The sequence below is a fragment of the Poecilia reticulata genome, chromosome 23 (assembly GCF_904066995.2).
Source record: "Poecilia reticulata chromosome 23, P_reticulata-male-v2, whole genome shotgun sequence".
Lineage (NCBI taxonomy): Eukaryota > Metazoa > Chordata > Actinopteri > Cyprinodontiformes > Poeciliidae > Poecilia > Poecilia reticulata.
Window position 1 is genome coordinate 1,419,422 of NC_088852.1, and position 72,029 is coordinate 1,491,450.

The 72,029-nt window shown below is 38.2% G+C and overlaps 1 protein-coding gene and 1 long non-coding RNA gene across 8 annotated transcripts; one reads left to right on the forward strand and one right to left on the reverse strand.

Moving 5' to 3' along the window:
- The first annotated feature begins 5,332 nt into the window (after positions 1–5,332).
- usp6nl (USP6 N-terminal like) lies at positions 5,333–60,132 on the forward strand. 7 transcript variants are annotated; one of them, XM_008401586.3, is made up of 16 exons: positions 5,333–5,448; positions 8,123–8,357; positions 13,956–14,050; positions 37,324–37,397; positions 42,214–42,293; positions 45,377–45,416; positions 45,588–45,668; positions 48,875–48,982; positions 50,166–50,275; positions 50,574–50,622; positions 51,602–51,722; positions 51,957–52,051; positions 52,131–52,196; positions 54,996–55,095; positions 55,169–55,321; positions 57,776–60,132. In XM_008401586.3, the coding sequence occupies exons 3-16, from the start codon at positions 14,047–14,049 to the stop codon at positions 59,254–59,256; spliced, it is 2,562 nt and encodes an 853-aa protein (XP_008399808.2). In that variant the 5' UTR covers positions 5,333–5,448; positions 8,123–8,357; positions 13,956–14,046; the 3' UTR covers positions 59,257–60,132. The 7 variants fall into 7 exon arrangements, with proteins under 7 accessions (XP_008399808.2, XP_081459849.1, XP_008399807.2 ...); XM_081603723.1 differs by having other exon boundaries at positions 5,341–5,448; positions 8,126–8,357; XM_008401585.3 differs by lacking the exon at positions 5,333–5,448 and having other exon boundaries at positions 8,104–8,357.
- Positions 19,269–24,376, reverse strand: LOC145550137 (uncharacterized). The gene is made up of 3 exons (XR_014085995.1): positions 24,287–24,376; positions 21,733–21,993; positions 19,269–20,050 (listed from the first exon to the last, which is right to left on the reverse strand). It is a non-coding gene; the product is annotated as an uncharacterized LOC145550137 (long non-coding RNA).
- Positions 60,133–72,029: the final 11,897 nt, after the last annotated feature.

Sequence of the window (72,029 nt, forward strand, 5' to 3'; positions counted from 1 at the left end):
GTTCCAGTGGCCGTCTGATGTTGTACCGTTTCATCCTCCGTGTCTTTCTCTCTCTCTCTTCCTTCCTTCCTTCCTCTCGCTCATTCTGTCGTTCCTCCCGCCTGTTTTCTGTGTTTTCTGTTTGGACCACATAGTAAAGTTGACTCCATTCTCAGTGACAACTCACTATGCTGTTCTCACTAAACATAGTAAATATACATCGACCCGTTTGCATGTATATTACTGTGTAGCCCAAGCTGCTGCGCGACAGTCAGAAAAAACATTATTGTATCGGGTAAACTAGACGGAGCAAAACTTAGGATGGGCGTAGAAAACGACTCATTTTCTCAGCATGAAGGTATAATTTGTCATTTTGGGAAATACACTTTAAATCATGATCAACTTTAATATATTTTCCATCATTACAATCCGTTAAAAATTGTGAAACGCGCACAGTAAGTGGAAGAATTGTTGATTTTGAACTGAACAGCTAACTGCTGTTAGCACCAGACATGCTAGCATTAGCTGAAACATTTTAGTGGGAGTCCGTCTTAAACTGAGATGATTAAAACCAGTACAGCCAGTAATGTCTGTGGTTTCAAAAACATTGTCTGCATTTGACAAAAAACTTTATTCATTTTTTTATTTATTGTTCAGTATAGTTGTCCAAGTAGCTAGCACACTAGCTATGTAGCTAAAGTAGCTACACCAATAAAAAAATGAAAAGATTAATTAAGTATGTCTTGGTTTTTATTTTTGTTTTATTATTTTGGTATTTTACTGCCAATTCTATTCTAGTTTATTTTATCATTTGTCTGCCTGTGATGTAATTACTCTGAAGCTCTTTGGTCAGATGAGGTTGTTGAAAATGTGCTACATAAAGAAACTTTGACTTGACTAGCATGCTAATGTTAGCCATCATGACGTTAGACCCACAAATTAGACCCACTGTTTAGAAAAAGCAGTTTCAAGGTTTGATTTGAATCAAATCTTTCTTATTAGTAAATATATTCCAGTCAAGCAGCTAACATGATGATTGCTAAAATGTTAGCTAGCAGCGGCTAGTTCCAACTCGCAGCTGGGGTTTACTTATAATTACAGAAATTCACTGTTTTAAGGCCACAAATTCTGCATTTGACGGAAAAAACAATATTCTGTTTACCTTTAAAAACATTTTCTTTGAGAGATGCTAACAATAGCTAGCATGCTAACATTAGCTAAGGCTTCTGCATAAACCACAACAACCAGCAGTTTATCTGCTGTAGTCAGAATATCTTAAAGCTTAATATTACAAAAACATTAAAACATGAATTTATATGGTTAAATCCACCATTTTATACGCAGATTTATTTGTAGATTAAAAAAGATTTAAGGTGAACGTTTAAGCTAAAAAGACGTACTTCCTTGTAGGTCATTGTTTTTTTTCTTCATTGTTTGCTGAGTTTGTTTTTTAGTTTAGTTTTATTTAAGTCCAGTGATCCAGTTTGTCTGAATACATGGATTTTTACTTGAAATAACTCGTATTAGAAAGCAAATAAAATATTGTTCCAGAAAATTTAAGCAAGACTTGGATAAATAAATATAATCTTGTGAACAAACGTCGTTTCCGTCTTCGTCCCTCTCTGCTGTGCTGCAGCTCTGCAACCAGATAAACAATAGAAAAAAATCTTTTTATCAATCGTTTAAAACCTATGGGAAGTGAAATTAATAAATCAATTGTTGTACATCTTTAAATAAACATTTATTGTTAGATTTCTGCCTGTTTTAGATAAACTAGTGTATTTCCCAAAGTTTTGAAATATACCTTAAAGTAGTGAGTTAATCTTCCTGCGTCCATCACATTGATCTGCTTTTCATTGGTTATCGATTAAAGGAGGGTGTAAATACTTCCTGTCCTCTTTCCTGTGCTGTCCGCTGTCCTGGGCGAGACCTGTCCACTGTCTGTCCACTCTGTGTCCAACCCACTCCGTGCTGTCTCACCGTCACAACTGCATCCCCAGTAGAGAAGGAAGAGGAAAGAGAAGTCAAAGGTCAAGGGTTATCACCTTTCGCTCGCAGAAACTGAACAGACAAAACGTCGTCCAACCAGAGAAGATCTGCTGTAGAAACAAAACCAGAAGTTTAAAGCGGTTTTAGGTTCTGTCTTCATGACAGACACACGTTCAGGCAGAGCAGCTTCTCATCACTGCACCGTCCGCCTGCTGCGTTATTAAATATTGATTCTGTATCTGGTTCTTAGCTGTGGATCCAACCTGTGGGCAGATGCAGGCCTTCAATACGAGACAAAAATGTCCAATTTTTCTTCTTTATTCAAGTCGAACTTTAAAATGAGTCTAGATGGGAATGTTGTACATGGCTGGGCGTCAGGATTTCTGCTGCTTTCGGGATCCAAGAGGCTTCAGGTGGGTTCAGCACATCACAAACATCAGCCATGTTATAAATGCTAATAGCATCAGTTTCACTTATTTGAATAAAAAAGTGTTTTAAAATGCAGGCTGCAGCCATAAATTACAGCATATTGTAGAGCGTTTGTGTCAAACTCGTTTTCATTAAGATCCTGGATGCTCTTAAAGGGCCGGTAGCACTCTTTAACAAACTGTTAAAATATTAAAAAGTAGCCATCTCTGGATTCAATTAAACTATATTGAACATTTTTTCACATCCATCCAGGATTTTACGATGTTTTTCAATAAAAATCACAGAGTGGAGCTAGTTTAGAAATATTTGAAAGAAATTTTGTGAAATTTTAAAGTGTAAAAATTACACTTTAAAAAAGTGTAATTTTTATTCTTTACAATAACTTGAAAAGAAATACTGCCGCCTACAGGTGGGAGTTGGTATCGCTTAATCTAATGATTTTCACATTTGTAACAAATCTTCAAATTTATTGAATTGATTATGCGTGATGCAAAGGACCATATAAAAAGCTAAGGCGGGCCAGATTTGGTCCACAAACCTCGAGTTTGACACATTTTAAAGGGATTTTTTTATGACACAAACTTAAAACAAAAACAGAAAACTCAGACATTTCTTTTTATTACTCTTCATGTTGGTCTGTCACCTAAAAAACTAAAAGTTTGTTGTAATTTAATAAAACATGAATTAAATGTTTGTGAATAAATTCACAGTTTTTGCAAATCAAATCATTTTTGAAGCTCCGAACAAAAAGAAACTGATTTCAAATGAAAACACGAGTTCAGCCGGGTCGTTTTTCTGCAACGGAACAATGCAAATTCATCACAGGAGGAAATAATCCACCAACTGGAAGAGGAAAATAAAAGTGTTGGGTTCTGAGCTAATGGAGGCGAAGAGGAAAATGGCAGCAGGTCCAATTATTTCCACACAGAAACGGTTCTGAAGCAACAACCGAGTCCGAATCTGTTCATTCAGAAAGAAAAATGTGCAAATTAATGTAAATATAAAGTAAAATACTGAAACGTAGAGGGAAAAAACATGAGGTGGAAGTTTATAGGTACAAAACGAAACGATAAAATAATGGAGTTTAATAATGGATAATAAAAACCAAATGGTTTATGTATCAATATAAAACAAATATGTCTGATTTCTGCACAGAAACAATCAGATATGTCTGAAAATATTATCCAGATATTGATAAAATAGCATCAGTTTCTATCAGGTAATCAGTAAAACTTGATTTTATCTAATAAATTCGTAAATAAATCATTTTGGTGCTTAAAAAATATCAAGTTTTTGCTATAAATTGATTTGTATTTACTAAATAGTTTTGAAATTATTACTAAATCCAAAAATATTTCAACCAATTGTTTAATATATTAATAGTTATTTAACTTTAACTGAATCAAATAGTCTAAAAATTTTCTCAATTATATTAATTCTCACTTTGTTGCGTTTTTGTTTTCTGATAAAAAAAATAATTATCTGCAAGAAGCAATTCCAGAAATTATGTACATTTTTATAGATTAATTAGATTTTAACCTCAACATCTGTAAGGTTTTCTAACTTTTTTAGACTTTATTTATAACGATTAAATGTTCAAACTGAACCAAAAAGTGATTCAGAAACTTTTTATTCAAGGTTTCGTATTGAAAAAAGTTTTAAATGTTGAATTTTATAGGAACCTTTTATGAATTTAAGCAACTACAGGCAATAAAAAACAATTTATTTTAATAAATCAGTTTGTTTTAGTTTTTTTTTTGTTGCAATATTTGTGGTTTAATTGAATAAAGATTAAAATCTGCTAAACGTCATCCAGACATGCGTTTTTGTATTTAGAAAATAAACGAGTTCTTCCTGTGAAAACTAAACAAAAACATGAATGTTTAATAAATAAAATCATTACTCCTAGTCTGCATTAGAGGAAGTTGATTGTGTTCAGAGTTTGTCGTTTTCTAGCGGCTGTGACGTCATCATTCACATCCAAAGAACATTTTTATCTGAAAATACAACAACAACAAAAATCCAAATAAAGCCCCTCTGTGGTGCGCAGGTAATTAAATTACAGAGGAAGGCCGGTTTTTTACTCCATATTTCCGTTTCTGTTTGCTTTGAGGAGCTGAAGTGACTCACCGGCTTTGTTCGGTGAAATATTGTTGATTTTTCTGCTTACGTAATAACTCAGCTCGCTGGCAGCAGGCGGGGAAAAAACGGACAGAAGAAGAGTTCAGAGCGTGTGGTGCAATGCTGCCATCTAGCGGCGGCGCTGCGGTACTGAAGGAAGGAAGCTCGGATCAGATGTGCTGACTTCCTGCTTGCTGCTCAGGACTTCCGGTCGCTGTTTGGGTTTAGGCGGAAGTGGGGGAAAGAAACGGGTTCATGCCTTCATGTGGAGAGAGAAGCAGATTAGATTATTAATCAGATTACTGATCAGATTATTGTGATCCAGTAAATATTGAAGGTTCATTGGAAGAACTGATCGATAGCAAACAGAGAACATTCATCTTTTGATCCATTTTCCAGGCTCTATATTTAAATCCTGACCTCAGTAGAAATACCTGTCATTAAATAATGTTAAACTTTATTAACTAGTTAAACTTTGAGTTAAAACTCATGACCTGAATCAACCTTTCAGCCTTTAAAATATCCCCCCTGGGTACAATAAACCATTATATTCTAAATAACAGTTTATTCTCCTGAGATTCAGCTTCTGGCTCCCCGGCAGCTGATGGACGTGATCAATAAGTGAGAACGAACCGATCAATCCAGTCAGATTAAATCAGATCGATGGTCCGCCTGAGAGCAGACTGTTTATTCTGATAATCCCTTTAATTTGATTTAATTCAGTTTGTTAAATCACAGCTAAATATACCCAGAATGCGGTTCAGTTTAACACGTCAGTATTTATTAATCATCTGAGCTGCGGCGACGAGACAAAAGTCAGACTGTTGGAAATGCGGTTCCAGCTTTTCACCAGCAGATGGCGGCGCAACTCCGCCAACAGACGGAAGAAGAAGAACTGAACCGGTTACCAGGCGTTCTGAGTCCATCATGGTGAGTTTGGCGGATTTTAACGCGTTAAAGCTGCTAATTGATTCTGTTTTATCACTTGGTTGAAATAATTAGAGCTGAACTCCAGAGTTCAATGAACGTAATGAAAAATATAATTAATTCCAGCTTAAAGTTTGATGTTTCGCCATTAACCTGACGAACTGGAACTCGTGTTGATTTATTTGTAAAACGTCAGTTTTTAAGTATAAAATATTAAATATTCACATTTCAGTTTTTCTAACACATTGAAGGCCTCCGTTACTTAATAACAAAAGAAAAAAACAATTATTTTTAATGCATTATTATGTCAGAGTGGAATGAAATGTAAGCGCTTTCAGCTTTCCAGAAATATTTTTTCCACTTTATACCTGAACAACGTCCTTATGACGTCATGGCTTTTTATGCCCAGTTCTTGATGGGACGTATTTTGAAAACTAACTTAAATGGGGAAATGTTTTATTAAAATTAAACTTTAGTACTGTGGTCCATTGTAGAGAGAAAAATGGTAATTATAATATTAGAAACATTTACACGCATGATTTATGTTCAAAATTATGAATATAAAATCAGATTTTTGATGGGATATCAATATGTCAGCAAGCTGGAGAACATAGAACAGCTTTACCCTCTGAAAGATGTTAATCTGTTTATTTTCAGTTTGAGAAACAAACCAAAAGTGTTTCTGGTTTTCAGTTTGCTGCCTTTCCACTCAGAGAAGCTAATTTAGGGATTAACGTAACAAAAAGTTTCAGATTGCATCGTTCTCTGATTATATGAAGTAAAATCTGAACTATGACAAAACCATCACGTCTCATATTGAGTTATACTAAATTGAATATGAGAAACAATGTCTGCATGCAGGAAATCTGCTTTGAATTATCTACTGAAAACCAACTGACATGTGTATGCTAGGCTAGGCTAGGCTAGGCTAAGCTAGGCTAACAGCTGTTTTTACAAGTTTTCAGGGTTTCAAGTCAGAAACCTCAGATGATTTAGTTGAATCTTATGAGATACCATGAAGTGGAAGATTTCTTTGAGTTTATATGATAAAAATCTGAAAAGTGTGGCGTGCTTGTATCTCCAGTATGAACCCATACCTGATTGATTGACGCTCCTTTACCTATTAGTCTGTAAAACTCTGACCAACGTGGTGAAAATAATTTCTGAACTTTGACTAGGCCTTTACGACCCTTTATCTGAGCAGTCATTTTTATCCTTATTCAGCTCATTAAAACTCTTTTAGAGGCACAAATGTGTCATTATCTTATTTTTTAAACATATGTATTTTGTTTGTTTTGTTTCTTTAAATTAAGAAAACTTGAAGCTTTTGGGAAGACAGGAAGGATACAAAAAGTAAATAGTAAAAGTTAAAAAAAAGCAAATAATTTCCAACTTGATGACATAAAAAGATATTTCTAAAATATGTATGTAAATTACTTTAGTTACTTAAACTATATCTTTATTTAAAAATAAAAGTTGGTTGTTTTTCATGTTTTTAAAGGTTCAATCACCTGCGCCTTTCTTTACTAATTAAGCGAGTTTTAAGCTAACTGTGTTTATTTCTGAGATAAAACATTTTGAGATTTTACAGTTTTTCTACCTAGTGATCAACTTGAAACTAAAAATTCCTGCCGATCTTGTTGCCTTCGGCACATTTAAAAGCAGTTTTTCTCTAAACAAACCAGCCTGCAGAGCTTGTAGGTGACACTGGAGGTCGGATGTAGCAGATGTTGATACGTAAACAGCAGCGCGGCGACCGGGACGCGGCGGTTCCTGAAACACAGAACCGACCCGGCTGCTCAGAGATGCTGAGAAAGTTTAAGCCGCTGATGGGAGAAAAGGTCACCTGGAGGCTAAAATCACAGCTTCACTTTGAAATCTCTGGTTCAGCTGCAGGAGTTTCTACCTGCAGATGCAGACAGAAGGTTTATTTCTAAATAACTATAATCTGCAGGGAGATAAAAATTAAAATTTAAAGTACAAACGTTACCAGACACCAAATCAATGCAGAAGTTCCTTCTTGGCTCCAAATTTGTCTGAATTGACGCAGATTTGTCTGATTCTGCATAATTTACAGTTTTTCTTTCTGCTATGTACTTTAAGGAATGGTGCAAAAATCATCTACAATAACTCTTTGAGATTAATAAAGCATTTTAATTAAATTGTTTAATAGAAGACAATACTTTGTAGTTTTAAAAATAGTGTTATTGATTGTTTAGTGTCTAAAAATGTAAAAATAAACGAATAGAAAAAGACTTAATTTGTCCATTTTTTAATAAATTACTTCAATAATGTATAAAATGTTTAAAAAAAATCTAAAAATAAAAAACTGATTTAAATTCTTTATTTTTTGAATAAAGATACATTTTTAATGTTTTATTTATAACAATAATTTGCATAATAAAAATAAATGAATACAAAAAAGGTATGTAGTTAACAAAATAATCATATTTAAATAAAAAATTGTTTTAATTAATTTACAATAGCATTTAATTAAAATATAGTTTTTATTTTTCAAAAGACACATTTTAATTACGTTTTATATGGAAATAAAATAAAATCAACAACTTGTGATGTAGAATCAAAATGAATGCAGACTGAAGACTTCAGTGATGTGTTTGGCGTGATGAGAACGTTCTCAGGTGATACACAGACAGGTGAGCTGGATGATTTTCAGCAGGTGGGACTGCAGCAGGATCCAGCCGCTGGGATCCGACCAGCCCGGCGGGCGGCGCTTTCTGCTACCTGGCTGGGATCCTGGATCCTTCCCCCCCCCCACACACCGACTTTCAGAAGCGCTCCGGACTTCCTGGTACGGGACCATGGATACTCGCCGCTAACACTCCAGGAATGAGAGGGGATTTTACCCGCAGGCGATGTGAAGCGAGCGGAGCCTTCGAGTTGGAAGCAAGGTGAGCGGGTTCGGAGGCTGAGGCGGAGTCGGAGCGGAAACTTGTCCGGATCCCCGACACCAAACACGGCTGTCAGTCATCGGGGAGACGGTGGTGCTTCTGCGGGGCGGGATGAGGGCGGCGCCGGGGCTTTTCTGCTCTCCACCGGGGATCTGAATGAGTTTATTCAGCTTGGTCAAATATAGTGTAGAAAATGTTGTTCATGTTTTATTATTTAAACTTTGTACTTATTTGTATTCACCGAGGCCTACCTAGCCAATCCCCCACTGCTACCGTGGAGCTAGCGGAGTTATGCTAACACACTTCCGGTTGCATCATACAAAATAAAAGTACTCTCAAATAACGTCTTACCCACTTGGTTAATTAGCTGCTAACTGGGCTTAAACAAAGAATACATTTTAATTAAATATTACAGAAAATCACACAAATTATATCTGAAATCAACACTAGATCTTAATCAGATTCAGTCTTAACCAGAACATAAATCCCTTCAAGAAACCTTTAATAACTCCTGGAATACTGATGGAGACATTTAATTTCCTGTTAGATTTATGACAGAGGTACAACAACTGTCCAAAACATTTAGAGCAAAGTTCAAGAATATGAAAGAATATTAAGAGGTCCTTAATTTTCCTGCAGATACAGTTAGGGTCTTATTTTAAAATGTAATGCTAAAGGAAAAGTAGCTACGCCACAAATTTAGCTAGCAGCAAACAAGCTATGCCTGAAGTGCACAAATCCAGGAATCTGAATGAACTTGGTGCCTTTGGGCAGAAAAACATGGTTTTAAAGTACAATGTGATTTATTGAAATAAAAAAGAAACATGCATATAATGTTTAAATAAGTGCTATAACAGGCATATAACTAAATGTTCTACAAAAACATGCATGTAAAATTATCTGTTATGACAATAGATATTACGGAAGTTGATTTGGTTTATTTTCTTTTTAAGAATTTAGTGATTTATTCAAATGTAGAGACAAAAAAACAAACAAACCTAAATGTTACATTTGCCAGTAATTAATGACAATTATTATTTTTCTTAAATTACAGTAGGGATCAACAGCAGGCAGTTGTGACTTTGAATATCAAACAACAGTAACTGTACTTCCGGTCCTGACTGGGCTAATTTTTGTAGCTTTATTCGCTCCCCTGCAGTGGACTCCATACAAACTGCTCAACCAATCAGCGCCTCCACTCGGATCCCTTCTGGCTTCTGATTGGCTGTGCTGGCCTGCCAGTCCGAGTAATGAGGTCCGAGCTGCTTCTGCTTTTCAGCGTTTTTTTAATGAAACAAGGACTGCAGTTGTTTTAGTTTTCAAGCCGGAATTCATGCGGATATAACCCGCGGTTATCGGATGCGGCTTTTAACGGGACTTGGTTGTATAAAGTTGGTCATTATGGGATGTTTTCTGCTTCACGAAACGGGATAGTTACCTTTCGCAGCAAGGTATGTGAAGTTTACGGAAATGCTAGCCGGTAGCCATTGGTGTTCTTTCAAAATAAAACGTAGGTTGTGTGGGAAGTAGGGTTTAATTTGAGCAAGGTATATTTGTTTTGCTAGCTATGCATAGAAAATACTTAACACAATTAATTTGGTGATTTTAAGATATAATTCACAGCGGTTGTTTGTCTTGTTTTGTGGATTTAATTTTTATTTTGAAAACCGGGGTAACAAAAATAACCTCATCGCTGCCAACTTGACTCTGTCCTATACTGCTTCAGGATAATGCGGCTTAAGGCAGATTTACAATTTGAAAACACAAGGTGTGTGTTGTAGGTTGGCTCAAACAGCTTTAATGTGGTAGCTTCCAGTTTGCCACGCAGTTAAAAGGTAAACAATCTCCCGGAAACACCTGGAAGAAGATTCCATTGCCCTCTGTGATTGTTTTCTTTTCCAGGATGTCAGAAATCAGCACAACACATGTATGGATGTGTCAGGGTCAGGCTTTCTGCTTCATCAGCTTTCATTTTCTAGCTTTGAGTCATCGCAGGGATCAACTCCTTCCCTGTTCTGATTTTAAACTTTGATAAAATGCCGGAGAATCAAGTCAACATTCCAGGGAAAGTCAAGTCAGGTTGTGGAAAAACAGCAGGAGGAATAGATTTACCATTATTAAAGAGCGTTTCTGAAACATTCCTGCCTGAACGCTTCCTAAACTGCCTTCAGGGTTTATTTGAAACACTTTAAAAGTGAGCTAAATTATCATATTTTCCAATAATTGTCTCAGGTTCTGAGGACAGTTTGATGGGGGCTTCTGTTGTAAACAGACAACGATGAAGATAAGACGAACAGAAAGACTCCAGCCCTCCAACTCTTCATTCTCTGACTGTTTTCAGCTCTGACGAGAACAACGCTGCGTGTTTTCAACAATCTGACCTTTCCAAAAAAGAAATCCTGCTGCTTTCTGTCCGACGTGGCATTTTAGGAGTCCCATACACACAGCGCCATGCAAAAATATTCAACTCTACTTTTTCACGTTTGTGTTCAGCTGCAGATGAAAACCAAAATGCAGCAGCCACCAGGTCATTTCAAACTATCAGCGTCAAAGTCTAAGCGGCCGTGCATAAAATGTTATTGTAACGATAGGAATTAGGATATATCTGCTGGCTGCGGATTGGATCTGAAATGGTTTTCACCACAGAGAATCTGTTATCAATCCCTGCATTCCTGCTGCTTATCTCTGAAAACGCAACATACTCCTCTTAGCTCGGTAATGACCTCATTTTCTGGAGATAAGAATTAGTTTAAAGTGGTTTTTTAAACGCAAAACAGTCGACTTGTATCAGCAGGAAGGAAAACAAAGAAATGTGGATGAATTATTGTTTTATTCAGTAAGAAAACGGCAAAAAAGGCTTTTTGAAACCAACCTAGACCCGTGTGAAACTGGTAAAATCATGAAATAATTTTGATTTGCAACATTTTTAAATTAAGCCAAAGCCAGGCCAGATAACGGAGAACCAGCCAAATCTGGAAATGGATTTAGTGGTACCAGTCTGACAACATGAAGTAGGTTAAAGGTGTCAGAGAGAAACAAATCAGCCTCAGATGGAAAGAAATACTGAAGAAAAGCAGCAATAAATCAATTAAGACAACATTATTTATCATTTTTCTGCTTCTATTAAAAACTGAGTGATAAAAGTCGTCAGTTTTGGTTCAACTAAACCTTTTTTTAAGGATTATTTTGTTTTCACAGACTTAATAATTAATGTATTTGTTGTTTTGTGTATTTGGAAATTTAAAATGTTAAATTAATGTTATATTGCTTAAAAATGGTCTTAAAACAATGATGTTATCATTTATCACAATAAGCTCTGGGACAATTTATCATCCAGAAAATGTAGTTATTGTGACGGGGTTAGGCCTAGTCAAAGTCTGACTAGACATTTTGGTTTGGATACATTTTTGTCAATGTTTCAGTCAAGCATCAGGTTTTAAACGCAGCAGTTTCACCTGAGCTCTTACACTTGAATAAGTAATCAACCCCTGACGCCCCTCGTCCTCTGGGCGCCCTGTAGCCGGAGCCGATCTGAGGCTCCGTGACGGACAGGAAATGGAAAAAGCTGGCAGTCGTCGGGGTCAGCCGCCACAGATTAGTTAATCTCCTCCTTGAGTTGCTTTTCAATCTGTGCTGCAGACAATTGAGTCAACCCGACCGTGTGTGTGTGTGTGTGTGTGTGTGTGTGTGTGTGTGTGTGTGTGTGTGTGTGTGTGTGTGTGTGTGTGTGTGTTTTCCTGCTGAAAGGGCAGCGGATTTGCCCGCTCGTCACATGGCTTCCCAGACTCTCAGGGTCCGTTTCATAGCAACAGAACCGTCCACCCAGAACTTGTCAAAGTTTTCGTCTCAGTTTTACTTTTTGTCTTAAAATTGTTTCTTTTTCTTGCTTTTGTGTTTTGCAGACAGAAAATTCATCCATGATTCTTTGTTTTCCTTCCTGTTGAGTCGACGTGGAGGAAGGTTGATTTGGTGTTGATGTGACCGGATGGTTTTGGGTCTTTATTCTGGTGAAAACGACCCAGTTCAACCTGATCACTGATCATTCACTGAGCTTTAAAAGCCATTTGGAGTCTAATCTAGAGAAAAAAGCTGTTTTCAAAGAATACGTTTGCGATGGCGATACATTTTTGGACGCTCAGTTCGTGACGTTGGGCTTGATTGGCTGCTGATCCTCCGACTCGCTGCGGCTCCAGATGCTGACCGTCCTGCTGGACTCTGGAGGAGATGCAGCCAGTTTGTGTTTGTGCTGCTCTGTGTCTGGTTGGTGTTTCTAACCCTCACAGTCAGAGCAGCAGCTCCACGTCTCTCACTGAACCAAACCGGTTCTGTTTCTGCTGGACCGGGCGACCTTCACCTCTCACAGGAAACCGTGTAAAAGCCATTTCCTTCCTTTAATGAAAGCAGCAGGCAGTGGAACCTGGAGAAGATTTCATTGCTTGAGGAAGTTTGAAGAGCCAGAAGTTCAGTTCATAAAACCTGAAGCTGTTCTGACTCGAAGCGAGGAAATGTGGATGTGAATGTGCTTCACTAAAATATTTCTCATTTCTGTGTCGGCTGAAATTAGAAAACTGGTTCTGTTGGGGATTTCTGGCAGGTTTGCACTGATTGGTTGGAGAGGTGACTGTTATAAAGTTACACAGTTTACATCATGTTGTTCAAAACTATTTAGTTTGAAATATTTAAGTTGGAGTTAATATGCTTAGAGCTAACTAAATATTTAGCTTGCTACTTAGTTTGCTAAAAATGTAAACATTTAGGTCCAAACTAAAGTAAACATTTAGTTTGAACCTAATTTTTCATAGTTAGTTCAGATCAGAGGCTTTAAACGAGTTGCTGTTCGTCATTTGGAAAAAAGAAGTGAGATCTGACATTTGGAGAAAAGAGCAAACTGGCAGGAAGTGTGGAAAGTAAAGTTTGTTCTGGTGACGGGCCTCTGCGGTATCCACACTCTGATGGGTTGAAATAGTCCATCAGTGCAGCTCAAGTTCTCCAAAAAATCTGTTTGTTTCACAGTCTTCTGAACCTTTTCCTTCCACTTAACTTTCCATTATTATGCATGAATTCCGCCTTCTGTTAGTCTTTCCCATTAAGGTTTAGGCCATAAGAAATAAAAAATAAAGCAACTTAACTAGAACTGAATATTTATTATCATTTATATCACAAATAAAATCATATTTTTTAGCCTAAATAGAGATTTATTCATTATTTTTTTCAGTCCTTCACATCTGCTTTGTTTCTCCGTCACCTGCATCCTTTCCCTGCAGCGATCAAATGACCCCCATCACCACACGCCATCATCAGATTACTGTAATCTGGTCCGGCCGTAACGCCGCGCCGCTAACGGCTCACACACACACGCAGCTGGTAATTTACCCGCCGACATTTCTGTCCCCGAGAAGGCGGACATTACCAGAAACTCGTCTTCAGTCAGCCGAGGGAAGCCATGTTTGTTTTCAAAACGCTGTCCAGACACAAAATCTGAATAAAATTAAGATTGAATCTTCGTTCCACAGCAGATTGAAGATGTTTTATGTCTGTAGGAATCAAAGTTTTGGTGATTTTGCTGTCAGAATGACTCTGGTTCTGGTTCCTCTGCAGGTCATGAGTTCCCCTCAGAAGGACCCAGCGGAGATCAGCCTCACCTGCCCCACCCAGGCCTCGTCCTGCCCCCCAGCCCCGCGCTCCCACCATGAGTAAGTGGGACCAGTTTGGTGCTCTGACTGGTGCCGGTCCAAAAATCTGGAAATCTGAGAACATTTTTCAGTTCAGGTTTTATTCTGTTCTGAGTTTTTACTTCAGCAGTGGAGTCTTACGCAGTGAAATAGAAGCAGCCTTAGAGTCTTAATCACCGTTTCTATACTGTTCTAAGAACTCACTTTGGTTGAGACTCACTTTGCAGTTTTTCTGGCTGAATATCTGAACAGTTCTCAGGTTTAAATCTGGCTCTGAAGCTGTTTCAGGGATCCAGTTGTTGGTGGTTCTGGTTCTGGTAATGATCAGTTTTCTGAGTGAAAATGGTTTGGAAAACAAAACTTGGATCATGAAAAAAGACTTGTTTGTTCTCTGGGAGAGAAATATCATCCATTCATTCATTCATTCATTCATTCATTCTGAGTTTCTGTCAGATTCATATTAAAACTCATTTCTGTTTTAATAGTTTCTCTAATACGAACCAACAACTCTTGAAATTTGAGTTAAAAGTTTCCTTTTAATGTCGGACCAGAACCCGTCACATCCGGTTCTGATCCGGATCATCAGGTCTCAACCCGGCGCTGCGTTGAAAACCCTTCACACGTCGTTCCAACACTTATTTATTACTGTGTAAACACTGAAAAACTAAAAACAGCAAAAGAATCATTTTTCTGTTTCTGGTTGGTTTTACGTGTTTCGGTCCAGTTGTTCAGTGTTTCCCTTCAGGGCTGCAGCTCTGGGAGGCTCTGCTGCCTCTGACATCATCCTGCTGCAGCTGGTGCTGCTGCCGCTGCAGCTCATTCAGCCTCCGACGGTGGGATCATATGCTACAACCGTCTGTAAAGTGCTGCAGCACTCATCGCCTCTTCCCTCATAAATCACGCTGCAAAGCATGATGGGAATGCGACGGTAGCAGGCTGAACTAAATCTGGAAGTCCCAGTAAAAGGACAGTATTGTGTGTTTTCCAGACACATGGCAGCCATTTTATAGCAGGATCAAGTAATTATGTTACCTTCAGTTGTTATTAAAATGCTCCGTATTTCAGAGAAATTTGGCGCCTGTCTCTTTAAGAACTCCTGCTCTGTCTGAAGCTCCGCCTTCAGGAAGTCATCCCAACATGGCTGCTATATTCACCCTTAATATCCACACCATGTGTTGCTAAGTCTCATAAAATCCTCTATCACTGAAATGTAAAGTAGCGGCGAGCGGCCATCTTGTTTTCTATAAACGTCGACTGAAACTAGAAGCGTTGGTGAAAAAACTGTTTAGATTCTGTTTTTGTTGCTTTCATGTGAGCTGATCGCGCTCAGCAAGCAGCCGCAGATCTGAGGAGAGGTCTTTCATGTCCTCCATTATTCATCCCAACCTTTGATGGACTCGCCTGGAGACGGTTGACGATGTTGATACCCGGAGCTAATTACTTTAATTACCCCCCAGCAGCACAGAGAGGGGGAGCGCTGGCTCACTCTGCCGCTAACGAGGCTCTTAACGAGGTCGGATCCGATTGGTCGGGGCTTCGACGTTTTTACGAGGATCAGCAGAAGATTAGAGGTTCATCTTGGAGCCGGTTCTGATTCTTCTGCACTGCAGGAATAGAAACCAGCAGTTTTAATTCAGGATTTATGATCATGTTTGGTTCTGGTTCTGGAAACTCCACCGAACCAACTATCTGACCCAAAACCGTTCCTCAGTTCCTGAGTTGTTGCATAAATATTTAGTGTTTACGCCTGGATTGGTTTCAGTTAGGCTGCAGTTTTCCTCCATTTTTCCTGCTAAGCTGTGAACAGGTCTGGGCTTTGACTAGGCCACTGCTTGTTTTCGTCAAACCTTTCTGCCCAGCTGTAGCTAAATGCTTCGGGTCGTTGTCCTGATGCAAAATAAACGTTCTCTGTCTGACATGATGCTGCCACCACCGTGCTTTACACCGTCTGATGAACATAAAGCTCCATTTTGGTCCCATCAAACCAGAACTTTGTCATCTTCCTAAAGAACGGCCTGAGAGATGACGAAGAGACGCTTCGTATCGTTTTGTTGTTCTGTAGAGAGTAAAGTCGGTTCATATCAGTTTTACTCTTTAAATGCTTTTAAAACACATCAGAGACGAGAAGAATCTGTTTAGGACAGATTCTGTCCAGAAAACAACCAAACCAAAACAGGACTCCTGTCTGTTGATGAAAAATGTCAGAATGAAGTTAGAAGTTGATCTCCTGCATGTTGTAAATCATCTAGCGTGACATTTTGAGGAGTTTCCTTCAGTAGGAGGACGGTTTGTAGGTCAGACCCACCGATCTGTCCTTCACCTGACTCACACCTTCCTCCCTGCCTGTCGGAGGGAGACGGATGTCAGCCGGTGCGTCTGGCTGCAGAGGGCTGTAATTATCTGCTGCTCAGCCTCATCTGGCCTCCATCTGCGTTCGCTACGCTGCAGCGCGCCGACCAAACAGGTCGTTACGCCGTTCCACAAAAAAACCCCGCAGGCAGCGCTGATTAAAAGCTAGAAGACACGGGAGTATCAGATACGGAAAAAGTCCCAAAAAATATCGCAGAACCACTAATCCTACAGGAAACCTGGGTAATGATTACTGTACTGCGCTACAGGTATTGCAAAAGAGCAATAATAATAATAATCGATATTTATAAAAACACCATTTATAAAATCTAAATGATTGAAGTTCATTCATATAGTGAAACGACTGACGGCTCTCGTTCCTTATGCAGCCAAAAATAAACAATCTCCAGAAAACATTCAACAGTTAGTGAATCAGAGTTTAAAATATGCAGATCCAAAACTATTGGGATAAAATTTGAGTCAAACTGTGGAATAATTTTAATATCGAACAAAGTCGACAGCAAAACAGTTGTCTTTTCCAGCGGCCATTGTACCAGCTGACCAAACTCTGGTTGCTAGGTAACGGCTCATTTTCCAGACGCCAGAAATCATTAACTTATTGCCCAAAAACGGCTGTTTTTTCTTGAGAGTTTGCGTTGCTTTTAGGAGCAGCGGAGACCCGACTGGAAGAATAAAAACGTTCAGGATGTGAATTTAGTGTAATGGGTCCCTTTAGGGCCCCAGATGGTTTGCTGTGGGGGTGCGCTGCTCTCAGCTGAGCCTTTTGTGTTTGTTGTGTTGGGTAGATGTCGGCTGAAGGGCCCAACATGTCCCTGCAGCTCCTGTCATTCAGCATCCTACTCACTGCAGCTCCAAACAACTCCTCCACAGTTCCTCTCTAATAGCGCCGCTGCTAATGCGTTTTATGCAGCAGTTGGTTGTTATGGCTGCCTCTTCATTTCCAAATTGCTCCCTGGTGCTTCCAGTTATTTTTTGCTTTGTTTTTGTTTGCACGGCTGCACTCGGAGGCCTCCTCTGACACGTCTCAGCCCAGAGTGACTCAAGTCTGCTCGCTAGTTAAGGCTGGTGGCTGTTGGGAAACGTCTGAGGAAAGACGCGGCTGCACCGGTCGGGCGGGTTCCTCCTGGACTCCACCAGGATTTATCCCCTCCAGCATTCCCTGCTGCCAATTTGAACCTGAATGAGGATTAGCGGGTTAAAGGTCAGAGCAGATTTCCAACCAGATGACACATTGAAGCGCACAGTAGCAGCATTAGAGGGTTTTATAACCGTTTTCCCAGCAGCAGCAGTAAACCGGCTTTTTTGTGGTCAGCCTTTCCTGAAACCTCCTTGTTTTGCCGGCTGTTTTATCAGCGTGGCACAGATTCCTCTGAAGCAGAAGCTGTGGAGATGTAATTCACTTACCGCAGAGCATAAACCTTCAGATTGATTATCTCTCCTCGGAGAGTTTCCTCCCATTCTTCTTTAAAGCCACACGACTCGGCAGCAATCTGAGAGGAATCTGTCCTCTGAGCTTCTGCACAGCGGAAACCGCTGGCTGGTGATAGCAGAGCAGAACGAAGGTTGGGGGGTAAATACTTTTCCACACAGCGCCAGTTTGGTGTGGATAGATTATTTAACCCTTAATAAATGAAATCACATTTTAAAAAACATCTTATATTTCCTCAGGTTATTGTTCAATATTAAAATGCGTTTAATCTGAAACTTTCAAGGGAAAAATGGAAAAAAAAATATTATAATTGCTCAAATGTGGCCGCTAGTTTCGTTAACGAGCTACAGTGACAAAGTATTTAGCAGAAACTAATGCTAACGCGCCAACTTAAATCATGTTGGTCCCATTTTGTCTCAGCAACAAATGCTACAGCGTAGTATATCGCCCCCTGCAGGGGCGGACTTGTCATTACACGCCTGCATATATGTTTTTTTGGTACAGATGTTTCACTCGTAGTTTCAGTTTCATATTTGTTGAGTTTTGTTAAGTAATCGACAGTAGGGCTTCAGAGAAGAGAGAACAGGAAGACTGGAAAGAGAACAGCAGCGTCACCACCTTCAAAATAAGAGCATGAATAGGACGACAAACTTTATTCAACTGTTTATACAACTAATTGAATTAGTGCTTTAAAATTTAACCTGAAAAAATAATTTAGGGGAAGCTAAGAGTGCTAAACGTTTCCAAAACTAGCCTAGCTATTAGCTATTAGCTATTAGCTATTAGCGGAAGTGTACCCACCATTGTAATTGGTATTTCAGTTTTCTGGAGGGAGTTAGAGTATTCCTTTTCTTTTGTGACGTTTGAAGACTGGAAGCTGCAGGTTCTGACCCGGTGTCTGTAGTGATGCCATTTTTCCAGCTTCACTCTTTGCGTTGGATGTCACACGGTGTGCTAATGGTGTGACGGGAAGGAAGCGCTGCTGGAGTTATCAGGGCAGCAGAAGGAATCTGGTCCGGTGACCCCAACCCTGCCCCACCATGAGCAAACCGAGGCTCCAAACCTGAACGACTAAAATCTCATAAAGTCAGAAATGCTCCAGAGTTCAGTGGAAGGAGCCTAAAAACCAGAAGAGTCGGATCTCCTTGGTGCAGAAACTTCGGTTCTGGCAGCTCAAAGTTCAGTTTCCTTTACAGAAGCAGGTTTTGCAGCGGGTGCAGCTCCAGTGGATGTTTCATTTAGTGTCCTGGCCGTTTTCCTCCATCTCCACTGTTACAGAAATGAGCTCAGTTTAGAGCCGCAGCTAATGATTATTGTAGTAATCAGTTATTCTCACGATTAATCAGGTAATCAGATAAAAAAGCCATATTCTGATTTTTTTTATTTATTTAACCACCTAAGTTTATTTCATATATTAGAAAAATAAGATGCAAATAAGCAATTCAATCCTTTTTTGTCAATAAGAAAAGAAACATTCGATATATTGATTACTTTTTAATGGATCCAAAAGCTCATTATAGCATAAATATTTACAAACGTTTATTGTTTTTATTGTATTCCACTTGTTGCTCCATCATCCTAACTTTGGGAATTCGGAAGCTTTTTAACTGGAAAACGTTTAGATTCGGGATCATTTCTGTCAGAGTCTGTTGAGTGTTTGGATTTTCTCTACCTCTGATGCAGTTTTTAAAGAAAGGAAGAGTGAAACGAGCCTCCAAACGCTGAATGTTTGGATCCTCTCTGTGGCCTGAATTTGCTCTTTAATCTCTGCGTTTGCTACATTTCCAGCAGACCTTGAGTGTTAGTCTCGGTTTCTGTGGACTGATGGGAACAAAGGTAAGGTTATCAGGCCATAAAAGGATCAAATTGAGCTTTTATTACAGCTGAAACTCCCTGCAGATTCAGGGAAACTAAACTGAAGGTAGTTTAGCTGCAGATGTTTGAATAAAAAGCTGAAATTTAGCTACAGATGATAAAAACGCCTCAGATTGGAAGCTGCAGCTCGTTCCCTTCACACAAACAGAGACGCGTTTCCTCGCCGCAAGCCGTTCGTGGTCGCTCTGCATTTGGTTGCCATGGTGAGCCGAGCGGCTCGGCCGTGTTTTTATCTGCTGTCCTCAGAAAGTTTGATCCATCCGTCCTCAGAGTGGAGACGTTGGACAAGCTGCGTCTTGTAGACCTGGAGCTGGTGGCGTAATTATTGGAGTCGGAGCGAGTTGGTCCTGAAAAACACGGCAGAGCAGGAGGAAGTCACTGCGAAGTGCCTGCAGAGATACAAGCACAATAATTACAAACTACTGACAGGACCGAGCACACAGCCCTGAGGAACGCCACAGCAGGACCTCTAGGAAGTCACTACTACATATATTACATTTAAAAAGATTTGCGTTGACATTTATTTAGCAACTTGATGAAGTGAATTGTTATAATTCTCAGAAAAAGGATCTTTTTTCCTCTTTTATGTTTCTTTTTAAAGCTTCTACATTTATATACGCGGTGCTTTTCTCTTCCTTTTTGTTTTCACCGTTCTGGATTTATTTATTCATGCATTGAATGAACGTGGCGACTTTTCAATGCTCAATTCTAGAAAAACGTGAAATAAAAAAAAAGCTGCTTGCTCTGAGCAGGAAGTGACACGGGGCAGGCAAACAGGAAGTGTGCCAGGCAGAACGGCGCAGCGGGACAGGAAGCGGGAAAGTCGGGAGTCAGGAGGGAAACGCCGACTCAGCGCTTCGGATAGCATTTAGCTTCAACGTTTAATGGAGGTTATGAATGACGGCTGCCGAGCAGATCTGTTCGAAAATAAAGGCGAAGGAAGTGAAACGTGATTGTTATCATAAAAGGTTCCATTTCTCCTCAGGAGGCTTTTATTTTGAAATCCTCAGCAGATTGTTGCATATGGATTCTGTCTGGTTGAGGCTTGAAAAGGGAGGACAAAAATAACTGCAGCTGAAACACCCAGACTCTCTGTTCTTCTGCTGAAAACCAAAGTAAAACCAGTGGAATGGTTTAAATTATTAAGACATTTTCTGAATTTTATCTTAGATTAAAAAATTTTAAAGAATATTTATGAGAATTCTGGGGGTAAAAATACACCAAAAATATAACTTCTGTCAGACATAAACGGATATTTACTGATTTTAGCAATCAAAAAGTTAAAATACAGACAATAATTGGATGATTTTCAGCCAGTACAGAACTGACTGCTGCTGGTTTCCAGTCGTACCTGAACGACGTTTCAGTTCTGCAACACGGATCTGGATAATTAAGCAGTAATAACAAATATTACATCAGCACAATTAAAAATATACATATTTAATTCAGAAATGCTCCATAATGGTCACATTGAGTGCTGTATGCATATTCATGGAAAGTTTGGTGGAAGGACGATATGCACCTGTAGGAACGTTGTCATCAACACTTTTGAACACTGGGATTTTTACCATCAAAATCCCAGATTTTGTGGCACTACTTTAGGAATATTTACAATATTTTTTTCCAATTAAATCCAAAAATCTACATATTGAAGAAAAACACGAGCAGATTAAATCTTTAAAGAACACAAATAGCTCCATTTTGGTACTCGCCACATTGACAACAGACAAAATCTTGACAGGGTGGTAGAAGTCGGAAACACTGCCACCTGCAGGTGGGAGTCGGCATCACTCAAATCAAATGTTTCTTTTATTTTTGCGAAACATTTGCGAGGAGAGGAAAAGTCCAGAGGAGAGCAGGAAGAAACATTCCTGAGGTTTAAACATCCATCCATCCTGATGTGTTTAATAAAATAAACGGAACATTTCATGTTTTTAACATCCAGACGTTGAACCTAAACTCAGTGAAACCAGTAAACGAGTGTAGATCTGAAGAGTCCTGGATGGTTTTTAGGGATGTAACTGCTTACCTGTGTGTTTACAACGTCGCTCCGGCTCTAATTTGATTGTTTTCACTCGCCGCCGTCATCCTGACCTCCAGCTGTAGATTAAAACGATGGATTCTCTCTGATGAGAAGTTATCGATCTGCTGGTTGTCGGTCGGCTCCTTCGTCCTGCTTCCAGTCGAACCCGGATCCATTTCGCCTCAGGAGGCCCGCCGCTGCTCGCTCCGCTCTCATCCAGGCTGATCCTCTGGAGATGCGGAATCGATTGATTCTGTCTTGTTGAGGCTTGAAAGATAAAAATAAGTGTAGCTCGATGGTTCCCACACGTCCATCTTTTTCTCCTGCTTCGTGTTGACGGAAGGGCTCCGTTTAATTTCCCCGAGACAGTTTTCACTAAATATCAATCAATAAATCCTGACGTAACGAGGAGGACGTGAATATCTGGGAGTTGGTTGGAAACTTCCTGATGTTCACGTTGAGTTGGAGATTATTTTTTTTAGTAACGGTGGGAATATTTATCCAAGATCAGTTTTTAATCCAGATGAGTATTAAAAATGATTTCTGCGTTGATCGTTTTAACAGCTTTTTGCATTTCTGCACCGTCTCCATGACGACTACACGATGTGCCGCGTAGTTACAAAACTTTGGGACATTTTCTATATATATATTGATTCTGAATCGAATTGGATGAGAGTCCTGACTTCAGCCACTAGGGGGCAGTAGAAGGCAGCCTAGCCTTTTCACAATCACAAAGTTAGCTGGACGATAAATTGTCCCAGAAATTATTGCGATAAACGATAATATTGTCATTCTGAGACCATTTTAAACTGATTTAACGCTACTTTAATTTCTACAGAACATTTCACACGATTTAAAAATCCAAAATAAACAAACGTGAATTATACAATTGTATTTAAAGAATGATGATAACAGACGGGAAAGAGTGGCAGGAAGTGAAAAGTAGCTTCTTCATGCTGGTGGTTAAACGTTATCAAAATGACGGCTTTTCATCTATTAAAGGGAAGATGGTTACATTTATTTTATTTTAATTTATCCTGTGTGATTAAATGGATTTATTGCTTAAAGTCTTCGTTCCCATTGGACCGCCCGTAGAAAAATGGATTTGTTGATAACTTCACCAATGTTTGGGGGAATTTATCGTGAACGTTTCTGAAAATATGCGATTAATTCAAACTTGTCCTCCAGATTCCTGTTTTTTTTTTTTTTCCCGGAAGTAAAACGAAACATTTTCTGGTCAGTTATGCGACGCTAAAAGCTTCTCGCTTCTCGCTTTCGTGTTTGTAAAAAATCTTCGCCTCGCTCAGCAGGGGGGGGGGGGGGGTTCACAGCCTAGCAACGCCGGGTCGTAACCATAGCAACAGCAGCTGCAGAGCGTCCAGCCATGCAGTAATTGGGCTTTCTGTTGCACAGCCGGAGGAGACAAATATACTGACACTTTATCACAGAGCGCCGCGTACGTGTGTGTGTGTGTGTGTGTGTGTGTGTGTGTGTGTGTGTGTGTGTGTGTGTGTGTGTGTGTGTGTTCACACTGAAAATGAGCCTGTTTTTCATGTTTGGATCGTTTGAACGTTGTTTTTTTTGGTGGCTGCTGGAACCAGAAACGCTTTCTGCAGGACCTCCGTCCACACATGAAGCTTTACATCCTAACTTCTTTAAAAATATAAATACGTTTTAGTAATTAGACGTATGAAGTTCACACCACATACATTTATAGTTTTTAATCTGTTCTTTAACCACAATACAGAAACTTTCTTATTTCCAATGTGCTTCTTTAGGACACCAGCCAGATAAATAAATCTGATCAGTTAATTCCCATTCGTCATAATTCCTGTTTTTTTGGAATTTATCGATATTTTTCATTGATCAAACAGTGGAGAAAATAGAAAATCCAACTTTCCAAACATTACTGACAGTTTGGGGGATTTTAAACAAAATTAATTGGAATTTATCATGAAAACAAATTTAAAAATGATACGAAAAAAAATCTTATTCAAATAAAATCTTCTAATTCGTCTGTAGCGAGACTCGTTTCTCAGGGTTATTGGCATTTATTGAAACTTTTCATCAAACAAACAAGAGAATTGTAAAAGTAACAAACATTACTGACGGTTTTAAACATTATTTGGAATAAATGATAAACGATACAATAAATAGCAATGAGAGAAAATTATTCCTACATATTAAATATGATCTAATTGATCTCAGACTAATTTTTCCAATAATATGCAAGAATAATGGGATAAATATTATCATAATCTTGACATTAGGGACAGATTTGGGGAGTTTTAAACATCATTTTTATCTCTATAAATGATAAACATCATTTCATGTTGCATATGATTTCAGCTGAATGAACCAAATATGACCCTTTTGACTCATTTCTGCAGTAATGATGAAATAAAAGCTCAGATTTCTGCAGAAACTCTGAGGATCAGATGGAAAACTGGCAGCTTTTCTGAGGCTCATTCCAGCAAATTTAACGGCTTTAATTTCATGGCTGTTGGATGAAAATGATCAGAGCAGCAGAAGGAGGCAGGATGGAGCGAGAAGGCGTTACCTGGGTGGTACAAATCATCTGTGCTCGCTCAGCCGTCTGCATTCTGCTCATGTTTCTGCTCCACGGCAGAAACGCAGTGAGAGGAGAGGAGGGAAGAGCTGGAGGCTCGTTAATTAGGATCTGCAGGATGTGAAGAGCGGACCGAGGAGCCAGCTGCTGCGCTCAGGACCTTTTGATCTGCAGCGTCCAGCCGGGGACGGAAACAAGCCGGCGGAGGACGGCTCCGCTCCGGATCGCACGCGGCATGACGAGGGCGCCGCGCCGCAGCGGCCGGCAGCGGAGAGGGCATCGCCGCGCTGCTGCTTCCTGTCGCCCTGAGGCGCCGCTCAACGCAGGTGGAGCAGCGTGGAGGAAATACTGAAGACGCCCAGCAAGCAGGAAGCAGGAGCAGAGTCTTGATTTCACTGGAAACCAGCGTCCTGGAGGAGTCATGCTGCGGGCCAGCTGAGGAGCAATGAGGCTGAGGGGCGCCAGAGCCGCCGCCGCCTCATGGCTCCTCCCACTGGATAAGCATGCAGGTCCTGCAGATCGTCAAGGAGCTGGTGTCTCCATCCAGGCACCGGGCGGCCGCGCGATTTGGAGGTGTGTGCGCTGGTTTTAATCACCAAACGGTTACAGTTTCCATTCGAGGTGCACAAATAAAAAGATTTGTGAATCAATTTAACAGATTTTAAACGCGGTAAAGCTGAACGTCTGTTTGCGGTTATCCTGCAGCGCATTGCGCCGTTCGCATATTTTATTTACTTTTTCAATCAGACTAAATTCCTTCTTTTTGTGGGACCAAAATTATTTACATTTCCTAAAAAATTTTTTAGAATTCTTCTGTTTTTGTAACTTTCTTTTTATATTTAAGCATTTAATTTGTGATCGATTAAAACGACCACAAATTTCCACCATTTTGCAAATAATTGTTTTGCTCTCTCTCTCTCTCTCTCTCTCTCTCTCTCTCTCTCTCTCTCTCTTTCTCTCTCTTTCTCGTTTTTGGATTTACTGAAAACCAATAAATGTGTTAAAAGGAAATGGAAACACGTTTCTCATCCACCGGTGACTCTGTGCCTTACCAGAGGCACCAAACTCCTTTTTTTTTTTTTTTTTTTTACGTGGTCTGTGCTAGTTTTTCTCTTTTTCTCTGCTTCCTGTTTATTAACATGTAATTGGAGAATTTCGCTCAGTTATCTGTTGATTCGCTTCAAACCAGCAGATGGAAACGCGACTCGTTTCCCTTTGCGACATTTTAAAAGTGACGATTGGATGGAAACATGGCGGCTGCTTGTTTTTGAGCCACTTTAAGGTGGTTTTCGAGTTTCCTCATCATTTCTAAACGCCGTTTTGTTTTTCTCTGGAGGAATCTCCAAATTTAATTAGTTTAAACAAAAGGTTGTTGCTAAAATAGTCCGTGCCTTCCCGGGTCCATCTGCTGCTTCACCCAGAGACTCTTCAGCTTTACTGGAGCTGGACTGAAACCCGTCCGTCTTGTTTTGTGTCTGTGGGAACAGGCAGCTGCTGTTGGTGAAGAGAAAAACTACGTTCTTCTCTGTCAGATCTCACCATCAGTGTTTTATTAAATTCAGTGAAATCCGGTCTGATGTAACGGTGAAGTTAATCGTTTTGTGCTGCAGCGGTTGTCGGACATGTCCCCCGGAGACGGCCGTGTTGCTGCAGGACGCGTCTCCGTCTGGGTTGTCGGGGGTTTTGTGTCGCGCTGCTGCGTTTCTCTGGTGTCCGATAAATAATGGAGCTGCTGCTGACGGGACGCTGTGACCAACACGACTTTTACAGCTTATTATTTACCCTAAATGTCATTTATTGGGGTTGATTGTTGAAAAATACAAATTATGAGGATTAATTTCACACAGAGGGATGTTTTTAAAGCCGTTAGTCCTGCTAACGGGGATAGTTTAGCCAATAGAAACTCAAATTAACTTCTCTAGTAATTAAAATTTAGTTTTTTCTCTTTGTTTTTACAAGTAAAAATGTGAGGCATGAATCTATCAATACTTGGCAGACATTTGTCTTCTTGCCTGTTGCAATAATCAATAAATCAATTAACAGAAACGGCTCAATAAATTCCATTTGTGTAATTTGTTTTGTTTTGTCAAGTTTATCTTTCTACCAAAGACCAGATGAACAATTTTGTTTAGAGATTTTGTTTTATTTTTGTCTGAACTGAAAGTTTATTGATCTTCATTATTATTCCATGATTATCACTTAAAAATGGTCTCAAAACGATAATGTCGTCGTTTATCACAGTAATTTTTGGCACGGCTCATCATCCGCCATCAGTTTTTATCATGACAGGATATGGAGCTCTGACCTCTGCAGCTCCTCCAGAGCCACCGTCACCTGCTGGGAAGTTGTTTTGTATGAAGTGTACGCCTCGTTTCTAAACAATCCCTGCTGGAGGCTTAGTGCTGCTTAGAGGAGCTCAGCCCTCATTAACTCCACCTGGACTTAGAGGATCAGGAGATCGAGCTGCAGCACAAACTCGGCTGTTTGTTAGAAAGCAGATGGATTTTAAAAGTCATTCCAGGACATTTAACGTCCTCACAGTCAGAGAAGGATTCAGAGTCGTTAACTTCACAAGCAACACCTGACAGTCCGGTGGATTTGGTTTGGTTTTGGACCAAAGTTTCAACATTTGCTCCATTTCCAGCTGCTGTGGCTCTGAGTCAAACCAACCTGTTCCCCTCCTGGCCTGTGGGGGCGCTGCACCGAGAACCACTGAAGGAAACGACACAAAAACCTCCAAAACTTCGTTCTTCTCCAAATGGAAATGGAAATGGAGACGTCAGATTTTAGCAGTAGCTGAATTTCGAAAGATCATTCCTCCTGCTGATGAAAGACCGTTTGGTTTGGTTGTATTTACCCACAATGCCCTGCGCTGTAGTCCACTTCCTGTTTTTGAAGCGGCCATGTTCCTCAACTTATTTCAGTTTGTGTCGTCCTCTGTTTTACCCAATAAGAGCAAAAAGGTTTAACATTCAACGTAAACATCTTTATTCTTAATATTTGTTGTATTTGTACAGAAGTCTGTAAGTTAAAATCAAAATAACAATTACGGATATAACCGTATTGTTCAAGTATCTGCAGATAATTTGATAAATTAAGTCTGAAATGTGGTGGTGAATAATCAATTGCTGTGAACGTCTTATAGTTTAATCAGAAGTGTTTCAGCTGCTTTTTTTAGACCCCGTCTTCCATCTGAGCCCAGCAGAACAGGCTGCATGATGCAAATAAACAGGAAGCTGCAGCAGCCAGTACAGTCTCTCTTACTGTGAAAATCATAGTAATAGATGGAAAACCTAAATGCCTGATTTTTTACGTTTTCCATCAAAAACGGTTGGTTCTGTTTTAATTTGGGACAGAAATGTTCTGATCTGCATTTGACTGAAGTATCACAACGTGGACATTAATACCTTATAAAAAATAAACAGTTCAAGAAACAGGAAGTTTGATTTCGACTTCAATAAAGTGTTGGACAAAGAGCTGGAGCTGAAAGCATGTCGTACATTTCTGATAAATAACCTCACTGCAGCAGTTTTTGGGTTTTGATCCCAAATAAACAGGAAATGACTTTAAATGACCCAAAACTCCCAAACTGCTGCGACGTTGACTCAAAGAGATAAACCCATCGCTTCGTTTCCGGGGGTCTGAACTCCTCCTAGTTGGACGTTTCATCATTGTTTTATGTGTGAAATTTGGATTATTCTGGTCTCTGCAGATCATCTTGTTTTCTGCGGCAGTCGGACAGAAACGAGCTTGGAGTATTTATCGACTGCAGCAGCGGTTTTCACGGTGCGTTGTGCTCCATCTCTGGGCGCTAAGCGAGTTAGCAGGCGTGTGTGAATGAAATATGGATGCTGGTCAGGAACAGTGGAAACACTGCAGGGGTTGTGCAGCCGCCTGCTGACATCTCTGCTCAGCTTGTCTGTTGTTGAGCTGCTGTTTATTCTCCAAGGACTGCTTTTATATTTATATTGATCCCTGTTTACTCCTGACTTATTAAATTATGCATCAGATGCTTGCAGATCATGAAACATCACACAAAGCCTCCGTCAATATTTTGCTTCTCGGCTTAATGCAAACACAGCAGCTCATGGGGGCCGTTTGCAAAGTTTCGGTTCAAAATTTAGCCTTTTAGCCGCAAGAGAAAAAATTTATTATTTCATCATGTTATTTATTAATTTATAAACATACCAAAGTTAGCAACCTAACTATTTAGCGCCAAACTAGATATTTAGCTCTGCGCTACATAAGTACTTGATCATTTAGCTGACTTAGAGCTAATTATTTAATTTTGGTGCCAAATATTTAGCTTGCTAACTAAATATATTACTCTGAGCTAGCTAAATCTGTAGCTTAGGAACTAAATATTTTTTATTTGAGCTAGTTAAATATTTAGCTTATAAATGTAGATAGCTCACTAGTTATGAAGCTAAATATTTAGCTTAAGCTAAATAACTAGCTCTGATTTAGTTAAACTTTTAGTTAGTTCTGAGCTAGCTAAATATTTAGCTCTAAGCTAGTTAGATGTGCAGTTAACTAAGAGCTAGCTTAATATTTAGTTAATGAACTAATATTTCACTCTGAGCTCGTTAAATGCTTATTTAGCTCTGGGGTAGTTCAGTATTTAGTTAGCTCTGAGCTAACTAAATCTTTAGCTTGCTAATTATATTCTTAGCTTCCAACTAACTATTTACCACAAAATCTTTGGTTTGGTGCTAGATACTTAGCTGGAACGAAATGTTTCTCTCTAGCTACATTATATAACATGGTGAAAATATGACTTTCAAAAATGAACCCTCGTGTTTTGGCCTGAAAAAAGTTGCCCAAATTATTGTTGTTAAATTTTGAGTGTGTAACTTTCCAAACTGCACCATGTAGCATCTGAGAAACCTGACCTTGTTTAAGTGACCAGTGTGCAACACCAGCTTGTGGCCTTGTCACAGCGTGACGAAGAGCAAGGTTTCAGCCCATCTGATGCTGCTGCCTCTCCCTCCGAGGCGAAGCTGTGGAGCTTAAACGAAACATTTATTCTGTGTTTGAAGTCATTAGATCAGATTCAGTTTCTGAAGCAGAGAATCTCTGACCTGCTTCAACTTCCTGTTTCCTGCCAGTTTATAGCACTAATGCTCAAATGACGCCAACATTAGCTGTGCTGCTTTTCCTGACCAAAAGGAGAAGAAATAATTGAAAGTTGAGAGGAAGTTGATCTGCAGAGGAACAGTGAAAGATTTCTTCTGTTCTACAATAAATGGAGATTAAAGTTGTTTTTACTGAACATAAACAGATAAAATGTTTATTTTTCTCCTAAAATCTGATCGTAACACCCAATTCCTCTGCATTTAGCTTCTTTAACAATAATTAACTGTGTAAATCTCCTTTAATATGTTTTCCACAGGCGTCTTAAAATATTTAAATGGATCATCGCTTTAGTTTCCAGTCATTACTTTCTGAATATTTTAATAAATAAATTCAGAAAACTCAAAACAATTGAGTACAGATAATTTAAAATAAATATTAAATAGGAAAAAAATAATGAAAGAAATTAATTTAAAAAGATGTATTAAAACATAAAAAGGGGAAAAATGGTTAAATGAAAAATCTGCAGAATGTGCCAATGTTTTCATCTGATTATAAGAATAATCTATTACTAAATAATTATTAGCTGCAGCCCTAAACTGATATTTTTTTATAGATAATTTTGCGTTTTGACTGTAATCTTTATTTTTGATTTAGAATCTAACTGTACTTTCCTAATCAATTGAGAAAAATGTTGGTGCAGTTTATTTTTATTTCACTGATGAGACATTTTCCCTTGTTATCAGTTAATTTATCTGCCACTGGACCGAGGACTTTTCATCAACATTAAGGAATTATTTACTTAAAACGAGCTTTAAGTTGGTCTTATTTCAAGTTTGCTAAGATATTTGCACTAGAAACTACACCAAAAATACTTAGTAAGATTTTGTGTTTTTACAGTGTCCATCCATCCATCCATTTTCTTTACACCCATGTTCCTTAGTGGGTCAGGAGGTGCTGCTGTCTCTCCAGCTAACGTTTCGGGTGAGAGGCGGGGTCACCTGGACAGGTCGCCAGTCTGTCGCAGGGCAACACAGAGACACACAACCATGCACACACACACTCACACTTAGGGGCAATTTGGAGAGGCCAATTAACCTGACAGTCATGTTTTTGGACTGGGAGGAAACCGGAGTACCCGGAGAAAACCCACCATGCACAGGGAGAACATGGAGACTCCATGCAGAAAGACCCCAGGCCGGGAATCGAACCCAGAACCTTCTTGCTGCAAGGCAACAGCTCTACCAACTGCTCCACTGTGCAGCCCTTTTTTTTTACAGTGTGTGTTAAAAAACAACGTTTATAGTCAATTCAGCACTTCTACTCTGTATCGGATTGGTATCAGCCAATACTAAACAGATATCTGAAGAAAGTGAATCTGCATTTTCTGCAGTAAATTTTAAGTAAGTTTTAGCAGCAGGATCAGGGTCTTTGCGCCGGCCGGCCTCTGGTCCGGCTGCGGTCCTGGATCAGTTCAGAGGGATCCGCTGCTCAGATTAGAGCAGAACTTCTTCCTTCTCTCAGATCTGTGATACGCCTCATCACGCCCGTCTCTTAACGAGCTTTTAACGGCAGCTCTTCATCATGCAGCTGTCATCATTAGAAAACAGAAGAAACAGAAAAGTTTCTGGGTGTTTCTGATGAATCTCCAGTCCGGTTCTGCTTGGTTCTGAAAGCGGCTCGTTGTGGTGTGGAGTGGGGTGGGGAATGCAGCGAGTGGGAGCGACTCTGAAACAGCAGCATTGTGACAGCAGCGGCTCTGATCTCACTTCTCTCTGCCCCGCGCTGCTGCTGCTTCCTCCCTTTGTGTCGGAGCGGCGTTCAGCGCCGATGGCGTGAGGCGGCTCGTGTTTCTGACGCTGTGGAACCGGGACCGATGCGGGCCAAGGCTCGTCTGGACGACCCGCTGGATAACTTTAAAAGAGGTAACGCCTGAGGAGCTCCAGGGCATTCCTGCAGGGTCAAAGTTCACCGGTCTGATGGGATGTTTGATGTTCTGCTTTTAAATGAGGCTCATTGTGCAGATCTTCTCTCAACTGACCTCAACTTGCAGATTTAGAAACTTTTGCATGTGGGAATGATGAATTTGAATGTTGTGCTGCGGTGGTGTGATGTGCTCACACTTCACCTTCGGATGTAAAACTCTGGTGACAGAATGCAGAAAATGAGGAAGCGTGAAGCTGACAGTTTCTGGATCAGATTTAATCCTGCTGAACGCTAAATTACAGTTTTAATCCCAATAAAAGAGGCCAGATCTTCTCTCATGGTTGCTGGAAAGTTTTGGAAAAGTTCCTGAGGAAATCAGGTGTATTGTTATTTACAGTCCTTGTTGTTTGAGATGATGGTAGAAACTAGTGGTGGGAATTATTTACTGTATCACGATTCATTTCAAAATGATTAGTCACAGTTATTTCTGCTTTAATGGTGTGGAAAGGAGCGAAATTATCCACTTCAGTCTGCTTTGCAAGTCAAAATGACACATGACGACGTTGAAAAGTATTTTTCGCATGTAGATGGAATTACTCCCATTCTCCATTTTGTCATGAAGCTGTCACAGGGAGAGCGCCATCTTCCTGCAGACAGCCTCCTCCGCGGACGAGGACATTTCCTTACAGGAGGTTTTAGCCATTTGACAGGCTTTGTTAGTTATTTATTGAAGAATCCTAAAAATGTGTCGTATTCATGTAAAACCGATGGTGGAAGCGGACTGTCCGAGCGGATTTCTGCATGAAACATGGCAACAAACTTCTGACCAATCACAGCGTACGGTATGACGTACCTTAGCTCCGCTGTAGCTTAGCGCCGTTCATTTATGATGTTTCCTAAGTAATCTACGTTTTCACCGATCTGAGCTCGGTTAAGCTCATCAACACCAGTCTTCTTGGACTTATCTAAAAACTAAAATAAGTCCAAATGTTTGATGGAACCTGTTGAATCTCCCGTTTTCATCTGCTGCTGTCGCTCTACTGTGGTGCTTTATGCGCATGCGTGCGTTCCGTTACTGGCTGCGTGATGACGCCTGGACGCCCCGCGTAGATACAACATGGAGGCCGACAGATAGCGGACTTGCTTTTTACTTTTACGTTTTAAAATCGATTTTGTGACGTTTTAAATTGATTCTGAGTGGAGATAAATGAGAACCATGTTTTTATGTGAATTAATTATTTTGACGCTCCCCTATTTAACGGTGGATCTACGTTCCCACCGTTAAATCACCTCATCTCCTTCACTAAACTAGTTCAGTTCTGCACAGTAATCTATAAACTTCTTGCTACATTTCCCCCTAATTTTTGGACAACATGCAAAAAAATATATATATTTTTTTAAATATTTTAGTCCTAAAATGTTTTGGTTTTTCAGAAACTTTAAGAAAAACAGAAATTTTCAATTCGTTCCTCAGCTTCATCATGGTCTCCGTCACCACTGACTTTTCATTCTCATAGTTGCTCTTCAGAAAAACTGACTAAAGCAGAATTTCTGCAAATCTGAGCCTGATTGGTTTGCCTCTGAAAGCATCAATCGTGTTTTATTTCCTGCTGTACATTTGTCTCATGTTATTGCCAGTTTGAAATATATTCCCTGTAGAGATGCACCAAATTATACCAGGTTGTGCAAAATGACAGAAACAAAGTCCTGCTTGGCTGCTGCTGCGTCCGGTTGCATATTATATTTCATTCAAATTCTGCATAGCACCTGCTGGAGGGATTTCCCATCGCTGATGTTTACTTTTAGTCACTGAGCATCTCAGACGTTATGATGAAAGAAGCTAAAGCAAAGCAGCAGAAAATGTCTGGTTAATTATGACCAATAATAATAATCCCTGATATCCTGCTGTCTGGTTTCTCTGTCTGGAGTTTGAAAGGTTGACATTTTAAAAGTCAAACAAGCTCAACACGGTTTTATTTCATGTTTCTGATTAAATTAAAAAAACTACAGATTAGCATTTGCAGAGTTTAGATTAACAGAAAACTAATTATGTTTTCTTCAGTTTGAATCATCCAGTCAAATTCTGTAAATGGTTCTAAAACGTAAATACATTAAAGTTGAGATATTGATTTCAAACTAAAGAAATAATTTTAGTAAATACCGCAGAAACTAAATGTTTATTTCTGACATGGTGTGTTTAAAAAGCCTCTAAATGTCTACAGCTTATACAAAAATGCGGTTTAGCCTTAAATACCTTAATTACTCGTCCTAAATTTTGTCACAACAGAACTATTTAATCTAGTATTGTATGTATTTTTGTCTTTATGACAGGAATTCTAATGTCATTCAAAAGTTTTGCGCTCAAACATCGTCATCGTGTTCTGTGACTCAAGACAGTTGAAGCTAATGCTAACTAGCTGCTAATATACCCTTGCTAGCCGTTTAGCTAGCTAACTTTTTTTTGCATCTCTCAGGGGAAAGTGCAAACTTACTGCCAGTTATCTGGACGACATTGACTTTCGCTTTTGAAAACTCGTTTTATGCGATTTCTATCTCTTTAAAAACACAATAAGATATTTTTATATTATGTGAGAGAGGAGACGCTGCTTCTGAGTTTATTTCGTAGCTCTGGCAGTTAGAGGCTTCCGTAGGGTGTGTTTAGTCTTTTCAGTCTTGAATTGAATTCAAGGTGGCATAAAACCTGCAGATATTCTGCATGAATAAGTCGTTCCCTGAAGCAGCTTCGTTGGGTTGATTCATCTGACCCGTTTCGGTTCTGCAGAAAGCGGGTCGTGTTCTGAAAGTTCTGTGTGGAGGTCCGAGGTCCACACCGGGCTCCATTCCTACCGCTTTATTTAAAATGTCACGCTGCCACAAACGCAGAAGCGGAACCGAAACGCTTCGGCTTCCAGGTTAAACTCATCCGGGTCCGGTTCTAGTTTTAACAACTGAAGGTTCTGTCTGGACCGGCCTGTTGGTTCTGGTCATCAGGTTGGGTCGCTGCTACAGCAGCTGACGGTGGAGGTTCTGAAGAACCGAGCCGCTGCTTCAGGTGACGTTTACCTGCTGATGGTTGAGAGGAAGCGTGAGAAACTTCCTCTCTGTGGACGGTTTCAGTTCCGCTTCAGGAGGAACCAGAACCCGACTCGCGTGTCGAAGCTGCAGAACTTCTGGGTCGACCCTCGATCCTGATCACTTACAGCTGCGACCTCTGACCTCTGCAGATCAGCCGGTTGCATCAGTGTGAGTCGTTAAAGTGATGCTTCAGATTCACTTTATTTTGGTAAATTAGCAACATTACAAAATGAAAACAAGACAAAACTAAATTCTACGTTACAAACCAATAATTTACTAAAATAGGCTGATGCATATAATTCTATAATTTTACATTTTAAGGCTTTTTTTAAAGATCAAATCATTTGAGATCATCGTTCAGTTTGTTCCACATTTTCATGCCGATAACTGAAACATGTCTAGATTTAAATTTCTTTTCTCTTTAGCATGTTCAAATTTTAACAAACCTCAAATTATATTTACTCTCTCTTAACTTTCTAAGTTTCAGAAGGAAGATTTTTGTACATTATTACATGTTTAAGTCTTAATTTTAATAAAGTTTTGCAGTTGGTTCACAATATTTCATTTTATTAATAACTGTAAAATATTTTTTTGTCATATTTCTGAGCAATGTCGTGCTTCACTGTAGCTTAGCGTCTGCAAACATTTGCAGCTCATATTTTTTGTTTCTGCAGAACATTTTGCTAATTTTTCAGGATGAATCAAAGAAAAAAAATCAGAAATTTTTGAGCATGTTTTCATTTTTTCATGCTGGATTTGTTTCCTGTTTCGGTTTAGTGGCTGAACCTCAGAGTATCGGCCTCTGCGGGAAACGTTTCATTATTATTCATCAGATGAAACATCCAGAAAATTTATTTAAACGTGGCTGTAAAAAATAAAAACGCAGTCTGGTCGCCATGGGAACCACCAGGCCTCCAGGGCTGGGAATCCCAGAAGAAGAAGAAAAAACTTCACTGTATTTGTTTGTTTGCCCCCGACCGTTTTTCACTCTCTCTCTCTCTCTCTCACACACAGACACACACACACACACACACACACACACACACACACACACACACACACACACACACCATCCTGTCATAAAAATGCCAGCCGGCTCAATAAGGAGCGTGTTTGTTTCCTCCCGCTGGACCCTGGAGACCCGGACAGGAAGTCGGAGAGCGACTCGAATAAAAGTCCAAAACGGGTCGGAGGAGCAGAACCGGAGCCAGTCCAGTTAGAGGAACCAGTGGTCCAGTAACATCAGAACCGGGCTCAGAGAATAGGTCCGAAATGTTCTGGAGAGCGAAATAAGCCTGTCGCAATCAGCAATTAAAAGGCATCGTAAATTAAAAATGAGCGTGAAAATTTTCATTCTGATGATTAATATTGTTTTGACAGAAAATTTTAATTACAGAGATTCGTAATCCAGTTTATTTATGGTTCTGGTTGTGTTTGGTTTTTATTTATTGTTGTTTTATATCGGATGTTTAAAATGTTCCAGAAGATTCTTTATTAAATTAAAGTTTATTATGTCACAAAAGAGCAATATTATCGTTTATCGCAATAATTACTGGAGCAATTTATCGTGACAAGTCGAGATGAAACATGAAAGATCCGTCCGTCCGTCCGTCCGTCCATCCATCCATCCACCCTCGGTTGATATAATCGTTCAATCGGATCAGGATCTCTTGATGTTTCTCTGGTTTCTAAGTAACAGATTCTCCTGACGTGAGAAATCAAACCTCGAAGGTTTTGATTTTTCCGTCGTCTCCCTGCAGGAAGCTGATTTATCCTCGGCCTCCACTAACGCATCCTAAACACAACATGACCCCACTCGACATCCTCCGTGTTTAGCGCCGCGTGGTGAGAAACTCGGAGCTGCTGGTCGGGCCGACTCTCTGCGGCCGTGACAGGAAAACGATCCGACGGGTCGAGGGTGGAGAACCACAGGCAGGAACTCTGCAGCTCACAATCCGTTAGAAACCGATCCGATTTCTCAGCGTCTGGCTTAAGCAGATTTAATTTCTATTAAACTGTTAAACCTGGTCTTTATTTTCACTTCCTCTCTGTAAATGTGTCATAGAATTGGACCGATCCGATATTGATATCGGTATCGGTCCGTGTGTGAGACAATGTTCCGGATCCATAAGTGCAAATCTATTTGGTCTAATTCTAACCTTTATCATTTATTCAACATTATATTTAGCATTCCTTATTGAACTTTCTGAATCTTTTGTCAGCAGTTTGTTGCATTTTATTTTTACTTGTTTGTAATTCTGTTGCAATAAATCAATTTATCACATAATCAATTAAAATGAGATCAATAGTTTCCATTTACATGTTTTATAGTTTTTCTTTTCTGTCGTTCTTCAGTCTGGTGTTTTGGTTTCAACTAGCCCTTTTTTTGAATAATAATTTGTTCACAGAGGTTTTATAATTAGTTTTATTTGTTCTTGTTTTTATTTATTTTAGAAATCTAAAATGTCGTCCAATTCCAGAGTTCAATGTTCGTTAGAGTTTAAAGTTTGGTCCAGAGTCAGTAAGTTTGTAATTCAGTACATTTATGTCTGTGTTAAAAGTTTCTGTATCGGTTTTGGCCGATACAGGCCTCAGATTTCGATATCTAGAGCGAAACAAGAGGATTAATGCATTTCTACTTTTAAAAAATAAATTACAAGTGATAGAAAATACTTTAAAAATTGGCTTTTATTCCGATCAACCTTCCTGTCATTTGTACGAGAAGTTTTGCTTAATTACAGGAACATGGTCTTAGTAATGTTTGTTTTGTGTTGGAGTACTTTGTTCTCGTTTTACTACAACTTTATTCTTGCAATGAGAAAAGAATAATAAAAATACCTTATCCTGACCGGTACATTTTGATCTGGATTTTTGACCAAACAGTTGCAGACTTCTATGGTGAATAAGCCGTTTTTCTGGACTGTAATTTATCTGTTTTTCCTCTTTGTCTGCAGCTTCTGATAGCGATCAGGATGCGGCGGTGAAACTGGATCAGGAACGGGCTGAAATCGTCGCCAAATATGACAAGGTAACGGTTGAACTCCCTCTGCAGCTTCAGCTGCTGCATTTATTTCTCCGGCTTTGTAAAAAACCGTGCGGTCGGCGCCGCCGTAAATCTGGGCCTCATTGCCTGTAAAACACGATAATAACAGCAGGCGCTTCACAGGACGCGCCGCCGCTCACACGGCTGTGAAATCAGCGTTTCTGAGGCGGAGGCCCCAGATGAGGCTTGGCTGATGGAAACGGAGCGCGGAAAACGCTCAGAGTGAGACCTCCCGGCTGGAGCAGAGAGCTGACCAATCACAGAGCTGAACTGAACTTTTTAAAAGACAAATTTGTGTTTTAGTTTAAGACGATAATGAACTAGAATAAAATAAAATAATTAGAAGGTTTGTTCTGCAGAATTCACAATAAAACCAGGATCAAATTTTATTATTCTCACTCAGAACCCGGTCGACCCCGAGCTCACCAAGAACCAGACAGAAATAATTCCCGTCAGGCGCACATGTGGTGGAATGAAGGCTTCACGAGTTTCGTTATTTATCTAAAATCGTGAGGTTCTGCTGAGCCAGCACTGAAAATGCTGGCAGGGCAAACCGAGATGAATTTTTAGATATTTCACCTCAACATCTGGTCGTCAGACTGAGCTGTGGAGCCTCAACTTGACGCTTTAAGCCCTGCAGAACGTCGGATACGCCGATGTTCCCGAGTATCTGTAGTAACAGTAAATACAGAAAGACACTCGCTTCAACAAAGTTTTAACTCAAATGTTAAATAAATGTAATTTGTGTCTCCATCAATGTTTTTATTCCCATTTTGCATTAGTAAAAGTTAATGAAACACCTAAATTTGAAATAATTTCTTCAATTCGCAAAACCATTTTAACCTTGCTTGAGTGGTTTATCTGATAAAGTTAATGCACTAAAGGGGAAATCGAAACATTGTCAGAATAAGTTCTGATGTAGCTAATGTAGTCGTGCCTTACCAGAGGCACAAAACTCCTGAAATCTTTAAGCTCAGTTTTTCTCCATGCTAGTTAGCAGCCTGTACTTCCTGTTTGTTACAGCCATGCGTAGCATCAACATCTGAAAAAATCTCGCTTTGCGTAGCCTGGTTGATTCACTTCAAACCAGTAAATGGAGACACGACTAAAAAATATATATTTTCATGTGAATTTGTAGCAAACTTTTGAAATATGGCACAAAAAGAAAATGTGAAGTCGGAGTGTTTCCTCCTGCTGATTTGAAGCGATGAAAAGTGCAGTTTCAACAGATGATGACGTAACAAACAAGACGTAGAAATTTTGCTGCGTTTCATGCCTCTGGTAAGGCATCAGTGGATGGGAAAGTTCACTGCATTGGAAAAAAAACACATGTCAAGCGAGTGTAAAAGCCTTTTAGCAAAACTGAGAAAGTTATTCTAAATTTTGCTGTTTCTATCAACTTTTTCAAAATGAGCTTAAAATCGTTGCTGGAAATACGACTCATGTGACCTTGAAGAGCTTGAAGATCAGCGGTTCTTAACCTTTTTTGAGGTACCGAACCCCCCAGTTTCACATGCGCATTTACCGAACCCTTCTTATTCCTCCTCCTCCACCCTCGCCCACCCCCCGCCGACACACAAAATACTTTGCGGTATTCTGATTCAGTAATGTAATTATATTAGCTGTGTTACCACCCCCACACCACTAGAGGCAGTACCAACCCCGAAAAGATGCGACTAAGGAGCAGATTTAGAAGTTCACCGAAATGTGGTAAAAACTGTGAGTTTTGCTGAAGTAAATAAAGACACAAGTTCAAATCCATGCTGAGAGAGGAGCTGCTTCAATCAGGGCTCCTCCGCAGCTCTGATTGGCTAAGCAATGTAACGTGATCCTCTGATTGGCTAAGCAATGTAACGTGATCCTCTGATTGGCTAAGCAATGTAACGTGATCCTCTGATTGGCTCAGCAATGTAACGTGATCCTCTGATTGGCTCAGCAATGTAACCTGATCCTCTGATTGGCTAAGCAATGTAACGTGATCCTCTGATTGGCTCAGCAATGTAACGTGATCCTCTGATTGGCTCAACAATGTAACCTGATCCTCTGATTGGCTAAGCAATGTAACGTGATCCTCTGATTGGCTCAGCAATGTAACGTGATCCTCTGATTGGCTCAGCAATGTAACGTGATCCTCTGATTGGCTAAGCAATGTAACGTGATCCTCTGATTGGCTAAGCAATGTAACGTGATCCTCTGATTGGCTAAGCAATGTAACGTGATCCTCTGATTGGCTCAGCAATGTAACGTGATCCTCTGATTGGCTAAGCAATGTAACGTGATCCTCTGATTGGCTCAGCAATGTAACGTGATCCTCTGATTGGCTAAGCAATGTAACGTGATCCTCTGATTGGCTAAGCAATGTAACGTGATCCTCTGATTGGCTAAGCAATGTAACGTGATCCTATGATTGGCTAAGCAATGTAATGTGATCCTCTGATTGGCTAAGCAATGTAACGTGATCCTCTGCAGCAAGTGATGACAAAGCGGGGCGTCATCACGACTTTACACAAGTGTCTTTACCTCCAGCAGAGGCTCCGCCGAACCCCTGGGGTTCGATCAAACCCAGGTTAAGAACCACTGGGTCAGATGTTATTATAACTGATCTAAAACATCAAATATTTAAAGTTGAGGTTCACCAGTAGGTGGGTTTCTGTTTCCTGGTCTAAGGCGGTAAATTAACCTCGGTCTGTTTGATCAGAATTGATATTCAGACAGTGACGCAGGTGATTGTCCGGCTGCTTCATTTCACACCTGTTAACCTTCACCCTCACTCCACTCCTCTCCATCTCTACGCATATTAACGCCGACATGTTTTCCCCAAGGGCACTAAGGCCTGGACTGCCCTGAGCCAATGACTCTCCACCCCAGAGGAACGTGGCAGGCATTTGATTAAGACCCGGTCAGATTTTATCAGGCCTAAACCTGCAGCAGATGATAATCTATGAACCTGCTGATGGTCTGAAAATCTGATTTGTGTTGGCCAATCTAATCACAAAGACATTTTTTAAAGCCATTTAAATTGATACCTGTTTGTGAATTTAGATTTTGTTTTCATAATGTGATTGAATTCAAAAGTGTGGCCACTCTGTAAATCACTTCAAATGCTCAATATGACTGGAAACGCTCTAAATAAGGTCAGCCCATTTAGTATACTAACTAATGTTTTCACATTTTAAATATCATACTGCATTATGTCATTTTTCAACAACATTTTAATATTTTCAACGTCATGCTACACTGTGACTAAATTTTTTATATTTTCAACTTTGGCTAAATGTTTCATGTTTTTAGCATCAAACCAAAGTATGACTAATATTTTATATTGTTAGCATCATACTAAACTGACTAAACTTTTCATGTTTTCAGCATCAAACTAAACTATGACTCAAAGTTTCATGTTTTCAGCATCAAACTAAACTATTACCATTTTTTTCAAAATTTCGACATCAAACTAAACTGACAAAATTTTTCATGTTTTTGACGTCATACTAAACTATGAGTAAGTTTTTCTAAAATGAGTCATACTATAGTATAGTATGACCTCAAAAATTTGCTAAATTTTTCAGGTCATAAAAAAATGACCTGAAAAATAAATGTGCATTTTTGAGGTGCACATTTATGACCTCAAAAATGTGCAAAAAATTTGTCATAGAATTTTGCACATTCTATGACAAATAGAATGTGCAGCATCTGATTGGATGCTATAAAAAGCTATTACTGTGCTAAAATGAGCTAGCCTAGCAGCAGCTCTTATTTTTATTTAGTCAATTGATGTCGAAAATGTGCAAAAATTTGTCATATTATGACAAATTTTTTTATTTTTAGCATCATACTAAGTTTGACTAATTTTTCATGTTTTCAGCATCATACTAAACTTAATTTTTTTATTTTTAGCATCATACTAATGTATGAATGTCTAAATTTTTCATGTTATTCTCTGTCATATTATTACTCGTAATATATTCAAATTAATGACTTTTTTTCATATGGACTAATTTGTTCATATTTTGCCTGTCAGTTTCATGAAGTTCTTTAATCGTTTTGCTAGTCGTGTCCTATTCAGACAGATTTAATGACACAGAGAGTTTAAAAGTCACACAGAAGACAATCTTTACCTTTAATAACATACAGTGTGGCATAATTAATACAGTTGTGAATCATTGGTCTGATCTTCTTGTGTCTATTTCATTATAACGGTATCATATTGACCCAAACAGAACATTGTAACGTTGACATAACGGTCACAGGATTCAGGTCCAGTTATTCACTGGTCCTCTGATGAACAGATTCATTTAATAGTTGGAGTATAACAGCTCTGCAGCTTTGTAGTATATATGACACAAATAAAATCTATAGTGATTTCCATACCAACATATTTGGCATTAATTGCATGCATTCTCCAGTTCAAAGCAGTTTAGTTTTTATTCCAATTAGTAAAATGTTTTGTAAGGAAATCCAGCAGATTGATCAGCAGCAAAACTCCTCCAGGAAGGTTTCATTCCTGAAGAGAAATTTAATTGTTGAAATAGCAGCAAATAATGCAAAATGTGAGATTTAAAATGTCTTTAGTGGGAACTTTTTATTCTTGTTTCTGGTACGTCGGCAAATCAGATGCACGAGCTGCTTCTAATCGATCTGATTGGATGCTACAAAAAGCTATTACTGTGCTAAAATGAGCTAGCCTAGCAGCAGCTCGTATTTTTATTTAGTCAATTTGGCAGCAAAACTGGTTTTGAATTGAAACGGTTGCAACATTAGCAGCTTGTTCCCAGCTCCTGATGTTTGTTTTCCTGTTCTCCAGGGTAAAGAGGCCACCGTGGAGCCCTGGGAGGACACCAACTTCCACCTCTACAAAGTCATCGACCGTTTCGGATTTGTCCAGTAAGAATCCCCCAACCTCCTGCTGTGTTTGGGTTAGTCCGGTCCACAGCAGCTCAGAGTGTCTGTGGTTTCTGCTCCTCATAAACAGCGCAGTGTTGGAGTTTTATATATAGGCTGGCGCACGCTGGCAGGAAACGTTCTGGTTAGCCGTAATCACAGTGCAGCAGTGTTGGGACAGAGCGCCGCGATCCAGACCTCACTGTGGGAGACGGACAGGAGAGAAGAAGAAGAAACTCAGAGTTACAGACCAAACCTGAGGTGGAAAACGAACAAGGCTGGAGAAGCTGCACGCAATAAAAAGGCAACATTTTTCCTCTGAAGGCTTTTCAGACACGTTTATGTAATAAAGATGATTCAGTTTCAACATGAATAAAACTTCTTGTGTCGCTGCAAAAACAATTTACCAAATATTTTTGGTCTAGTTTCTAATCCAAATGTGTTGGAATATCAGAAATGAAACTAAATTACAAGCAACTTTTAGAAGCTATAGGTCAATAATCCTTAATATTGATTTTATTATTACTAATTCCATAATTTACTCTGGCAGACTTTTTCACTTGTATCATGGGGAAAATATTTCATAAGTGATTTTATAAGTACTTTCATATTAGATGATTTTTCTGATGTCAAATTACTGAGATACTTGCACTAACTCACAAAAACACACAAAAACCAAATACAGTGGGGCAAAAAAGTATTGAGTCAGCCACCAATTGTGCAAGTTCTCCCACTTAAAAAGATGAGAGGCCTGTAATTTTCATCATAGATGTACCTCAACTATGAGAGACAAAAGGAGAAAAAAAAATCCAGAAAATCAAAATTTCTGATTTTTAAAGAATTTATTTGCAAAATATGGTGGAAAATAAGTATTTGGTGAGCTACAAACAAGCAAGATTTCAGGCTCTCACAGTCGTGTAACTTCTTCTGTAAGAGGCTCCTCTGTCCTCCACTTGTTACCTGTATTAATGGCACCTATTTGAACTCGTTATCAGTATAAAACACACCTGTCCACAACCTCAAACAGTCACACTCTAAACTCCACCATGGCCAAAACTAGAGAGCTGTCAAAGGATACCCGAAACAAAATTATAAACCTGCACCTAGCTGGGAATACTGAATCTGCAATAGGTAAACAGCTTTGTGTGAAGAAATCAACTGTGGGATCAATTATTAGAAAATGGAACAAGACCACTGATAATCTCCCTCGATCTGGGGCTCCACGCAAGATCACACCCCGTGGGGTCAAAATGATCACAAGAACGGTGAGCAAAAATCCAGAACCACATGGGGGAACCTAGTGAATGACCTGCAGAGAGCTGGGACCAAAGTAACGGCTCTCTGCAGCGGCGGCGTAGTGCGTTACTACCATCAATAACGCACTACGGATGTCGTACATTTACATTTACGCACATGTCAAGGCCCGTCTCAAGTTTGCTAGAGAGCATTTGGATGATCCAGAAGATGACTGGGAGAATATCATATGGTCATATGAAACCAAAGTAGAACTTTTTGGTCAAAACTCTACTCATCGTGTTTGGAGGAGAATGAATGCTGAGTTGCATCCAAAGAACACCATGCCTACTGTGAAGCATGGGGGTGGAGACATCATGCTTTAGGGCTGTTTTTCTGCCAAGGGACCAGGACGACTGATCCGAGTAAAGGAAAGAATAAATGGGGCCATGTATCGTCACATTTTGAGTGAAAACCTCCTTCCATCAGGAAGATGAAGGTGAAACGTGGCTGGGTCTTTCAGCAGGACGATGATCCCAAACACACGGCGCGCATAACGAAGGAGTGGCTTCGTAAGAAGCATTTCAAGGTCCTGGAGTGGCCTAGCCAGTCTCCAGATGTCAACCCCATAGAAAATCTGTGGAGGGAGTTGAAAGTCTGCCCAGCGACAGCCCCAGAACATCACAGCTCTAGAGAAGATCTGCATGGAGGAATGGGCCAAAATACCAGCAACAGTGTGTGAAAACTTACAGAAAACGTTTGATCTCTGTCATTGCCAACAAAGGGTATATAACAAAGTATTGAGATGAACTTTTGTTATTGACCAAATACTTATTTTCCACCATATTTCCCAATAAATTCTTTAAAAATCAGACAATGTGATTTTCTTTTCTCCTTTTGTCTCTGATAGTTGAGGTTTATCTACAGGCCTCTCATCTTTTTAAGTGGGAGAACTTGGACGGCTGACTAAATACTTTTTGTCCCACTGTATTTATGGTCTAGTTTTTAGTCCAAATGTGTTGGTACACTTTAAAACAGACCAAATGAATCTGCCAGCAACTATTCAGCAACATATAGGAGTTTGTTTAAGTCAATAATTTAATATAGATTTTAGAAAGTCCTAGTTCCAATGGCACTAATACTGTTTAAGGAATTATTGACTTAAAACAAACTCCCCTTATCTTGCTGAAATTACTTTTAATTTTCTTACTTCAAGAGCGCTGACATATTTACGCAATAAACAGGAGCAAAAATACTAAGTATTGTTTTTACAGTGCAGCCTGATCATCTGATCAGTTACAGAATCTAAATAATCTGAAAAAGAGAAAATAATCTGATGACTGGACACAAGGAGGGGCAGACAGAAAAGGTTGTGGCTGAATAAGCTGTATAGAAAGTTGAGTGGAAGGAAAAAGTGCACCAGCAACAGGGATAACTGCAGAATTCATTCAGGGATTTAATGGATTCTTAAAAGCTGATCCAGACCAGGAGCTTCAAGCGTCTTACCTGGACTGAGGAGAACCAGAACCGGACCATTGCTCAGCGGTCCAAACCAGAACCAACGTCGCTGGAAGTCCAGAGTGAAGTTTCCAGTCGGTGGTGATCTGCTGGTTCTGCAGACCAGAACAGAACTGAGTTTTCAGACATTTAGAGTTAAAACCTGAAATGTTCTTCATTCGGTTCTGGAAACAAAACGCTCTGATGTCTTTATCTGGACGGAAACTATCCCAGATTAAAGGTCCAATCCGTCATTTCCTGTGTGTCTGATTCCCGCGCTCTGCGTCAAGGTGAAGTATTCAAACAGCATCACCATGGAAACGCCTGCTTATTGTTTCTGTCTGCTGTCCCCACAGTGAGAACGAACTGCCGTCGTACGACTCGCTGGAGGAAAAGGTTGGTGACGCCTTCATCTTCAGGTCCAAACGGTTCCCTGCTGCTTTAGCAGCCGAGTTGAAGCAGCAGGTCGTTTTCATGACTCGCTAAAAGCTGAAATGTTTTCTGGTTTTCATCAGAAAAGCAGTTTGTTTCTGTTAAGACGTGACTCTCGTCTCGCCTGTTTCACAGCAAAAACACCTGGAGGTGGAGCGGACCAGCAAGTGGCTGAAGATGCTGAGGAGCTGGGAGAAATACAAGAACAGCGAGAAGGTGGTTCCGTCCGTTTGGGTCTCGGGCGACTGGTCGGGTTCTGCTGGTCCATCAACCAAACGGCATCCCAGTAGCTGCTAGGAAGATAAAAATACAAGCTTCTACAGATAGAGATGAATGGATGAACTGGTGTTCATTGTTGAACCAGTTCCTTCTAACAGGAAGCAGTTCCAAAAAGAATGTTCAGAAAGAAACATGAACCGATTCATTTATTGATCTGAAGCTAAACAGGAATTTTATGGCAATAAAATTAGTACATTTGGGGAATTCAGTCATTTTTAAAAACTTGTTTATGACCAAATTTGAAACGCAGGAGAACAGAACTGAGACCAACAGCGGTTTATTGGTGCTGTGACCTTTAACCTCGTAACTGAGAAGCAAAACTTAAAACTAGTTAAACAAAAAACATGAAATTAGGTTTTTAGTTCTGCAGTAACGACGATCGATCCCCTTCATGACCAGCATCTTTAACAATCTGCAGCCGTTTATTGTTAAACCTGCTTTACTTTCAGGAGCCACCAGATGGCGCAACATGACGTCTCTAGGCAGCCATTGATGCTGAAGAAGGCAGTTTATTTATTAGTAGTTATTATTAACCTAAAATAATCACCAACATGAAGCTGAATCTTTCTAAATAAAACCAGAAAGAGCCCAGATTGACAAAGCTACAGGCTGACTGAGAGTGAGAGCTGAGCGTCATTACTCCCGAGGCGAAGTGCTCCATCTTCGGCCCTGTTAGGCATGAAGACATGCGACTGTCTCTCATCCATCAGAGCAGACCTGCAGGAAACGACCCACAGCTGATTTACGGCTCATTAAATCCCCGCAGGCGCAGAGGACTCGGCCGAGTCAGAAACGTTTGGCAGGGAAACGCGACACCTGAGAGAAGTTCTCTTCCTTCAAATTAAACTTGGTGTGAAACGTTTTTCACATTTTAAAGATGACAAATATATCCAGAGGTCAAAGGTCAACCCACCAGTCCACATTTACAAGGTCATATGAAATACGGCGTAATCAAAATTTTGTTTGTGCCGCTAGAATTGAGATTTAAAAGTTTCCAGAAGTTCTTTTTCCCACCACATCAACTGAAACAAAACCGATATAAAATTGATATTTCATGTAATAATAAAGCAAGAACAGATTATCAAAGATCAATATGTTTTAAATCTAATGAACGTTTACTTTCTGTAAACATTTTTATTCTTTTTATCTTCCAGTTTTTAGTAGAAACAGAAAAACAATAAATCCTGCAAAGGGAAATTATTGATCTAGTTTTAAATTATCATGTGATTGATTGATTATTGCACCAGGCCTGATTGATTGACACAAAATTTCATCTGATTTTTAACACATTTACTAATATCTTTAGATTGTTTTGCGGCACAAACGTTCAGCACCAGTTCTGTCTGATTTGAAGACAGAAACAGAATCAGTTTGCTCCGGTTTCCACACTGCAAAAACACAAAATCTTTCCAACTAATTTTAGTCTAATTTCTACTGAGAAAATCTTTGTGCACTCGAAACAAGAAAACTGACCTTCAAGTTACTTTTCAGCAAAGTATAGGAGCCTTAAATATAAGTTCACTGGGAGATTATTTCACTTCTAACATGGAAAAATGTCTTGGAATTAATAATCGGCATTAAGGATTTATTTGAACAAGCTTCTATATTTTGCTGAAACTTAAGTTTTGTTGCATTTTGAGTGAACTCTAAGATAAAAATCCTTGTAACATTGTGAGTTTTTGCAGTGCAGAAACGATCCTAAATGTGTTTGTGTGCCTTTTTGGTGCCTCAGCATTTCTCTAAAAGCTGCTGAGACGCTCGCAGCATTAATTGGAGCAAACATGTAGCGACTCTCTGGCTGCTTCAGGTTTCATCTTAATTGGTCTGAACTCCTGCGTCCGTCTCCGTCCTGCCGGCCGTCGCTCATCAGGGCAGAAACTCGTTTCCAGTCCGAGCGGCTGCTGTTTATCACTAACTGAACTCTGCTGCTCCTGCAGCTTTAAGGCGCGCTCTGCATGCAGAGCCGCAGTCTCTGCTGGAGTTCGTCCAGCCAGATGGTCGCAGGTTCACCTCAGCAGAACGTGCCGACATGCAGAGCGGGGCTCTCTGGGCTCGATTATCATTCCTGGCGGATGCCAGACGCTCTCTTCGCCTCGCTGTCGGCCTGCAGCGTCGCAGCCGCTTTTCTCCCGAGTCGAACCGGTTATTTTCTCATCACAAACCATCAGAGCTGCTGCAGTTGCTGCAGCACGTTAGCTGGATTCCAACTCAACCAGAGATCAGATAAAAACCAACAGTTTCACATCCGAGTCTGAAAAACGAGGCCAATATTCATCAACTACAGGCGCAGAAATAAGATTGTTTTATAAAGAATCGATTTATTCTCCTGGGAATTCGGAATAGATGAAAAAAATGCTCAAAAATGTATTTTAAAATGCGTTAAAGTTGTAGCTGAGCTAAAATAATCCTGATAAAACTAAGTTTCAGAAACTGATTTGTCATCATTTAAACAGAATCTCTAAACAGTTTGAATTAAAAACTGGTTTCTGATGGGAATCAATACAAAGTGAAAGATTTGCATTTTTATCAGAAACAGGTTTTTATTTCAGGTCCGAACTTCTTATGAACTGAAAAGTGCGGCAGATCAGAGAAGAGATGAGAGTAAATGTGTTAAAATTAAGTCTGGAATTATTAAGTGCATTAATCATAATTATAATCATAATTTAGTGATTGATGAATCGTTTACTGGAGTGGAAAGAAAAAAAAAAGTCAATTTGCTGAAGCAGAAATTAAGTCAGAAATAAATAAAAAAAACACATTTTGCCGGTTAATAAATAAAAAATATTGTTAAAAATGTTCCATCCTGTTACAGAATGATTGAACGTTCACTAAAGGAAAACTGTAATTACACTTTAGGGACTTTTTACTTAAAAAAGGAACTGAATTATTTATTATTTGCATCTTTTATTGTGTTTCTGATAATATATAAAATATGTTTAAGTGGTTAAATGAAGAATCTGCAGATTGGGAAGTTTTTTCTCTTAACAGTCAGAATAATTGATAACTAAAATAATCGTTGTCATAGTTAATATTATTAATATTGTTTTATTCTTTCTAGACTTTGTCTTAAATTATGAGGATTAGATTTAAAATAAATAAAGTTTGTTAAAGGCAAAATGAAGACGTTTAGTTTCCCCCTGCAGCTCGTCCGGAGGATCTATAAGGGCGTTCCTCTGCAGCTCCGAGGGCAGGTGTGGTGCCTGCTGCTCGACGTTCCCAAAATAAAGGAGGAGAAGAAAGACTTCTACGAGGTGAAGGCTCGACTTTCTGTTTCTGTTCTGCTACAAACTCTTTAGAAAGTTTCAGGGAAATAACTGATTTCATTTCCTGCGGTCAGGAAGTCATGAGAAGCAGCACAGCGAACGTTTTGGAGCAAATTTAAACAGTTTGAAATCTAATTTTACCTGTGCAACAATTAAAATAAAGACAGTAGTTCGTTTTTCTGAGAATGGATTTGTAAATCATTGATTCTCCAAAAATTAAAAAGGGTTTTGTACATTTTTTGAGTAGAAAACAAGATTTTTTGTCTCTTTTAGGATCAAATTAACCCTTTAAGTCCCAGGCGTAGCGCCGTCTGTCCTGCAGTAATAATAATGCGTAAATATGTAATTCCGCCACATTTTGCTCCATCTGAAAAACCCCGGCGGTTTCTGACGCTCCAGTCAATATCTGGTCGTTACGGTAATTTCTCCATGTTTAATAAATTAATTAAAATCAGATCTTGATGCACCAAACTGCCGTTGAGTAAAAGTCACTAAACAGATTTGTTTCTGTTTAAAATAAAACCGAAGAAAATGTAAAAACTTTGGTTATTAAAAGAAAATTGCGTCAAACGTTTTCTAGTATAAGAACATTAAAAATAAAATTTATTAAAAGTAAAATATCTCCATCTGTGCTGGCAGGTCAAACTTGTGTAATTTTTTTAATTGATTCACGGGTTAGAAAGGCCTAGTCAAAGTCTGGATGAGAATCTTTGGCTTTGAAAGCTGAACATCAGCCTAGCTGATCAAACTTGTTGGAACTGAACCCTAAAAATACGTACAGAGAAACAAAGTTCTGAAAATGACTGAGTATAAAAGCATGCCGCACTTTTCAGAACAACAGGAAAAGCCGTATCAGCTGATCTGCTTTGATTAAAGCTTCTGTATTCAGAAGCCGCGTCTTTTTGTTCCTGATTCCAGAGTGTGAGTAATAAACTCATTATGTCCACAGTGGGAGACACAAAGCTCGTCTTTCAGGACATTTTTAGGTCATGAAAGACAGACGGCCTTTAATAAGAGCAGATTGTGGCTTTTCACATCCTCTGCTTCTATGGCAACAGCAGACGGTCCACTTCAAGCACCGGCCCTGCTGCTGCGGCGCTGCTGCTGCTGCAGCTTAGAGACACAGAGCCTCTGCTAGCTTAACCTGCCGGTTTGCTGTGCTGCTGTGCAGAAGCTGAAGTCCCGGGCCAGAGCGCTGTCCCCCGACGTCCGGCAGATCGACCTGGACGTGAACAGAACCTACCGGGACCACATCATGTTCATGACCCGCTACGACGTCAAGTAAGAGAGGGGGAGGAGCTAGTTACATTTACTCAGTTACATCTACGTCTTTTAATAATATATTTTTACTACGCTTTACTTTTTACTTGTTTTATTTTGAAGTATCTCTACACAGCTGCAGCTTTTGTGAAAGTTTTATAAGTTTTTTATTGAAAGAAATAAATTTTGGAAAATTTTCTTTTCCCTCATTTTGTTATTTTTTTGTTACTTATATAAATTATTGTAATTTTGGTCCTTAAAATACCAAAATGCTTCACATTATAAAACTGAAGGTATTTAAATGATGATTCTGTTCCAGGCAGCAGGCGCTCTTCCATGTCCTCACAGCTTACTCCATGTACAACACGGTGAGTCTCACTTCCTGCTTTCACCATCAGGGCGAAGATTTCAGAGGCCTGGAAGGGAAATTACTGACGAATCCAAGTTTAACTCCTTACAAAAAGCTTAATGTGTAGAAATTGTTAGCAATAGATACTTTTTCAACAGGTTAGGTTGAGCTTTTTTCAACAAAACGCTACAGAAACATCAACTTTTAGACGCTTTTAGTTTGCAATTCAATAATTAATTTAGAACAAATGTTGCTTCATGCTGTATGATTTTATATGAAGTCTGTAGCACAGAATATATTGTGACTTTATCACCATTTCCTCTTGATTATTAAAAAAAATACGTAATATCTTGTATTAATGACATTAAATTTACATTTATTCCCAGTTTTTAAGCTTTTTTAAGCAGTTCCTCTGGGTTTTTTTTTCATTTCTTGCTTGATGAATTTGACGGGCAGCCAATCAGAAAATTAGGAACAGAAATAACATCTATATTAACTATTTTAACTGACATTTTCTGGAAAAAACTTGGAAATTTCTTGGTGAAAAGCCAAAACATTTGTGAGAAAAAAAACTAAGAAAAGTTTAAATTAATCTAAAAGATGTTCAAGAAATTTTTTTTAAGTCAAAATCATAAATTTCCAAGTTTTCTTTACAGATACATAAATAATTTCTCAAGTTATTTTCAACTTTATCTCAATTTGTTTTCATAAAATTTCTCGGTGTTTTGGTGGCAATTTAAAAAAAAAAAATCGAATAACAGAAAATAAAAATGATTGTGAAAAAATGTTAGATATAAAAATAAATGTGATGAATTTGTTTCACTCTTATTTTTTTCATCCTAACTTTCTGAAGCTCCCACTGCGCCCCCTGGTGGCCAACACTCTGAATAACACTGAAACGTTCTCCGCTCAGCTGCTGATTTCAGTAACTTGGTTGCGTTTTGGACTCGGACGTCATCAGATTTTCCTGTATTCAGCGGTTTCGTGTCGCTCTGCAGGAGGTCGGGTACTGCCAGGGCATGAGTCAGATCACGGCTCTGCTGCTCATCTACATGAACGAGGAAGACGCTTTCTGGGCTCTGGTCAAACTGCTGTCGGGACAGAAGCACGCCATGCACGGTAAAAACTCTTAAAGTTGTTTATATTTAACTTTATAAAGTCAGAGCAGCGACTAATGAAGCACAGCCAGCAGGGTGGAAGCAATTAAACCGACTGAAATAACTTTATAAACGCAGAAAGTTCACTGGGAGGCTGAGGGACTTCAGATGTTTCCAACTGTGATCAAAGATGCTGAGCTGCTAATTTATTGTCATGTTTGTTATGAAACGCGGCCTGCTGCGTCTCGGCCCTCAGGGTTCTTCATCCCGGGCTTCCCGAAGCTGATGCGCTACCAGGAGCACCACGACCGGATCCTGAAGAAGATGATGCCCAAACTGAAGCAGCATTTGGTGAGACACACGGCGGCTCCATAGCAACCAGAGATGGTTAACCCATCAGCGCTCTGAACTGGTTTTACTGGTCCTGCAGGACAACCAGGAGGTTTTCACCAGCCTGTACACCATGAAGTGGTTCTTCCAGTGCTTCCTGGACAGAGTGAGTCCAGAATTTAACCTCTACTTTCTGCTGCTTCTTCTCCAGATGGATCTTTATATTCAAGCACAACACTTAAAGCTGCAGCATTTAACTTTTAGAATAAAAACTATATTTTTTTAAAAACTGACACCAGTTTGGTATGAACAACATTTAGCTCCTGTCTCCTCCAATCAGAGCCCGGAGGCGGGGCTTAGCGCCTATATATGTGTTTTTATAATCCAATTCATTTAATGGGTGTGTATAGATTGGATTATCTAGTAATATAATAAAAAGGATAATTGTTGTTTCTGGTAAATTACAGGCTTCCAAACATCTTTATTTAAAAATAATACGTTATATTAATGTTCAGATGCATTAAAGCTGCAGCTTTATTGCCTTAAGAGCCTTTAACATTTAATCTATCAACCTATAGCGAATCATAAACATATAACTGTGTGAAAACAACTGCATTAATTTAGTTTATTAGTTTCTGCATGAAGTTATTCTGCCATGTTTATTTACTGCAGCTGAATATTTAATTTCTTTTCATTGAGATTGATAAATTATCATCATTATGATCTTCTAATGAAGCTCTGATGACGTTTTAATTACAGTTTGTTATGTTTGCATACAAGTTTACTTTTATTCATTTATCAGAGATGTTCTGCTAAAGATTGTTTTCGTAATTAAGTCAGACGCCTCATTAACGGGAACAGAAGGAATCAATCTTTTTTAATTATAACCGGCAGCAACAGAAAAGAGAAAACGTATAGTTTATAAATAAGATGATTGATTATTGGTTCTGGTTTTGCTCTAACTCTGTCAGTAGAGATGAGAATCTTTAAATGTCTATCGATTCAATTCAGAAACCAGTTTTTCTATTCAAACTGACTAAAGATTCTGTTTAAATCATGACTGACGAGAGGAAAAGAGAGAAAAGCATCAAAATCCATCCATCCATCCATTTTCTTGCACCCTTTTTCCCTCAGTGGGGTCAGGAGGTGCTGGTGCCCATCTCCAGCCAACGTTTCAGGCGAGAGGCGGGGTCACCCTGGACAGGTCGCCAGTCTGTCTCAGGGCAACACAGAGACACACAACCATGCACACACACACTCACACCTAGGGGTAATTTGGAGAGGCCAATTAATCTGACAGTCATGTTTTTGGACTGTGGGAGGAAACCGGAGTACCCGGAGAAAACCCACCATGCACAGGGAGAACATGGAGACACCATGCAGAAAGACCGGGGCCGGGAATCGAACCCAGAACCTTCTTGCTGCAAGGCAACAGCTCTACCAACTGCACCACTGTGCAGCCTAGCATCAAAATCCATCAGTTTATATTTAATCAGAATTTAAACTTCTGTAATCAGAGCATTAGAGAAACTCATCCAGGCGTTTCTCTTTAGTGGCTCTGATTCCTGAGCTCCTTTAAATCTAGAAAAGCCTGTTTAGTTGCTTTTGAACCAAAATACATTTAACATTGATCAACATATTTGATCCGTATTGATTATTTTAACGACGGTACTGGACAAAATGTAACATCTGTTACTGGTTTCACAGCTGTATGGTGTGTTTATGATGTAAAGTTGTTACTGAGAAGTGAGACGACCTGTAGTATATTCACAAACAGACTAAGACGTACAACTGAAACACATTTTTAAATTGATTCCTAAATTCCCAGGACTATGAATTGTGGTTCTCTATAGCAGTGGTCCCCAACCTTTTTATTACCGCGGACCGGTTGAGACGGGGGGGAGGAGGGGGCGGTGACGTCAGAACAGAGGGGAATCCCAAACAGCTGACATATCGCGCAACTGAGGGTCCGGTGGATAACGGAGATGATATGTGGAAATGTTTATTATTAAATCTAAAAGGTCTTTATTATGTTTATTCAGTTAAAAATGTTAACTATGAAAAAACATATTCACCTCCAAATCATAGAGCAGCAAATAGAGCGGCTGCTCCCGTCGTCTTTTATCCTCCGCCTTTTCTTTTTGTTACGTCTTTTATCTCTTAAAATGAGTCCACAAACTGTCACTATTGCTTCTACATCATCATCCGTGTTTGGTTATTCTAAATTCCCGTATGCTATGTTGGGAGTTTTGTGGATTTTCTTCTGGAATCGGGATGTTCGTGACTGGAATCGGTTCGTGTTGCTCCTGCCTTGGACACACGAACCGATCGAACCTGTTGGACTTTATCAGCTCTGTGGTCACAGAGGTTTGGAGAATCGGCCGACATTCTTAAATCTTGCCATCTAAACCAGACTTAAGACTCACAAGCTCTACTCATCTCCTCTCGACCGCAGCCCAAACGCTCTCTGACTCTGGTCGCTATGGTAAAGTTTACATATCCCTTCAAAATAAGATACAGATGCGCCACAAAAACGAACATTTTACTTTCGTGAACATTTTAACTCACGATACTGTCTAACAGGAGCCCTGAGCTTGTTTCTCTGCAACCAGACGGTCCCATCTGGGAGTGAGGAGAGACAATAACACCTGAAGTGTTGCTTATATCCACAGCCTGCTTGGTCTCTACGTGGTGAAGCAGCTTGAAGCTTCATTCCCTCATTAGCAGCCGGTCGCTGCATGTTACGCAGAGCGGCTTGTAATGTGGGAGTCACCTACCGGTCCGGGATAAATCCATTCTCCTGTCTCTTCTCTGGGCCTTTTCCCCTTCGCAAAGAAACTTTCCAAAGACATCTGATTTGTTTCTTGACCGGGGGTTGGGGACCACTGCTCTATAGAATCAAAGTTTTTCAGCTCCTCTGGCCATCAGACAGAAACCTCTAACGTCTGGTTGTGTTTGTGTTCAGACTCCCTTCACCCTCACCCTCCGGATCTGGGACATCTACATCCTCGAGGGGGAGCGAGTGCTGCCCGCCATGTCCTACACCATCCTCAAACTGCACAAAAGTGAGTCCGCTAGCAGCCTGAAGCTAACAGCTGGTGTGTGAAGGTGCTAACTCGGGTGTGTGTGTGGCTGCAGAGCACCTGTTGAAGCTGTCCATGGAGGAGCTGGTGGAGTTCCTGCAGGTCACGTTAGCCAAAGATTTCTTCCTGGAGGACGACTTTGTGATCGAGCAGCTGCAGGCGTCCATGACGGAGCTGCGGCGGGCCAAGCTGGACTTCCCAGCGCCAGGTACTGCAACAGCAATGAGACACGCTGGTTACCGGGTTCCTGCTGTCTTAGCGTAGCAGTAGAGTGTTTCTTCCAGTTTCCTCGTTAATCTACTTCTCTTCCTCTCCTCCTAAACAATGTTAGCCAACAACAACAAAAGTGTGGCTGCGAGTGGCGGCCATATTCCCTCCTACAACAGTAACCGGTGGGCTATCCTGACTGGTCTTTCTTGTCCATGTCTCTCTCCATCCGTCCCACAGTTCGTCCTGTCTGTCCAACAACACCTGGGTTCTTCCCTTCACAAACCTTTTCCCTCCAACATTGTGTTTTTTACTTGTGGTGCTCATGTGGAAACTCGCTCTTTTTTTGTCTGACGTGTTTTACCTCAACTGTGAAGCTGTTGGTAATGTCTCCCTCTGGTGGATAATTTATGGTACTGAAAACAAAAACAACCATTTGGGCTGCAGAACTGAAGCAGAAATGACCAGTAGTGCTGTAACTAAATTATTTTAGCAATCTTTTATTCTGGCAATCAGATTAAAAGTTGGCACATTTATTGCATAAAATGCAATATTATAGCATTTTTTTAGTAAATTTCAACTGGATGACTAAAAAATGCCATTTGAGGAGTTTTGGGTAAAACAGACAAAAGTGTTTTTATCTTAAACGCAGTTTTGGCTGCCATTTGCTTTTTTTTTAAGCAAAGGCCTTTTTTTATCTGTAGACTCCAGTTAATGATTAATTGATTACTGAACTAGTTGATTAATTCAATGAACTTTTTAATCCCTAATTGTTCTGACTGGTTCTGAATAAAGTATGAATAATAAAAAATTAGCTCCTAATTAACTTAATTATCTTTTAACACAGTCCCTTTAATTTTATTCAAACTAATAAATCCATGTAAAATGTTATATTTTACATGTAAAAAACCAGTAGTGCTGGTTAACACTACTGTATTACTCTTAGATTGTTTAACCAGCTATAAAATGTTGCTATAAAATCATTACAATCTGTTGCAAAGTTTAAATTTGTTACATTTACTTGAGTGTGAAGTGTTTGCTTGTTATTTCTTCTTCTGCTGCCATTTAGGGCAGTAACTCTGGTGAGTGTGACAGATGGAAACTTCACCGCAATTCATCCAAATGCGCCGCTAAATTAAGTCAAACAACTTCATTGAATTACCCAAATCAATCAAAAGGAGATTCTTCTTCTTCTCTTCCAGCATTTCCCTTCAGATGTCGCTACAGTCCATCATCTGTCTCCATCTCTTTCACCCATAAATCTGTTTGTTCTTCTCAGAAACCTTCTACTGATATCATCTTTCCTCTCAACATCTCAGTCTGGCCTCTCTGACTTTTTCTCCCGTCCCTCTATCATTCCTGATCCTATCCATCCTCATCTTTCCCAAAGAGAACCTCAACATCTCAAGCTCTGCAGCCTCCATCCTGCTTCCAGCTCTAAACCAATCATCACTGGTCTTTGGACTGTTTCTGACACTTTCTCCACCCATCCCAACACTTGCACTCATTTCTTCACCTCTTTCCTTTGACCTTAAAGTCCTCTACCTTCTTTACGTCACTGTTCCACTTGTGCCCGTCTCATTTTCACACATTCCGTCTTGCAGCCACGGTTCACATGTCAGTATCATCTGCAAACATCATAATTCATCCAGACTCCCATCAGGAAACAATCCCTGAAGAAGTCCCAGCTCTTTCACTCCTGCAGCACACCTCACTGCTGTCTCACAGCTCTCATTCTCTGTCCCACCCCAGACCTCCTCGGCATCTTTTGTATTCTTTCTATAAATCTACAAAAACACAATGCAAGTCCCTTTGCCTTCTCTGTATTCTGCTTACAATGATCTAAAAGAAATGAACACTAATGTCATATTTTCACCAAAAACATTCTGTACAGCATTTCAAACACATACAAATTAATAAAACGTGCATAAAGTACTTTATTATTAAATTTTGATCAGTTTAAATAGTATTTTAGGTTAAATGAATGAAACCTAGTGGAAGCAGAACAACATGGGAGCATAAATAATCTCTTCAATGAGAGAAACTCGAGTTCCTTTCCTGGATAACTGATTCATCAATGCATCCTAACATGCTCTTATCAGCATATCTTAATATTTTGTGTACTTTCATAAAGAGCTGGTGGTACAGAACCAACCCTGGTGAAGTGGGTCGCTGCTGATTGATGAATGGAGTAAGACTTTCAGAGGCCACTCAGCGAAGTGAAATCCCCTTAATGGAAATTAAAACACATTTCTGATGTTATTTTTGTCTTCTGCTGTGAATTTGTTTAAGTCCCGTCTTGAATGTAACGCTCCTCCATTTTTACCTCGATGGCAGTGTTGTTGCATGAACTCATGACCCTGTTGTGACGTCACTACGCAGTGTGTTCAACCATCACTGTTCGTTCAAGTTCCTGATGGAGGAATAATGTGAATCTGTTGTTCTTATGTTGCAGCTAATGAGGATGAGTTTCCTAAGAAGCCGTTGGGGCAGCTTCCTCCAGAGGTCGCAGCGCCGCAGATGAATCACGTGGGCAACGGTCAGAGCCACACGGAGCCAGCCGAGCCTCCGAGAGACTCCAGTCCGGTACCGGGACGCCAGCAGGACAGCCGGCCCCCGAGCCGGGCACGCAGGGACTCACTGGAGAAGCCGTCCCGCCATCACAGGGCGGAGAAATGGGATCCTCACTCCAGGAGATCCAACGAGCTTCTGAACGAGCAACCAAAGCGGTCCGCCTCCACCACCCCAGAGAGAGGAATCACTCCGTCATCAGCCCCCACCCCAACGCCCAGCCGCAGTCCTCAGAACCACGCCACCGCCAACCACAACTCCAACGCAGCCTCCAGTTCTCGTCAAATTATTGGCCCCCGCTGGGTCAAACCCTCCGAGACGAAGCTGGAAGCGGCCAAAGCCGCCGCAGCGCGAGAGACGCAGCAGAGCCGAGGGGCATCACCGGCTCCGTCCAGCCCCAACGACGGCCTTTATGGCCAACGACGACCCCGGCCCAAAGGGTTCATTCCTGGCTCTGATCGGGGCTCCAATGCCTCCCAGTATGACAACGTACCAGGACTGTCAGAGCAGGATTTTGAGATTCTGGAGCTTGAAAAGCCTCCATTCAGAATGAGGGCCCCTCATAATGAGACTCCCTTTACTGTACCAGCACCACACCAGGCCAGCAACGTCGCCTCGGCCTCAACAGGCCCCAGGATGACCAAGCATCACCTCCCTCCTCAGTTTCTACACAACAGTCCCCCAGGGTTACCTGCTGGCTACTCCGGGGCTCAGAGTCGGTACAGCACCCCACCTCAGCAGCAATCTCCAGGAAGAACTACAACCGAAGTTCCCATCCTCCACCCAGGCTACAGCGTGAGCCTGGACCACCGAGGGGAGGACAAACTTTACAGAGACCCCAGATTTAATTCCCCCTCCAGCACGTCGTATAGGGAACAAGTGTATGCCACCACCCAGCGGCGGCCCAGCCACCTTTCTCCTGAGAAGGCGCTACAAAATAACTCGTTCGCCACGTACCGCAGGCAGCCCGAGTCCACCCGAAACCTTCAGAGCAGCTCCACTCCCATCTACCTGCAGCAACTAACGTCAACCACACAAATGCAAACTTCCCTGGACTACAGAATCGAGGGAAACCCCCCGTTCATGCCAGGAAGCAGGCCTCAGCCAATCGTAGACGGCTTCCAGTGGGAGCTAGTCGATGAGCGCCCTCCTCAGTCCCCCGGTGGGATGCATCGTTCGCCTAGCTTCCAGCAAGCCCAAATGTCTCCGGTTCATGAGTTCACCTTCCCCCCCAACCCAGACGTTCTGCCTCACTACAGGACACAGTTCCAGGAGCAGCGGCAGCAGCACCCCCAGCTGTTTGGTGGACCACACTACAGGCAAGCGCCAGAGGCTTTTGCCATGCAGGAGTCGATGCTGCTGTGATGTTAGGACAAAAACTGAGGTGTAGTCATGGACACTGTGGTGAAAACGAGCAGAACTTGGTTCTGTTGTTCTTTACATGTGAACAAAACGCTGGGAGACACACCAGCCTCTGACATTTCTACTGATCGCTTTAAAAAACTGAAGATTTTATTTTATTTTTGGATGTAAATCATGAACAGAGGTTACAATATAAATATATACATATATATCTTTTAGAGTCTGATGATGTACAGTGGATTTTTGTGTTAATCTTGATTTTTTTTTTTAAATCTCTTACATCCAGGTATTTAAATCTGAGATTAATTCCCTCTGTTTGCTTCAGGATGACTTTTATTAAAGGACCAGGGAGCAGAACTGATCGAGTTCATTTCAATCATGGTGCAAACAGCAGGTTATGTTTGGTTTTTAGTGAGTCTTTGTTACAGTTCAGTAGTAATTTTCAATCATAATTAATGTATAATGCATAATTAAGAAACCAGACGTTTGTTTTTACACTTCAACCATAAATACTAAATTACATTAGGGCTATATAATAATATATAATTAACTAAATTGTTAGCATTAACAGCTACAGCACCTGGATCAGGGTGTAAACTTGTTTCAGATTAATTTCCAGCTTATGTTTTGTTCATACCTGCTACCTTTTGACTACTGGACCGTGATGTAGAACACACTACATGTACCATGAACGTCGTGCATTTCAACTACCAACTCACCACATTCCATTTTTTATTGTTCATTCTCTGGTTTAGATGCTTTTAAACAGCATTAAACTGCTTCTCGTTGCAATTTCTAAGTTATATTTGCATTTTGTGAAACAGTTAAACTGCAGTTTCTTCTCACACTTTGTTTAATAAAAGCAGGTGGTGAAATTGACTCTTTGAATGCGTTTGTGCTTTAAATCTTACTTAACTTTGTAGTTAAATCCATAAAGAAAACCTGATCGTTGGGATTATTTGATTACTGTTTTAATGCCAGCTACTTTCTTTAATATATAATATAAAATATGGAAATATTCTTCAAAAAAGATTGATTTAGTCATTTTTCCATAACATACATTTTTAAATCAATATTGGTTTAGGCATGTAGAAAGCACCTGCCTTTTTTGCTCCTTGCCCCAAAGTGCCCTTATGGTCAAATTTTTATTTTTTATTTTTTTTTTATTATTTTCTAAGCCCTCTTCTGACACATAATAACATGTACTAAAATTATTTGCTTTTTTGTGTCTTTTTTTGTATAACATAATAAGCCGGTCACCTTGTTACCTTTGACCTTTTGCCCGTGACGCATGACGCAGTTGCCTCTCGCGCAGTGAGATATGGCGGCTAACTGGAGCTCAACGTAGTGAACGTTCCAGATTACAGAACCGTTTTTGGTGAATTAACGCCTCCGTCGCTAGAAAACCCAAAACGTTTTGGGTGAATAAAGTGGTAAATAAAGACCTGCTGCTTGTCAGATGACGGAAAACGTTGAAGTATCGTTTCTGCTTCAGCTCGGAGTCGCGGTTTAAGCAGAGAGGTGATGAAATACAACAGACACTGACAGGCCTCTGCGTCTGCCTTTCTCTGAACTACTGAGCTGGAGGAGACAACCAGGTGAGGAGAAACTGTTCTTATCTATCGATTCAGTATTTTTTTCATAGACATCAGGCTGTTGTTGTTGTTGTGCTATTAGCTAGCTGATAGCTAACGACTTTGCTAGCAAAGCAAGATAACTAAAAATCATCTTCCCTGTATCATTAATGATATCAGTCAATTCTTTAGTATTTATTATGCAATAAGGGAACATCGCCCGTCCAAAACCGATCATCTCTATAATGGATATATGTCTTCTAATTTCCTTTGCTGCATAATGTACATTACATTTATTCCAGCGTTGGGTAAATGTATCTTGAAGGAGAATATCACTTAAATAAAAGTCCAACAAGGATATTAATTTAGAATTAAAAATAACTCATCCTAAATTACCATGATAGATATAATGAATGTAATGAAAGTGACATTAATGAAGGGAAAAAACTCAATCCAGACTTTAAGTTTAGTTTCTGGTTCGCAGAGTATGAAGTTAAATTTGTTTCCCAATTATTCAATGGAAAAAAATACTAACCTCAGTTAAGTAAAATAAAATTGTAATCGAAACTTTTGGAATTGTAATGATTCTTTTAAAGAAAAAGTTTTGTTTAAAAGACTTTTTTACACATTATAAATCTGTTGTTGTGATTTTAGTCTCTGCTCAACACGTCATGTGAGAATCACAAGCAAAACTTTGAGTCGCAAACAAAAACTTAGAATAGCAAGAAAATATTTCTGACAAGCGCAAATAAGTTTTTGAAAAAAAAATCAACTTCATGTAACTTCATGAATGTGTGATTTAATTATTTTTTTAAGTTGTTTTTTTTTTTAGCAAAACTCAGGCTTTTCTCATGGTGACATGCATCAACAATTCAATATTTGCTTTTGTGTTTTTCTGCAGTTCCATGTTAAAGTTTGATGCAGCTCTGCTGTCCTGAATGGACCGTCTTCATCTCCACTGCAGCAAACAGGCAGATCTTTGTTTTATAGATCACTAAAAGGTTGCATTGTGCCCTTGTTTATATTTTTAATAGTGTAATTATGTAAAAACAAAATATATCTGGGGGGTCCAGCTCTGATTTACATATCTTGCTAAATTGCGGGTTTGAATATTGCAAAACTTTCCTATAACAAAATAGACCTGCAGAAATAAATTACTAATAAAATATCTTACATATGCATAGTGTTTATAATTTATCATTGTTTATTAAACTGAAAGCTGCGTGGCTTTAATATTCTGACCTAGAATGCGGTTAGATGAGCCCCTCTTTTGTTGTTGAGCACCTGCCCCGTTAGTGGTCTCTGCACGGCCCTGCAGATAAATGTATCTACATTTTTCTCCGTGGTGACAAAAACCACTGACTGTCCCCAGTAACTTTTAATAAATTAAATTAAGCGACTTCACTTAAATTAGCATCACTTCACCCGCTGGTGTCTGAACCACTTCCTCCTGGTTCCCATCTGCAGAAAAATCTGCGCTAATTCATCAGCTAGTTGGATCTCTCTGATCCAAACAGACCAACTGAACCCTGTGAGTGTTTTACCCTGTGCAGTCCGGTGTGCGCTTTTATTTATGTGTTTATTTTTTGCGTGGTTTCGCTTCTCCGAAACGGACAGATGTTCAGATGTTACGTCTGCAGCTCCTCCAGGACGCCGCTCTCCTGGGTAACGTCCACCCAGCAGGCTCCATTTGTTAAATCCGCTGGATGAGTTACTTCTGCAGTGGTTGAGCAGCGAACTGTGCATGTTACAGTCTAATTAACTTCTGCATTGTCATTTATTTCCTCAAGATAAACTGCCGGCTCCTCAAATGGATTAACACAACGTTGCATTCTCTTTAGAGAGGTTTCTGCACAACAAGAACAGCGCTTTAAGTGTTTGCAACACCAGTTTCGGTTTTTGCAGATGGAAATGCATGCCAGGACAACCCCGAACCCTGAGCCCACATCAACTGATCCACAGCCTGTTGAAACTCACACTGATCAGATTCAAGCAACATCTCAACCTGAGGATTCAGATTTCAGCTCAACAGGTCAGTCTGTGCACGTTCATCATCCTAAATTGGAAAAATTAACTGCTGAAGATGATATTGAACACTTTCTGACCACTTTTGAGAGAATTGCAGCTGCTTATCGTTGGCCAAAGTCAGACTGGATTTTCCATCTTATTCCTCTTCTGACGGGTAAGGCTCATTGTGCCTATGTTGATATGGATGTGGATGATTCCCGGGAATATGGAAATGTAAAAGCTGCCATTTTACAAAAATATTATATAAATCCAGAAACTTACCGACAAAGATTTCGCTGCCTTGATGTTCTTGATGAGAGTCCAAAGGAATTGTATTCAAGGCTGAAAGAACTTTATGAGAAGTGGATTCAGCCTAAAGATAAAATTGTGAAACAAGTTGGTGAACTGATTATTCTGGAACAATTTTTGAGAATGTTGTGTCCTGAGCTTCAGGTCTGGATCAAGGAGAACAATCCGAAGTCTGCTGCAGAAGCTGCTACTCTGGCTGACGTGTTTGTAGCTGCCAGAAGTAGGAGTCAGCCATGGAGCAACAGTGCATGGAGAGCTGCCAAAGATTCACGTCGGTTACAACCTTCTCAGCCTCATCAAAAGTTAGTATGACCTCAAAAAGTTCTAAAATTTGTAATAGTAGTATGATGTCAAAAATATGCAAAAAAATAAGCAAAAATGAGTTCCAAAATACGCAAAAATAGTATAGTATGGCATACTATACTATGACAAATGCAAAGATTTGTCATAGTATATAGTATGATATCCAAAATATGCAAAAATGAGTCATAGTTTTGGCTATGATGTCAAAAAATAGCACAAATGAGTCATAGTATAGTATGACCTCAAAAAGTTCTAAAATTTTTGAGGTTGCATATGATTTTTGCACTCATATGCAAAAATGAGTCGTAGTATAGTATGATGTCAAAAAGTGTAAAAAAATTAGTCATAATTTAAAAAATAGCAAAAATGAGTCATAGTGTAGTATGACCTCAATAAGTTATAAAATTTGTCATAGTGTAGTATGATGTCGAAAAATAGCAAAACTATGATTCATAGTTTTGAATCATAGATCAAAACTAATATTGAACTATTGGTTTTGAACTAATAGCCCAATATTAGTTCAAATATGTCAAAAAAAATATGTCAATATTTTTTGAAACATTTGCTATGTCAAAACATAGCAAATATGAGTTATAAAGTTATAAAATTTGTCATTGTATAGTATGATGTCGAAAATATGCAAAAATTACTCATAGTATAGTATGACCTGAAAAATGTGCAAAAATTAGTCACAGTATAGTATGACCTGAAAAATGTGCAAAAATTAGTCATAGTATAGTATGATGTTAAAAAAAAATCAAAAATGAGTCATGGTATAGTATGACCTCAAAAATATTCAAAAATTAGTCATAGTATAGAATGACCTCAAAAATATTCAAAAATTAGTCATAGTATAGTATGACCTCAAAAATATGCAAAAATGAGTCATAGTATAGTATGACCTCAAAATATGCAAAAATTAGTCATAGTATAGTATGACCTCAAAAATGTGCAAAAATTAGTCATAGTATAGTATGACCTCAAAAATATGCAAAAATTAGTCATAGTATAGTATGACCTCAAAAATATGCAAAAATTAGTCATAGTATAGTATGACCTCAAAAATGTGCAAAAATTAGTCATAGTATAGTATGACCTCAAAAATGTGCAAAAATTAGTCATAGTATAGTATGACCTCAAAAATATGCAAAAATTAGTCATAGTATAGTATGACCTCAAAAATGTGCAAAAATTAGTCATAGTATAGTATGACCTCAAAAATATGCAAAAATTAGTCATAGTATAGTATGACCTCAAAAATATGCAAAAATTAGTCATAGTATAGTATGACCTCAAAAAATAAAAATTAGTCATAGTATAGTATGACCTCAAAAATATGCAAAAATTAGTCATAGTATAGTATGACCTCAAAAATATGCAAAAATTAGTCATAGTATAGTATGACCTCAAAAATATGCAAAAATTAGTCATAGTATAGTATGACCTCAAAAATGCAAAAATTAGTCATAGTATAGTATGACCTCAAAAATATGCAAAAATTAGTCATAGTATAGTATGACATCAAAAAAAAAATCAATAGTCATAGTATAGTATGACCTCAAAAATATGCAAAAATTAGTCATAGTATAGTATGACCTCAAAAATATGCAAAAATTAGTCATAGTATAGTATGATGTTAAAAAAAAATCAAAAATTAGTCATAGTATAGTATGACCTCAAAAATATCCAAAAATTAGTCATAGTATAGTATGACCTCAAAAATATGCAAAAATTAGTCATAGTATAGTATGACCTCAAAAATGTGCAAAAATTAGTCATACTATAGTATGACCTCAAAAATGTGCAAAAATTAGTCATAGTATAGTATACCAAAAATGCAAAAATATCAATATAGTATGACCTCAAAAATATGCAAAAATTAGTCATAGTATAGTATGACCTCAAAAATATGCAAAAATTAGTCATAGTATAGTATGACCTCAAAAATGTGCAAAAATTAGTCATAGTATAGTATGACCTCAAAAATGTGCAAAAATTAGTCATAGTATAGTATGACCTCAAAAATGTGCAAAAATTAGTCATATTATAGTATGACCTCAAAAATATGCAAAAATTAGTCATAGTATAGTATGACCTCAAAAATGTGCAAAAATTAGTCATAGTATAGTATCACCTCAAAAATATGCAAAAATGAGTCATAGTATAGTATGATCTCAAAAATGTGCAAAAATTAGTCATAGTATAGAATGACCTCAAAAATATGCAAAAATTAGTCATAGTATAGTATGACCTCAAAAATATGCAAAAATTAGTCTATAGTATGACCTCAAAAATATGCAAAAATTAGTCATAGTATAGTATGACCTCAAAAATGTGCAAAAATTAGTCATAGTATAGTATGACCTCAAAAATATTAAAAAATTAGTCATAGTATAGTATCACCTCAAAAATATGCAAAAATTAGTCATAGTATAGTATGACCTCAAAAATATGCAAAAATTAGTCATAGTATAGTATGACCTCAAAAATATGCAAAAATTAGTCATAGTATAGTATGACCTCAAAAATATGCAAAAATTAGTCATAGTATAGTATGACCTCAAAAATATGCAAAAATTAGTCATAGTATATAGTATGACCTCAAAAATATGCAAAAATTAGTCATAGTATAGTATGACCTCAAAAATATGAGAAAATTAGTCATAGTATAGTATGACCTAAAAAAATGCAAAAATTAGTCATAGTATAGTATGACCTAAAAAATATGCATAAATTAGTCATAGTATAGTATGACCTCAAAAATGTGCAAAAATTAGTCATAGTATATAGTATGACCTCAAAAATGTGCAAAAATTAGTCATAGTATAGTATGACCTCAAAAATGTGCAAAAATTAGTCATATTATAGTATGACCTCAAAAATATGCAAAAATTAGTCATAGTATAGTATGACCTCAAAAATGTGCAAAAATTAGTCATAGTATAGTATGACCTCAAAAATGTGCAAAAATTAGTCGTGCAAAAATTAGTCATATTATAGTATGACCTCAAAAATGAGCAAAAATTAGTCATAGTATAGTATGACCTCAAAAATATGCAAAAATTAGTCATATTATAGTATGACCTCAGAAATATGCAAAAATTAGTCATAGTATAGTATGACCTCAAAAATATACAAAAATTAGTCATAGTATAGTATGACCTCAAAAATATGCAAAATTAGTCATAGTATATGACCTCAAAAATGTGCAAAAATTAGTCATAGTATAGTATGACCTCAAAAATGTGCAAAAATTAGTCATATTATAGTATGACCTCCAAAAATGATGCAAAAATGAGTCATAGTATAGTATGACCCCAAAAATGTGCAAAAATGAGTCATAGTATAGTATGACCTCAAAAATGTGCAAAAATTAGTCATAGTATAGTATGACCTCAAAAATGTGCAAAAATTAGTCATAGTATAGTATGACCTCAAAAATGTGCAAAAATTAGTCATAGTATAGTATGACCTCAAAAATATGCAAAAATTAGTCATAGTATAGTATGACCTCAAAAATATACAAAAATTAGTCATAGTATAGTATGACCTCAAAAATATGCAAAAATTAGTCATAGTATGACCTCAAAAATATGCAAAAATGAGTAGTATAGTATGACCTCAAAAATGTGCAAAAATTAGTCATAGTATAGTATGACCTCAAAAATGTGCAAAAATTAGTCATAGTATAGTATGACCTCAAAAATGTGCAAAAATTAGTCATATTATAGTATGACCTCAAAAATATGCAAAAATTAGTCATAGTATAGTATGACCTCAAAAATATGCAAAAATTAGTCATATTATAGTATGACCTCAAAAATATGCAAAAATTAGTCATAGTATAGTATGACCTCAAAAATGTGCAAAAATTAGTCATAGTATAGTATGACCCAAAAATGGCAAAAATTAGTCATAGTATAGTATGACCTCAAAAATATGCAAAAATTAGTCATATATAGTATGACCTCAAAAATATGCAAAAATTAGTCATATATAGTATGACCTCAAAAATATACAAAAATTAGTCATAGTATAGTATGACCTCAAAAATATGCAAAAATTAGTCATAGTATGACCTCAAAAATATGCAAAAATGAGTAGTATAGTATGACCTCAAAAATGTGCAAAAATTAGTCATAGTATAGTATGACCTCAAAAATGTGCAAAAATTAGTCATATTATAGTATGACCTCAAAAATATGCAAAAATTAGTCATAGTATAGTATGACCTCAAAAATATGCAAAAATTAGTCATATTATAGTATGACCTCAAAAATATACAAAAATTAGTCATAGTATAGTATGACCTCAAAAATATCAAAAATTAGTCATAGTATAGAATGACCTCAAAAATATTCAAAAATTAGTCATAGTATAGTATGACCTCAAAAATATGCAAAAATTAGTCATAGTATAGTATGACCTCAAAAATTGCAAAAATAGTCATAGTATAGAAAAAAATCAAAAATAGTCATGTATAGTATGACCTAAAAAATATGCAAAAATTAGTCATATATAGTATGACCTCAAAAATATGCAAAAATTAGTCATAGTATAGTATGACCTCAAAAATATGCAAAAATTAGTCATAGTATAGTATGACCTCAAAAATATGCAAAAATTAGTCATAGTATGACCTCAAAAATATGCAAAAATGAGTCATAGTATAGTATGACCTCAAAAATGTGCAAAAATTAGTCATAGTATAGTATGACCTCAAAAATGTGCAAAAATTAGTCATAGTATAGTATGACCTCAAAAATGTGCAAAAATTAGTCATATTATAGTATGACCCCAAAAATGAGCAAAAATAGTCATAGTATAGTATGACCCCAAAAATGTGCAAAAATGAGTCATAGTATAGTATGACCTCAAAAATGTGCAAAAATTAGTCATATTATAGTATGACCTCAAAAATGAGCAAAAATTAGTCATAGTATAGTATGACCTCAAAAATATGCAAAAATTAGTCATATTATAGTATGACCTCAGAAATATGCAAAAATTAGTCATAGTATAGTATGACCTCAAAAATATACAAAAATTAGTCATAGTATAGTATGACCTCAAAAATATGCAAAAATTAGTCATAGTATGACCTCAAAAATATGCAAAAATGAGTCATAGTATAGTATGACCTCAAAAATGTGCAAAAATTAGTCATAGTATAGTATGACCTCAAAAATGTGCAAAAATTAGTCATAGTATAGTATGACCTCAAAAATGTGCAAAAATTAGTCATATTATAGTATGACCTCAAAAATATGCAAAAATTAGTCATAGTATAGTATGACCTCAAAAATATGCAAAAATTAGTCATATTATAGTATGACCTCAAAAATATGCAAAAATTAGTCATAGTATAGTATGACCTCAAAAATGTGCAAAAATTAGTCATAGTATAGTATGACCTCAAAAATGTGCAAAAATTAGTCATAGTATAGTATGACCTCAAAAATGTGCAAAAATTAGTCATATTATAGTATGACCCCAAAAATGAGCAAAAATTAGTCATAGTATAGTATGACCTCAAAAATATGCAAAAATTAGTCATATTATAGTATGACCTCAAAAATATGCAAAAATTAGTCATAGTATAGTATGACCTCAAAAATATACAAAAATTAGTCATAGTATAGTATGACCTCAAAAATATGCAAAAATTAGTCATAGTATGACCTCAAAAATATGCAAAAATGAGTTATAGTATAGTATGACCTCAAAAATGTGCAAAAATTAGTCATAGTATAGTATGACCTCAAAAATGTGCAAAAATTAGTCATATTATAGTATGACCTCAAAAATATGCAAAAATTAGTCATAGTATAGTATGTCAAAAAAATTGCAAAAATTAGTCATATATAGTATGACCTCAAAAATATTCAAAAATTAGTCATAGTATAGTATGACCTCAAAAATATTCAAAAATTAGTCATAGTATAGTATGACCTCAAAAATGTGCAAAAATTAGTCATAGTATAGTATGACCTCAAAAATATGCAAAAATTAGTCATAGTATAGTATGACTCAAAAATCAAAAAATGATGTAAAAAATCAAAAATGAGTCATGGTATAGTATGACCTCAAAAATATTCAAAAATTAGTCATAGTATAGTATGACCTCAAAAATATGCAAAAATTAGTCATAGTATAGTATGACCTCAAAAATATGCAAAAATTAGTCATAGTATAGTATGATGTTAAAAAAAAATCAAAAATGAGTCATGGTATAGTATGACCTCAAAAATATTCAAAAATTAGTCATAGTATAGTATGACCTCAAAAAATCAAAAATGAGTCATAGTATAGTATGACCTCAAAAATATCCAAAAATTAGTCATAGTATAGTATGACCTCAAAAATATGCAAAAATTAGTCATAGTATAGTATGATGTTAAAAAAAAATCAAAAATTAGTCATAGTATAGTATGACCTCAAAAATATCCAAAAATTAGTCATAGTATAGTATGACCTCAAAAATATGCAAAAATTAGTCATAGTATAGTATGACCTCAAAAATGTGCAAAAATTAGTCATAGTATAGTATGACCTCAAAAATGTGCAAAAATTAGTCATATTATAGTATGACCTCAAAAATATGCAAAAATTAGTCATAGTATAGTATGACCTCAAAAATATGCAAAAATGATTAGTCATAGTATAGTATGACCTCAAAAATGTGCAAAAATTAGTCATAGTATAGTATGACCTCAAAAATGTGCAAAAATTAGTCATAGTATAGTATGACCTCAAAAATGTGCAAAAATTAGTCATAGTATAGTATGACCTCAAAAATGTGCAAAAATTAGTCATAGTATAGTATGACCTCAAAAATGTGCAAAAATTAGTCATATTATAGTATGACCTCAAAAATGAGCAAAAATTAGTCATAGTATAGTATGACCTCAAAAATATGCAAAAATTAGTCATAGTATAGTATGACCTCAAAAATATGCAAAAATTAGTCATAGTATAGTATGACCTCAAAAATATGCAAAAATTAGTCATAGTATAGTATGACCTCAAAAATATGCAAAAATTAGTCATAGTATGACCTCAAAAATATGCAAAAATGAGTTATAGTATAGTATGACCTCAAAAATGTGCAAAAATTAGTCATAGTATAGTATGACCTCAAAAATGTGCAAAAATTAGTCATAGTATAGTATGACCTCAAAAATATGCAAAAATTAGTCATAGTATAGTATGACCTCAAAAATATGCAAAAATTAGTCATATTATAGTATGACCTCAAAAATATGCAAAAATTAGTCATAGTATAGTATGACCTCAAAAATGTGCAAATATTAGTCATAGTATAGTATGACCTCAAAAATGTGCAAAAATTAGTCATAGTATAGTATGACCTCAAAAATGTGCAAAAATTAGTCATATTATAGTATGACCTCAAAAATGTGCAAAAATGAGTTATAGTATAGTATGACCTCAAAAATGTGCAAAAATTAGTCATAGTATAGTATGACCTAAAAAATGTGCAAAAATTAGTCATAGTATAGTATGACCTCAAAAATATGCAAAAATTAGTCATAGTATAGTATGACCTCAAAAATATGAAAAAATGAGTCATAGTAGAGTATGACCTCAAAAATGAAAATTGTCAAAAATATCAAAAAAAAATTAGTCATAGTATAGTATGACCTGAAAAATGTGAAAAAATTAGTCATAGTATAGTATGACCTGAAAAATGTGCAAAAATTAGTCATAGTATAGTATGACCTCAAAAATGTGCAAAAATTAGTCATAGTATAGTATGACCTCAAAAATGTGCAAAAATTAGTCATAGTATAGTATGACCTCAAAAATATGAAAAAATTAGTCATAGTATAGTATGACCTCAAAAATGTGCAAAAATTAGTCATAGTATAGTATGACCTCAAAAATATGAAAAATTAGTCATAGTATAGTATGACCTCAAAAATATGCAAAAATTAGTCATAGTATTTTTGAGGTCATACTATAGTATGACCTCAAAAATATGCAAAAATTAGTCATAGTATAGTATGACCTCAAAAATATGCAAAAATTAGTCATAGTATAGTATGACCTCAAAAATGCAAAAATAGTCATAGTATAGTATGACCTCAAAAATGCAAAAATTAGTCATACTATAGTATGACCTCAAAAATCAAAAATAGTCATAGTATAGTATGACCTCAAAAATATGCAAAAATTAGTCATAGTATAGTATGACCTCAAAAATATGCAAAAATTAGTCATAGTATAGTATGACCTCAAAAATATGCAAAAATTAGTCATAGTATAGTATGACCTCAAAAATATGCAAAAATTAGTCATAGTATAGTATGACCTCAAAAATATGCAAAAATTAGTCATAGTATAGTATGACCTCAAAAATATGCAAAAATTAGTCATAGTATAGTATGACCTCAAAAATATGCAAAAATTAGTCATAGTATAGTATGACCTCAAAAATATGCAAAAATTAGTCATAGTATAGTATGACCTCAAAAATATGCAAAAATTAGTCATAGTATAGTATGACCTCAAAAATATGCAAAAATTAGTCATAGTATAGTATGACCTCAAAAATATGCAAAA

Bases quoted from the DNA above. Each gene is read 5' to 3' on its own strand.
- usp6nl (XM_008401583.3), top strand. From the start codon at position 24,799: ATGCAGGTCCTGCAGATCGTCAAGGAGCTGGTGTCTCCATCCAGGCAC. The intron at 45,417-45,587 runs GTTGGTGACGCC...CCTGTTTCACAG, and splicing joins ACGACTCGCTGGAGGAAAAG to CAAAAACACCTGGAGGTGGA. The intron at 52,052-52,130 runs GTGAGACACACG...CTGGTCCTGCAG, and splicing joins CCAAACTGAAGCAGCATTTG to GACAACCAGGAGGTTTTCAC.